Here is a 65,739-nt window from a genome sequence, read left to right as displayed (position 1 = left end):
CCCTATTCTGCTGTAATATCTGCTTCCATTTCTGGCCCTGGTCCCTGGCCATGAGGATGGTGAGAGCAGAGATTTATCGTGTTTGATTAATTTGCGGATTCACTGGGCTCTACTTTGACCACTGTCTTTATTTATTTTTTATTTTTTGAGAGGCAGTTTCACTCTTGTCATCCAGGCTGGAGTGCAATGGCACGATCTCAGCTCACTGCAACATCTGCCTCCCAGGTTCAAGTGACTCTCCTGCTCAGCCTCCCGAGTAGCTGGGATTACAGGTGCCCACCACCATGCCTGGCTAATTCTTGTATTTTTAGTAGAGACGGAGTTTCGCCATGTTGACCAGGCTGGTCTTAAACTCTTGACCTCAGGTGATCCACCCACCTCGGCCTCCCAAAGTGCTGGGATTACAGGCGTGAGCCCCATGCCCGGCCTCACCACTGTCTTTAGAAGATTGTCTATTCTTGTCGGTTCTTTTCTTTTGTCCTTATCCAGATGCTTGTTGCATTAAACAATAATATCAATTTTTTTCTTATAACAACAAATGATCCTTATAGAATTTAAATTTTTTTCTTACATATGGAGAAGCAAAAGAAGAAAATTAAACTACTCTTATTTCACCACCACCATACTTCCATCAAGGTGACTTTTGTTAACATTTTGCTACATTTCTTAAGCCTTTTTTCCATTACTAATTATTCATATATATTTTAATGGTATCATATGGTATATACGATTTTGCAGCTTTTAAATTGTTTTACTTAACAACGTATCATTAATATTCCTCTCATACTGAAATCAGTCCAGGTTGATACAATCCCAGATCTTGCTGTCAGGCTGGACCTGAAGCTGGGAGAATATGACCCTGGGCACATCAGGGCCACCGTGTGAAGAGGGGGTCAGACACTGGTGCTTATCATTCCAAACCCATCCAGTCCAGCCCCTTTCAGAGCCACATAGCCAGTTGTGCTGGGTTTCTGCTACTCCTGCTTGAAAGGCGGAACCTATAGAGGTTTCCCATTTACAGAGCTTGTCACAAACCCAGAGCAAAGTTCTTTTTTTTGAGACAGAGTCTGGCTGTGTTGCCAAGTCTAGAGTGCAGTGGCGAGATCTCAGCTCACTGCAACCTCTGCCTCCTGGATTCAAGCGATTCTCCTGCCTCAGCCTCCCAAGTAGCTGGAATTATAGGCCCTGGAGACAGGGCTTCACCATGTTGGCCAGGCTGGTCTCGAACCCCTGACCTCAAGTGATCCTCCTGCCTTGGCCTCCCAAAGTGCAGACATGAGCCACCACGCCCACCCCCAGAGCAAACTTCTTGAACCAGCCGGGGCATAAATATCTCAAGCACTGGGGAGGCACATTTTTTTTGGATGGCCAAAGGTGCAGATTTAGCTGCATGCTCATTTCTGTCTATATTTGAGGGTTTAAAAAATATGGCATTTTCCTCCCCTGCTTGTTTTATTCTAATGTGCTCGGCACAGGGTCAGACGTGGCGGTTAAACCGAGTGGGTCAGCTCAGTAGGACCGCAGTAAAGAAGCATTGAGTCCATGCACCATCCTCCCAGCATCGCAGGGACAGGGAGATCCTTTCCCAGCCTCAGCTCCAGTCCGCCCCCAAACGCAGACTTGACCCCAGACTCAGACCCAATGTCACCCTGACTTGCCTCTTCAAGGATCCCCAGATCCACAAGGCCATTCGCCGGAGTCTGGCTTCCCGGTCGTTGTGACTTCTGCAGGATATGCTGCGGGGTCCAGCACCCGGACCTTGACCAGTGCGCAGCAATGTCTTTCTGCCCAGGTCTTTGCCACTTCTCACCACGGCCACTAGAGAGCGACAATGCTCCATGTTCTAGAAAGAAACCGCCCAATCCCTGCGCAATCCACGGAGGAGCCTGGAGAGCCGCCTCCCTGAAATTAGGACTTCCAGGTTCACTGCCTTATGGTGAGGGTGTGGAAGGGTCGCCAGAGGGGACGGGCCCTCACCCAGGGTCATTCCCGGCCTAGGCTGTTCCATTGCCCTTTGCCTGTCTGTCCATCCTTTCCTGGGGGGCCTGTGGGAGGAAGCCTGCTCAGGAGCACCAGCCAGCAGGGTCGTGGGAACCTCTTGGAGAAAGCCTGGTTTGTTGCAGAAGGCAAATGTCTCTTGGGACCTTTGCCCCCACCCTGGAGGGCTCCTCCAGCACGGGGCCCATCAGCTATGGGTTTGGGCAGCTCCTTTCTGCAGGGACTCCTCAGGTGGAGCTTCTGCCGGCAGGAGCCGTCCAGCCTCCAAGGCTCAGCTCTGGGGCTACCTTGTGGGAGGCTCCCCGAGCCCGTATTCATAACAACTCCACCTGAAATAACTCCAGCGTGGAAAGATAGCAAGTTCAGCCAGGAAGGATGGCCCTTGAGTGGGTTCTATCTAGACAGCCCTGGGACCATCTGTCAGAGGGGACAGAGGCGGAAGGGAGTCTGCCATTGCTTAGAGTCATGTAGGGGCCTCCTTTTGTCAGATGGAGGGGGTGGCACCAGAAAAAGGAGACGGAGTCAGCATGGGAAACTGCGGGCAGATGGGGAAGCTACAGAGGGCTCCCTGCGGACATCCTGGCGTTTCTCTCCTGGGGTGGTGGTAGCAATCTCTCAGAGCCCCATCTCCATCCCTCTGAGGAGGGGTGGTTGTCCCTGGGGAGCACAAAGTGGGCTTGGGCCAGTGCTGAGGCTGTGGGGGCCTGCGTAGCTGCAGGCACCTCCCCGCTCAGCTCAGTTGGGGAAGGCCTGGCGCTTCCCACGCCCCTCCTGGAATGCGGAGCTGCTCCTGGGAGTTGAGCAAAAGTGTGGCTTTCCCCCTGGAGCCTGAGGTCGGTCAGCCTCCCAGGCCTGGGGCCAGCACGCTTGACTGAGAGCCAAGACAAGCAAGGGGCAGGGTCCTGGGCCAGCCCTGAGGCCTGGCACGACCCCACCAGCAGATCACTGCTCCGGTTCATTCTTTGTGGGAGGGAGGTGTGCTAATGCCAGGAATTCCACACTGGGTGCGGGTGAGGGGGGTAAACACTAGGGCTCTACTGTTTGCTGGCTCCTGTGCTGGGATACGCATAGCATCACCTGCAGATGCTACTGCCAGTGTCACGGGGCAGGCTCACTGGGGTGGCACGGGAAGCTCCGAGGTGGTAGGAGGATGGAAGCAGACCCTGGCCCAGATGGGACAGGGGAGGATGGGGGTGGGGGCGAGCTGCTGTAGCAGGGTCTAGAATATTCCTAAAAAACGTTTGGCACCTGCTAAATGCTAGCCACTTCCTGACACAATTTGACTGACACCCCTCTTACCGGCCCCCATCACACTGGAACCCCAGCTCCGTGCTGAGATGCCAGGATACAGCCTCCTAAGGGCTGAGGGAGGATGTGGTCTTACAGGCCCCACGTAGGGGCCAGGATGGGGAGGATCAGAAGGGGGCATCCCCATCGCTCCAGGGGGCACATTCTGGTAAAGTTTGGTATGCGAGGCACCCTCAGGAGGCTGGGTGGGGAGGGCAGGTTCCCCGCCGGCTGGGGCGGAGCATGGGTATGAACTCAGTCAGACCCGCCCAGCCGCCTAAGCAGGCCCTTGTACTCCTGAAAGGATGGCCAAGGCCTTCCCTGGACAGCCAGAGAGGCAGGAGGGTCAGGCTCTCTGCCTGGGGAGAAGGGTTTAGATCTGGACAGGCCTGAGCTGAGAGGGGAGGAGGCTGAGAAAAGGGGACCAGGCTGCCTGAGGCACTTCTTTTTCGTGGCGTTCGCCCTCAACACACCGTGGTCCTGGGTTTCTGGAAGCTTCTCCCTGGGTGTATTTAACAGTCAAGATCGGGGTTCTGTTCCCATAGCTGGATGCCTGGCATATTCGTTTTTTCCACATCCCTGTGTGGGAGCTTCCAAGAGCCAGGAGGTCTGAGCCTGAAGGCAAAAGCAAAGGTTTCCTGTCCCTGGAATTGAGCAGACAGGCATTGTGTGAGTCAGGAAACAGCTGATGTCCTTCTAGAAAAAGTCATTCTAGGTGCTGAATCTGGCTGCTTTTTCCTTCTCTTTTTCTTCTTGTTCTCCTTCTTCCTCGCCCTCCCTCTCCTCCTGACAATGCACCCACAGACACGCTGTGACGGGGTGGGAAGAGCCGGGCCTGGTTCAACTCCTGGCCCCACAGCTCATAAGCAGTGTGATTTGGGGCAGCCCCTTCCCTTCCCTGTAAAATGGGATGTAATACGATGGTGGCTGGTGGGAGTCAGTGAAGCCACAGGTGCAAATGTTCTAGGCCCATTTGCCCTTGAGACCCAGGGGGTCTAGATCCGAGGACAAAATTACAAACAGAAAGAGAAGAAACCTTTTGTCTTTGAGAGGCCAAAGTAGGAGAAAGTTACCGATTGCTTCTGAGTCTTGGCTTCTCACCTGTAAAATAAAAGTAATGATGGGGCCTACTTCAGAGAACTGTTGTGAGGATTTACTGATGTCAGGGATGTCCTTTGCACACAGTAAGTGCTCATTAAATGATCCGGTATTATTATCATCTTTCTGGAGGATTGTTTGTCCCACAGGAACCCAGGGAATGAGGGAAAGCGATTTGTATGCACAATGGTGAATACCCCCCCGCCACCCACACTCGAGGCTAGCTGTGCTGCAGGCAGCAGGAGCTGGAGGGGGTCAGGGCACCGGCTGTGTGAGGTGCAGCATTGGAGGAGGAATCCACTGTGCCGAGAAGCATGGCCCACGTGTTGGTAAGAATGCACAGGGCCAGGAGAAAGAAGGATGCCTAAATTACATCACTAAATGATTTCGAGTCTTCATGGCCTAAATTGTATCGGTCCCACAACCTCAGAAGTGCACTGATCTGAACACGTCTGTTTAGGGGTCTGCCTTCCCCTCCAGATTGGTTGGTTCTTAAGGGTAAGGGCCAGGCGTGGGCATGTGACAGGTTCAGGGATTGAACTTTTGATCCAAGGAGTCAAAGGAGAGACAGTACTGGGACTTTTCCTGAAACTTCTTTAAAGGGTCACTAAACTGACATGAGTCACTGGAGGTTGTTCTGCTTGCCACAAAGGGCGAGCCCGCCTGAGAGTGCCCTCAGCTCAGAGGAAGGCAGAACTGAGACAGAGGCAGATGCGGGAGGACATCATGTGAATACCCAGATCTAGCTATTCCTGAAGCTAGACTGATGTATTCTGGGTGTGGTCAGTACATTCTGCCTCCTCTCCTGTTTTTTGTTTTTTGTTTTTTAAGTTGGGTTTCAGTCTCTTACAATGCATTGGGCCTGGATTAATATGACCTGTTTTTTCTTTTGCTTTCTTTCTTTTTCTTCTTTTTTTTTTAAGATGGAGTTTGACTCTTGTTGCCCAGGCTGGAGTGCAGTGGCATGATCTCGGCTTACTGCAACCTCTGCCTCCCAGGTTCAATCAATTCTCCTGCCTCACCCTCCCTAGTAACTGGGATTACAGGCGCACACTACCATGCCTGGCTAATTTTTTGTATTTTTAGTAGAGATGGGGTTTCTCCATGTTGGTCAGGCTGATCTCGAACTCCTGACCTCAGGTGATCTAACTGACTCGGCCTCCCAAAGTGCTGGGATTACAGGCCTGAGCCACTGCCCCCAGCCCTACTTTTTTTCCTTTATTCAAAAAAAAAAAATCTTGAATATCAGATAGCATCTTTGAAAATGTTACCCGGTCCAGGGGAAGGACATGGCATTGTGGGAAGGAAATCTGAAAGGGGAGAAAGGGCCCTGGTTCTGGGCTGACTCGGCCTCTCGCTAAGACTTTGGTAAGGGGTGTGAAATGTGTCTCTAGGTGGCCCACCTGGGGGACAATCCTACTTTCACGTTGGCCTCCTTGCCTGTAAAATGAGACCACTGTTGTGAAGATTCATTGTGAGAATGTGTGAGAACAGTGGTTTCTCCTGTTTGATAAGTGCTGGTTTCTCTTATTCCACTGCTTCCTAAAACTCAGTGTCACCAAGCTGGGCTGTTCTAAGCAGCCAGCAGCAGCAGGCCCGAGCAGCTCGTCCACCTTGTCCACTCCACTCCCCTACTCCCCTCTCCTGCTACCACTGCAATGGCCCACCCCAGAAATTTTGGGCCCAAAGCCTGGCCTGGAGGAAGCCCAGCCAAACTGGTCAGCCTGGCCTGGCCTCCGCGAGAAACTTACAGGCCCTTATCTCCACCATGACTAAATTTGGACCTTAAACTCACAGACAATCAGCCTGGGAATTCCTGACAAATTCCAGCAAGGGCCAGCTGTTCTCTTTGGCTTTTGCAGAGTAGGGACATCATTTTTTCCAAGTAACAAGTTTAAATGAAAAGTCATACTTGCTCATTATAGAAAATTTGGGAAATTTGGGAAATTTTCTATAATGAGCAAGTATGAGAAAAAGGCATCAATAGGGCCAGCACTCAGACACAGCCCTCACGGGCATTGCACTTTTTTTTTTTTTTTTTTTTTTTGCTGATCTTTCTAACGCATGGGTAGGTTTTTGGGCTGCTGGTTTTCTGTTGTTTTTACATCTATGAGATCAGGATGTATATGCAATTCTATATCTTGTGTTTTTTTTTTAAAACCACATTTTAACATAATTATGTTCCTGTGTTATAAACTAACAATTGTTGCTTGGTGCTGGGTGCCAGATGCTGTGCCTAACACATCATTGGTATGATCTCAATAACACTTACACTCATCCTAAAATCAGGAACTATTATTGTTCTTGCTTTGAGGATGAGGAAACTGAAGCAGAAGGAGGTTAAGTGTCTTCCGCAATGTGTTGGTGAGGCCCTGGCAGTCTGGCTTCATGCCCATGCCAGTAGCCCCATATGGATCGGTATCATGGTTTGCTCAACCTTTCCCTACACAGAGGTCTGCTGCTTTGGCCCACCCTGCTTGCATTCTTTAGGGCTCATTTCCTCTTTGGATTACGATTCCCTACTTTCAGCCCACAGAGTTCACGCAGGACAGCTATTGGGTGCAGATGAGTGCACATCCTGGGTCTGACCAATCAGAGCCCTGTATCTCCATCCTGTGACTAGTTCAGGAGCAGACATGTGATCCGAGCTGGTCCACGCAGGGACTGCTCAAAGGCAGGATGCTGGCGGCCCTGCAGGAGGCATCTTGAGAACCTGCCTGGGAATGGGGCCAGATCACAGGGCTGAGCGAGGGGAGAGGTTAGTCCTGATGCAGCATTTCAGACACTGGTTCCAGTTGCACGTAGAGTGGGTTCTGCTACTGGACTTTTCAGTTCCCTAGTTCTTTATTCCCCCAAAACCTATCTGAGTTGGGTTTCTGTCACTTGTGACCAACAGTCTTGGTGAATACACCTTGGTTGTTGGACAATTAGGGTTACTCACAGCTTTTCACCACTATAGAAAATGCTGCAATGAATATATTTACACATAGATTTCATCCTTGATTAGAACGATTTCCTTGTGATTTTCACAGAAGCGGGTTATTGGCAAAGCCCTCAAACATTGTCAGGGCTTTACAGACATTTCGCAATTTATTTCCCCAAGGCTGGCAATGATTTGGATCCTCACCTTCACTCCCCATCAGTGTATGTAAGTGGGATTTAAAAAACTGAGTTCTGAAGACTTTTTTAACAAGCCAAAGTTGTATTTTAAACAGGAAAATTATGTCAATATAAAACAGATAGAAACAGACAAAAATCAAAACACACGACACAGAAAAGCACAACACACAAGACCAGTGCAAACCCTTCCCAACCCACTCCCCCAGGTTTTAAAACCTTGATTACAGATCCCCAAGGATGAGACTGCATTGGAGAGGTCACAGTATTGAATCAGAAAAAGAAGACGTATTTGAAAAGGTCTGTACACAGGCAGTGGTGTTTGGGGTGGGGGATGTACACTTTATCACTCCAACATCAAAAACATGATGCAGAAAGGATTTCAGTGATTGTCATAGATTTCTAGAACCCTATCACGTATGCTAGCCCCCCTCCCCATCCACTTTTAAAAGTTACTTTTAAAAAGGATAAAAAGTGCACAGACACTTTCGTAAGGCACAGACAGATTGTTGCACAAGTCATTTCATTAGGGACTCGGATAAGACAGCGAGACAGTTAAATACCAAGAAATGCCAGGGGGCTGCGTGTTCCCGAGCTGCTGCCCCTGCCAGGACGGGGGCAGGGGCAAGGCCGAGCAGTGGGAGGTTATTGCCTCTTCGCCTCAACTGGATGGACTCACGGGGGCTCTCCTGGGCCTTGGTGACTGATTTCCAGGGCCTCAAAGCAGCAGTAGCCAACTTCCCCGCTGTGTCTCCCTGGCAGGACCTGACGGGGATCACCAACCCGCGGGGCCTCCGGGGGTTCTGCCTAAGGCTGTTTTGGCCGCAGCTCACTGACTGCAACGTGCCTAGCATTTCTAATGCAGAGGAGGGTCTGTGAAGTGCACAGGGGGTTCTGGTCAAGAAGGCAGCCTTTGGGCGCCAACCTCAGTGGACCCACGGCAGCAGATGGCCAAGAGAGCCCAGTGGATCCTGCCCCAAATCTCTCATTCCTCTCTCAGTGTCACCCCTGCTGGTGCACAGTCCTCACAGCACCTCACCACTATCAGGTACTCCGCAAATGTTCGCTGAGTGTCTTTGTGTGAGTATGTGGTGCTGTTTTACCAAACTCCTGAACACTCATAATCTGATTTCTGGTTCACTCGGCAAACCTTAACTGAGTACCTACTACGTGTTAGCACAGGACCAGCACCAGGGGATCAGAGAAAAGTTCACCCTGTGTCCAGAACACGGTCCATGCTGATTAGTGGGCATCAAGGGACTGGAAACCGTGCTGCTGTGAGGGGAGCAGCTCAATCCCAGGGGACTCCCCATTCTGAGAACCTGCTAGGACAAGGAGTTGGATTTGCCTTGGAAACAGCCCAGTTTTTCAGGAGGCTCCGAATGAACAGGCACAAGACCACAACTGTGGGGCGTTTTTTGGTCTCCCCTGTCTTAGCCCTGGAGCCCTGGCTGCTGTGGCCCAGAAGAGCACACGACGGGCAGTGAGCCTGGGACATCTGAGGGCTGGGTCACATGAGGGGGAGCTCAGGGGGCTGGGGCCCTGCTTGAGGGGGTGGTGATCGTGGGGCCCAGGAAGGGACCCCGAGGGACAAGGCCCTGGGTCCTTCCCCAAAGTTGCCGCCTGTGGACACCCCTGCATAACAAGAGAGGGCCCTTGGGTTGGAGCCCAGATCTCACAGAGCTCAGCTCTGCTGGGAGAAGGTGGGCAGTGAGCAGATGAGCCTGGAAGGGAGGCTGCTTCTCCTCCCAGGGTGTGGGCAGCAGAGGGTCCCTGGCTGGGGCTGGACCCCTCCACACAGGCACCAATGCCCGGACTCTTTCCAAATGAGTTTCAAGAGAGAAAACTCACTGTCTCGAGCTTCCTGGGACTCAGGGCCGGGCATTGGGAGTGTGGGATGTGGCACCAGACACTCCTGGATTTGAATCCCAGCCCTGTCACCTCCCGTTGTGTGATCATGAGGTCACTTCACTCACAGGACCTCAGTTTCCTTACCTGCCAAGTGGGATAATCCCAGCTTCCATAGATAATAAGTAGCAGTTTTTTTTTTTTTTCACACTTGAACATCTGTGATTGGAGGAACTGTATAGTTGTAGCATCTTACAGTTAAGATTGGCAGCGTTTTTTTCTTATGGTTCATAAAACAGCGTGTTTTATGAGGACAGTGTCTTAGATGTGACTTGTTATGGCAATAAGACCTGCCTCACAGGATTCACACGTGAAGGCGCCTGTCTAGCCCAGTGCCAAGGCACACTGTAGGTGCAAAATAAAAAATAGTGGCTCTTTTTCCTCTTTCTCCTGTCCCCTTCTCAAGACAGAACATAGTGGGAATGTGTGCATCTCCTCTGTAGCACTGAATAATGCTTAGAGCATCAGGAAACCAGGAAACGTCTGGTTTTTAGAAGATAAACACCCCCTTACCTCCTCTTGGAAACAGGGAGGCTATTTATAGCGGCTGCAGAGCAGGTTCAACGGGCCACTGACTCCCTTCCTCCCAGGTCACAGGTCACCAGGAGATGCCTGGTCCACCCCTGGGTCCAGGCCTCAGTCACTGGTTTCCCAGTGGAGGCTGGACATGACCCGGCTGGAACCCAAGCGGTCAGCCAGGAAGGGCAGGAGAGTGGAGCTGCTTTCTCCCAGGCCACTGAGACACCACAGCTTGTGGCTGGGTCTCAGGGGACGGTTGCCTGGAGCATCACAGGACTGGGGTGAGGAGTCCTCCCATGCAGGGCCTGTGCATGGCCCTGCCCACACCCAGCACCTGCGGGAAACCAAATTCAGCCGGGCACCTAAGGCTGCCTGGATTGTCAAACTCTTATCTTGGCAAAGACTGTGGTTCCAAAAGCTGCTCAAAAGATTCTGCTGCAAAATTAAAATGTGGGCATTTCCCTCAAGTTTTCTAGGGAAAAGTAAATAATCAAGCGTTCTTGATGGGGCAAGAGAGTGGGGGCCTTAAGTTGGAATCAGGTCAGACAACCGTGACTGCTCCCAGCTAGAGGAGGAACAGGAGGCCCCAAACTGCCAGCATCACATGGGCACCAGCTGGTCTAGGGGACTTGATCTAATGAGGGCCTGGCCAAGCTTTGCTCTGGGCACCCAGATATCCAGCAAGTGTTTGTTATATGAATACATAAACTCCCCTGTCTCCTATCCCTCCCTCCCTCCTTCAGCAGGATATGAACAGATTAGGAATTGTAATACAAATGATACTTGCTTTTTGCAAGGCGTCTCAGGCTTTTTAGAATGTTGTGCTGGTCCTCCCAAGAACTCTTGGAGTTGTCAGGTTCTAGACTTCTAATTGGGAAATGAAAAATAGACAGGCCAAGGGACTTCCCTAATGGTACAGCACAGAAGAAGGCAGAAGTGGAGCCCAGAACTGGGAGCAGGAAGGGAGGGACAGGCCTGGGACAGCCCATCAGCCCAGGTGTGATCTGGGAGTCTGCAGACATGGGAAGGGGTGAGGGAGTGGGGCAGGGGTGAGGGGGTGGAGCAGGGCCAGGGTCCTAGAAATACCAGCAGGTAGGTCTGGGAAGCGGAAGAATCCCAGTGCCAGCATTTTTTAGTTACTGTCTCAATCATTAGTTAACACACTTATCAGTGAACACTTTAGTAAACAGCGGAGGAAGATAAACTGAGAATCAGAACAAAGACCAGTTATAAAGCCCTGGTTCCTCCTACTGCCAGCAGGTCCCCTGGGAATGCCACCGCAGGAAGGTGGAGAGCTGTCTGCATTCCAGCTCCAGGTGGGTCACCTACCTCTAGGATTCTTTCTCTCCCACAGAAGAACAGAACCTGCTGCTGGTCTTCCCCTTGGAGATGGGGAGGGGCATTACAGAGACGGAGACAAGGTGTGATGGTGTATTGTTAGACCATCTGGGGGTGAAGGGGTGAAAAGATGACCCAGCCCAGAGGGCTTGGCCTCAGTGCCCATCACACCCAGCTCTAAGACCCAGTAAGAAATGAAGAAGTGAATGTTCTGCTCTCTACCCACCTTCCCCTCAAGGAGTTGCCGCTTTGGAGCTGTAAACAATGAGTTATTTCTGCTTCCCCTTAGAGAATCTGAGCATCTCTCTTCCACACCACCCCAGGGAGTTCTGTTAGGGTCAGGCTTCATACATTCAAAACCAGCTTATGTCCCATCCCCAGAAAGTGAACAACTTCTAGTCAGGCTAACCTCAGGGCTCCAGATTGCACATTTCATGGTATTCAGTAACCTCCAGGAGCCACGATCCCTGGTAAAATCGCTATGCATTCATTCTTTCTCTCTCTCTCACACACACATTCTCTCTGTTCTCCCTCCCTCCCCTCCCCCTCTCTCACACTCAACCCAACCCCAGCAAGAAGCATTGCACAGACAGAGGACGCTGTTTCCCAGTTGAAAGGTCACCAAGGGACAGGGTGATCTGCCAGGCAGTTCCTGAGCTTGCTCTTGGGACGGCCTTTTGGAGGCAAAGCACTTTGGAGCCAGAAGCAACCCCTGCCTGGGCTCAGGCCCCGGGGGCAGCGTTCCACGACTGTCACACCTTGCCCACTACTGGAGAGACGGCCGCTGCCCTTGGACTCCCTGGCAGCCATGTGGTTGCCCAGCCCAGGGGGGCTTCAGAAAGGTGACCTTGCTCTGGCCAAGGCCTGTGGGCAGGTTAGGCTATGGCCGGTAGATCTTAATGACGTCCTTGATGGGCCGCCGGCAGATGGGGCAGCAGGCCCGGGCCTGCCGCTTGAGCCTCAGGCCGCAGCTGTGGCACAGGCACATGTGTCCACACGTGTAGATGACCGTGTCCACCTCACCATCGAAGCACACTGTGCACTCGCCATTCTTGATGCCTGCCGGCTCCGGTGGGGAGAATGCGGGGGACACCGGGGGGCTCAGTGGGGAGCTGGGGGCCGTCACTGCCGAAAGGGAGAATAAGACATACGTTAATGATGTCTCTCTGTGGTGGGCTCTGTTGGGGCAACCCCGAGAATGCAGGGCTTCTTGGTGGGACTGGTGGGAGAACACTTTTGGGAGATGCTAATTTTAGTTTACCTTCTGGGTTTTGCATCTTTTTTTACTCTTCTACTTCCAAGCACCAAGATAAAACACCACTGTGGTCACCCTTTGGAATGCCCTATCCAGACACTTCTCCTCCCTCTAGCTGAGCATACAGCTGAGGGAAGGAGAGGATACAGGGGAAATGTGGCCACCCTGCTCAGCCCCTGGAAGGCCATTGGCACAGCCACAGGAGCCAGGCCAGCTGCCAGCCCCTGCCCCTGCCAGGGTTTGCATTTCCTTACCCAGGGATGACTCAGACGCTGAGGAGGACTGGTTGACACTGAAGGTCATATCTGAATCACTATCGTCCTGGGAGCCGCTGAGGGACCCTGATGGAGTCGTGGTCGCAGGACTGGACTGCAGGGTACCTGAGACCCAAAGAGATTCCATCAGGGGCAGTGGGAGGTCGGACCTGCCCTGCTAGGCCGTGGTTCTTCACTGTTTGCACCTTAGCTTCCCTGTCTGTCTAATGAGAGGTACCGGTTCTGCTGAGGGCTGAAGAGCTCATCTAAGTGTGGTGCCTCTGTTCTTTGTCTACCCAGCCTGTATTCTCATTTATTTCAGAAACAGCCCTGGGATGGTCTTTTGGGATACTCATGTGCCCTCCCTCATTGGATAAGGGCGAGGTCAATAGGAACTTCCACTCCCTGGTCTCAATGGTGGTAGTTTAGGAAAGGGCATATAACCCACGCAAGGCCCCTGAGACCCAATTCTGCAACTTTTACTGGAACTACTAGGAAAGAAGGAACTCATTCTATTCATTGGGAGGGAAACCTGGAGCTGGAAGAGCCAACCTGTGGCAAAGGCCTGCCTGAGAGGCAAGCAGAGCTTTGAGATGGAAAGAGAGGTGGGATCCTGATGACATCCTTCCAGTACTTAGATCCAGCTGTTCCTGAACTCACCCAATATACTCCCAGACATTTCCTTTTTGGCTTAGGGCACTTTGAGTGGGGTTTTGCCACTTGCAAGAAAATCCCTGACTACTAGTGCTCAATATGGATGAGTGTTCTTCCTCAAGCTTCCTGTTGGTTCAGATAATAACAGCTCATTTCTTAGGATGAAGAGATGCCTCTTCCCTTGCCCTACCTGAGGATGAATGAACAGGTAATGGGCACTTCATCTCGGGCTGAAATGATGACTATGTCTGATGGTTCCTCAAAAACACCAAACAACTTCCCCCTCCCCAAAAAACACGCTGACCAAATAACTGTCACTGCCACCCAGCTCCCCCTCTGCCCTCATTAAGACAACAGCAGGTGCTGTTGTTAACTATGACCACTGATTAAACCCAGGGCTGGGTCAGGCCCTGCTCAAGATACCATGATTTCATCCTCATGACAACCTCATGAAGCAGGTACCACTCTTTCTACACAAAGGCTCAGAGGAATCTGTGACTTGTCCAACATTCTCAAAGCTGACCAACGATGTGACCCTGAGACAGTCATTTAATCTCTCTGTGCTTCATTTTCTTATCTGTAGGTGGTGGATAATGACACTGATTTCATAGGTTCATCGGGAGGATAAAATTCAATAAGGTAACATATGAGACGTTGACTGGTTCTTATCGCTTAGACTCTACTTTTTGAGCCATGAAATTGAAGCCAGGCTTTCTGGGAAGCCTTCTCTGAACATCTTCACTCCACCAAGGTGGGAGAGGAGCCCCCGGCTGTAGCAAATGTTACACTGTGCAGCGCTCCATTAGGGTGTCTGTGAACTCCTAACCGGGATGGTGTATGTCCTGTCCTCTGCTTGCCCTATCCTGGTGCCCAGGGCCCGGCTCACAGCTGGTGGCTGCTCTCTGCCTACTTGGCATGAATGAAGGCAAAAATTATCTCAAAATAGGATGGTTCAAGCCTCCATTCGTGGACGATACCATTCTTATTTCCTCTTTCATGTGTAGTCGATTTTATTTTTTCCCTACACTTACTGTGCATTACATGTTAAAAAACACCCTAATATAACAATCGTAACAACGGAGCTAAAAATCGCACCGACCATTTACCGAGGGTATACAGCCTGCCAAACCCCGAGACCAGCCAGTTACCTATCTAGGTCGGTGGTTTAAAAAATATGGTCTAGAGAGCCGCAACGTCAACATCCCCCGGCACTTGTCGGAAATGCACGTTCTCGAGGCGCACCCTGGACCCACTGAATCGGGAACTTTGGGTGGAGCCCGGCAATTTTGGACGGGGTGGATCGTGCAGAGCGCTCAAAGTCGAGAACCGCCGGGCTGGCCTTGAGGGGTGCGGCGTCTAGCGAGCGGGGCGGGGCGGGGCGGGGCGGGGCGGGGCTGGGGAGGGACGGGACGGGGGGGCGGGGCCTCGCAAACGCGGGGCCCTTGACTTACCGAGGAGACGCAGCTGGCCCGCGACGCCGCCGCGCACGGCGAAGAAGGCCCAGAGCGCCTGCGTGGTGTCGACACACAGCAGCCGGCCGCGCGGACGCCCATTGACGCCCAGGAGCACGTCGCCGCCGGGCCGCAGCGTGAAGCTGAGCGCGTCGCCGCCGCTCGGCACAGGCCCGGCGCGCGCCACCACCCAGTACTCCTTGCGGTCGAGCAGCGCGTCTGGATCGGCGGGAAGCTCGTTGGGCCGCAGCCCGCCCGGGTCGCACGACGTGATGCCGAAGGCCAGCGCTCCGGGCGCCGCCAGCCCCGGGCGGCCCACCTCCACGAAGAGGCTCTCGCCGGGCCGCAGCGGGCGCTCGGAGAAGACTAGCGTGCGGCCGCCATCGGGCCGCGGCGCGCAGGCGATTTTGCGATCGGCCGAGAGGCTCACGTCGGGCCCGCGTGTCGCGTGGAAGCGCAGGTCGGCCTCCAGCAGCGCCGGCGACGACGCAGGCCGCGGGCGCTCACGGGGCCCGCACGGGATGGCGGCAGCCGCGGCGTCGGCGGGTGGTGGGCCGGAGGCGCGGCCCAGGGCCAGGTGGCCCAGCTTGGCCACCACCTGGTTGTTCTCGAGCTCATTGTTGTCGAAGTTGGCCGCGTCGTGGCTGCTGGGTGGCAAGCAGGCGCTGAAGCGGGCCTGGCTGAGGCGCGCGGGCGTCAGCGTGTCGGCGAAGGCGCTCTCTGCGAGGACACAGGGAGGAACGCGGCGGGGCGGGGCGGTGTGTGAGGCTGGGCGCGAGCCCCTCCCCACCCGCTGCCCCCTGCAGGCCTCGGCGACCGACCCGCCCTAGAGCAGCCCCATCCCACCCTGGCTCCAAACTCTCCTGTTGCCCATCTGTGTTATTTAGTGAGCCACAGGTGCACAGAATTGCCTTAAGCACAATCTTTGGTTTTCTTGACAGGCTCTTAGCTTTGGGACGGGCAGATAAGGTCCTTTTCCTCCTGCCTCCTTCCTTCTCTTCTTCCATCCCTCCTTTCCTCCCCACCCTTTCCCCTCTTCTTCCCTTTGTTCTTCTCCCTCTTTCCAAGGTTTCCATATTTTGATCATTAAAAGGGCATCCAAAAATTGTTTATTGTCCGTCTCCCCAACTAGAACATAAGCTCCAATGAAAAGAGCAAACCTGTGCTCGTGGCCTTATCATGCAACAGTCACTTCTAAGCTTTCACACGCTATCTCGTTTAACTTACACAAGTACCCTGTGTGGCATGTGCCGGTACTACCTGCCATTGAGCTTACATGGAAACTGAGGCACAGAGGGGTTGGGGAACATGACCAAGGGCACACGGCTACTAAGTGACCAAGCCACGAGTTGAACCCATGACTTGAACCCAGGCTGTTTGGCTCTAGAGTCTGGCCTCTTCAACACATGCTGCCTCTGAAAGAAGGGAGGACCTGGACCTGTCCTCACTGCTGTGTTCACAGCACAAGAGCACAGTGCCTGGCCCTGGACAGGTGTTGAAGCATTGAAGGAAAAAAGGCTACAGGAGATTGATTCAGTTGATAAAACAAAATGAAGAGAAATTTTTTTTTGAGACGGAGTTTCGCTCTTGTCACCCAGGCTGGAGTGCAATGGTGCAATGTCAGCTCACTGCAACCTCCACCTCCTGGTTCAAGCGATTCTCCTGCCTCAGCCTCCCAAGTAGTGGGATTACAGGCACCCACCACCACGCCCGGCTAATTTTTGTATTTTTAGTAGAGACAGAGTATCTCGAACTCCTAATCAAGTGATCTGCCCACCTCGGCCTCCGAAAGTGCTGGGGTTACAGGTGTGAGCCACCTCGCCTGGCTGAAGGGAAAGTTCTTTAAAAGTTACAGTTATGAAAATATTTTAAGTAATATTTAGTAATTTGAAAAAATGTTCTTCATATGCTATAGCTAGATAAAAAAGCAAAAATAGTCTTTATCATTTGGGTAATACAGTTCTTCATATTTTAATAGATTACCTGTTTATTTTCTGCCTCCCTACCTGGAATATGAGTCTGGAGGGCAGGGTCTGTGTCTGTCTGGTTACCACCAGGTTCTCAGGGCTTGGCAAATGGCCTTCACTATTATTAGTTTATTGGATGAATGAATGAACGACTAAGGTCTCTAGAAGAGACTGCTATGCTAAATAACAACAGGAAAGAGTCATTAAAATATTTTGAAGGTTTTTTTTTTTTAGTGATACAAACATTCTTGTTTACCATAATAAAATAAGTGTTTCTTAGACTTTTTAAACAGACCACCTTGAGCCAAGATTTTATTAAATGTCACCATTCTATGGTATCTTAAAAAATATTTCCTCTTTAGTTTTCCAAATATGAAACGATGTCATAAGAATGCACATGTTTTTGCAAACTGTATGCCCCAGGCCCCAGTGGGTCCAAATGTACTTCCTCAGATACCTTTCACTTAAACTGGATTTATAGCACTTGGGAAACCAGTAGATCGGCTGTAGGACCTGAATTCTGGCCTGGCCACAATGGGCTAAAGCTTGCTCTTGTATTGAAGTGGTTTGGTCTCTCTTGATGCCTCTGAGGTGGCCCTCCTCAAGGTCTTAACAAAAGGTGTCAGCTACTTGTTTGGTCTCTGTGTGCTTCTGAGTGTGTGTGCTCTGCCTTAGCGAGGATGCTTCCCATAGCCTGTGGGAAGAAGTGGGGTTTCAATTTGTTTTTTTAAAAAAGTATGTATGTGTGCATTTGTCTATGTCTGTCTGTATCAATTTATGTGCATAGGAAATCAAGTGCTGATGAGAAGTAAGAAAATGTTAATAGTAATTATCTCGGGGTGAGATTATGAAGGACTTTAGATTTTTCTGATTATCTAGTTTTCCTACAGTAAACTTGTACGCTACTGATATGGTTTGGATTTGTGTCTCCACCCAAATCTCATGTCAAATTGTAAGCCCCAGTGTTGGAGGAGGGGCCTGGTGGGAGGTGATTGGATCATAGGGGTGGACCTCCCCCTTGCTGTTCTCTTGATAGTAAGTTCTCACGAGATCTGGTGAAAAGTGTGTAGCACCTCCCCCTTTGCAATCTTCCTTCCTCTCTGGCCAGGTAAGCTGTGCCTGCTTCCCCTTCACCTTCTGCCATGATTGTAAGTTTCCTAAGGCTTCCCCAGCCATTGCTTCTTATACAGCCTGAGGAGCCATAAGGCAATGAAACCTCTTTACAGATTACCCAGTCTAAAGTAGTTCTTTATAGCAATGCGAGAATAGACTAATAGAGCTATAAATTTTTATCAGAAAAAAATGTTTAAAAATTGAGTTTTCAATTAATATTTAATAATGGGAAAATACCTGTAACATTAAATGAACAAAAGGATTCAAAACTGAACACATGGTTTGATTCTACTTTTGTGGAAAATGTGCGTGTAGGATGCATAGGAAGAATATAGAAATAAAATGTGAGAGTGGTTATCTCTGGGTAGAAATTTGCTTCTTATAGTTTTCTAGTTTTCTCTTTTTCTCTAATGAACATAAGTTGATATTTATAATCAGAAAAAAGGCATATAAATAAAGGTAGACTAAAACAAGCACTTTTTGAAAAGGCATTTTAGACAAGTACTGTTTCTGGAAGTCTCAGTGCAATGCACTTTTCCTAGGCTCCCTGCCCCACCCACAGTTGCCTGTCCCTAAAGGCGCTAGCCTCACTCCCCCTGCTCCTGCCAACACACTCTGCCTCTGCTACCACCCCTAATGCTCCTCCTCCTGCCCCCAAGTGGCTCCACACAGGAGACCATGACCTCTGGAGACAGGCATACTTATGTTCAAGTCCTGGCTTTGGCTCTTCCTGGCTATGTGACCTTAGGTATGCCATTTTACCTCCCAGAGCCTCAGCTCCCTCAGCATAACATAGAGTGATAGTGGTAAACTCCCCCATATTATGGAAATTACTTTTATGAAGAGTAATACAGAGCATGGCACTAAGTGCTGAAAACATTAATTACGGTCACAAAAATGTATAGAGCACTTGTGGGTCCAGCACTGTTGTGTGCTGGGTGAACAGAGGTGAACACACAGGCATGGTTCCTGTGCTTATGGAGCTCCTGTTCCAGTGGGAGAGAGAGGCTCTCTGAAGCCATCTTACAGAAAACTGTGCCGAGTGCCACCAAGAGCCGCTGTCCTATGTGGGGGTGTGTCAGTGGGGGAATTCTGAGGCTCTAAGAGGTCACACAGCCGGGGAGTGACAAAGCTGGGATTCTATGAGAGTGTAGAAAGGGGGACTAAGCGGGCCAGAAAAGACCTCCCTGACTGATCAACCGGCTGCAACCTGCAGACAAGGGAGTGGTGGCTGGGCAGGTTCTCCAGGCACAGAGAACGGGACACGTGAGGGCTCCGAGGTGCTGGAGGCTTGGTGTGTCTGCAGGCTGGGCTACAGTGAATGTGACATTGTGCTGGGTGCCTGGCACATGGCAGCCCCTCAGAAGAGGTTGCATGGCCTCACTTATTCTCTGTTCAAGGAGTTTTGTCCCTCTTGGGCATGGGCCCTGACTGAGACAGGCCCAAGACAGCACAGTGCTGGCCTAGGCCAGACACTTCACAATCCATTGCTTAAAGGGGCATTTCTTCTAAGGAGAACCAGTTGGCTACAGGCAGAAATCCAGCAACATTTAGAGGCACCGAGGGAGCGTGCTGAGACTGCCCAGCTTTTACCCGTGGCTGAAACAAGTATGTACATAACCATGTTCTCGAGAACCTACTAGATGCCGCTCCATACACTGATGGTCCCCTTCAGTCCTCACCACTACACTGTGTGGCTCTGTAAAAATGGCACATTGCACAGTGGGAGAACACTGAGGCTCTGAGAGGTGGAGTGAGTTACTGAGGGACACATAACCTGGGGGTGACAGATGGGATTCCAGCCCAGACTGTGACTCCAGAGCCAGGCCCCTGGCTAGCAATACTGCCTCCCAGTGCTGCTGTTCATTTGACTCAGAGCTGTCCAGCAGTGGGACTCACACTTGGGCCGAAGTTGGAGTTTCAGTCTCCATGGGCCTAATGTCCCTGCCTCCCCGCCATGAATACCCACTGAGCACCAACATACAGCAGCAGTCCCCAGGCAGGTACGAGGAGACTGGGATAGGCCCCTGGCCTCCCACTCTCCCTGAGTCGCTTCTAGGGCCTAGCTCTTCCCTTTCTCCACGGCCACCCTCCCCCTGACCCCCGTTTTCTCTCTTAGGTCCAGTATATCTGGGCTGGACTGGAAGTAAAGCAGAACGTATGTCTCAAGAGAAACCATCTTTGTGTAGACATGAAAATGAAGACGGGGACAACAGGAGACAAAGGAACCCATCCATCAGTCACCACCACTCTGTCTCTGCAGGACTGACTTGGGTCGTGTACTAGAGGCAGAAATGACAGGACTTGCTGACAGAATGGATCCAAGGCAAGGAAAAGAGGAATCAAAGATGACACCCGGGTTACTGGCCAACCAAGTGGGTGGAGCCACGTACTGCCAGTGGGGCTGGCTGGGGAGCAGGGGTGAGGGATTCGAGAGTTGAGTCTGAGCATTTTCAGTGTGGGATGCCCCTCAGATGCAGGAGAGGCTGGATAGGTGGTGGGAGGCCTGGGGTTCAGGGGAGGCGTCAGGGCTGGGGAGATGGGTTTGGGAGCAAACAGCCTAGATGTCAAGCCCAATGATGGGCTCAGATCACGTGGAGAAAGAGGACAGATAGACAGAAACAGCCTTGCTTTATGACTGTTGAATGCTACAGTTGTTTTTAGATGCCTTCCTATATCCATGTTGCATTACACAATTTAAGAAAGTAAAAATGAAAGAGTGAGTCCAGGATAGAACCCTGGGGCTCTCAACATATGGAGGACAGGCAGGGCGCGGGGCAGCCAGGAAAGCAGGAGCAATAGCGGGAGCTCGGGAAGGCCCGGGAGCCACAAGCAGCAACATTCAAGCAGTGGGCCGGAAGCGAGAGGCCCAGTAGTGGGCCCAGTAGTAGGCTCAGGGTCTGACGGGCTGAAGGTCAGTGATGGGTGGGGACCCATGCCTCAGGGCACAGCTGAAGAGGAAAAGGAGAGGGTGGTATAGCCAGCACTTGAGAAAAACTTAACTCTGTGGGAAAGAGAGCAGGGAGATGGGACTGTGGCTGGTGAAGGGCTGATCGAGGATGTTTTAAAAAGATGGACACCACTGGGGCTCTTCTGTGTGCTCAGGGGGATGATTCAGTGGAGGCGGAGGAAGTGGACAAATGACAGGAATCATGTCCGTGAGCAGGCAGGAGGGGACAGGAGCAGAGCTCCTTATCCATGGCCACAGGGGGCAGGCCAAGGAGGTTGGCACCAAGGGAGAGGGATTGGGGTTCTAGGAGAGAAGATGGCAAACATTGGTCTGGGTGTGCGGGGGCAGGACCCGGGTCTGTGGGCCACTGACCTCGTGCTTTTCCAGATGCCATTCTGCCAACTGGAGAAGGCTGAACTGCAGAGACAGGCCTTGGTTGGACCCTGGCCAGACCTGGCTGTGACCTGTTTCCCCACTTTGCAAGTGGAGACCCACACCCCATCTCAGCGGCCTGTGGGAAGATTAAAGAGGGCAGAAGAGTGGGATCACGATGTGCCCAGCTCTGTGCCTGTGCAGAACAGGCCTTCAGGAGCCCTTGGTAGGACAGGCTGGTGGCCACACAGTGGTGGTCTCATTCCAGACTGGGAAAGAAAAAGCCTTCAGGACACCCTGCCATGCAAATGATTTGTGTTGGGGTGAGGTGATGGGTGCTGGCCTGGTCTGTTTGGAAAAAGAACATTAACTGCAAAGCTAATGACTCCGCATGGCTCCCACTGGGGCTCTCCCTGAAGCCAGGAGCGGCGGCATTCCTCCCCACCTCATGTGTGCTCATAGGCCCCTCACTGAGGCAGCCCCTGGGTCCACACCTCCCTCCCCCACCAGGGCCACTGACTAGCTGGGAGACCTTGGGCAAGTCCCTGCCCTTCTCTGAGCCTCAGTTTCCTCTCCTGCAGCCTGGAATGGTGTGCTAAGACCTCTGAACCCTGCATTTAGCTCCATAAATTCAAGTCTTTATCAAACACTTTGTTTAGAACAATAATCAACAAACTCTGACTTTAGGACCACCAACAGTATGTAACCTTGGCCAAGTTCTCCATCCACCTGGAGTCTGCAAATGAGTTTCCTGCCTCACAGGATTCTTTTAAGGAACAGAAGACATGAGCCACGTCAAGCTCTCAGCATTGTGCCTGGCACAGAGTAGGTGCCTAGTAACTATCGTTAACAAGGGGTCTCAGCGCTTCCAAGTTGGGTAAAGGACTCCTTTCCAAGGTCATGCAGGGCTGTTGTTTCTGGCTGCCTGGCATCCACTCCCCTTCTCCCGTAACTTTTCTCTGGAGAGAATTGCCCCACCCCCACCTCCCATTGCCTCAGGAGTGGGGAGGGGGGCCTTAATCTGGCCAATCACTTCATCCCATCCCCCTGGCCATGGAGATGGGTTCAGAGACAGGCGTGTGACCCAGGCCAGATCCATTAGGCTACATCTAGAGAGGCTGGGTGACCTTCTGGGAAAGCAGCTCTTCTGTTGGATTTGTGAAGGGGACACAAGACTGGACATGCTGGTGGCCTTTCCTCCACCCCAAAGGGACAGTCCAGCAGAGGATGAGGCCACCAAAGAAGATGGCAAAATAAGAAATGAAAACAGACAGGTATTCCAGGTGCCGTTCTTTGGGACCTTCCATCGAGCCAGGCTTAAAGCAACCACTCCTAGGAATTTTTGGCCACATGAGACATTAATGCCTCCTTTTTTTTTTTTTCCTTAAGTGAGATTGAACTGAGTTTCTGTCCGTTGCAACCAAAGATTTCTGATAATATGGTCTGCTATGCCATGGCCCTTGACTGGCATTGCTTGTTCAATCTGACCAGCTTTCCATCACTGGGCAGAGGAAGGACGGCAGGGCTGACACCACCCTGGAGCTGCCTGGGAAGAGGGGCAGGACTTCCTCAAAACAGCACGGGCCCTGAGCTCAAGGACCTCCAGAAAGAGCTTCCACAGAAAAGAGACATAATAAGTTGAGTATCCCCGATCTGAAAATCTGAAATGTGAAATGCTACAAGCTCTGAAGCTTTTTGAGCACAAAACATGAAAAAACACTAACTCTAGAATCACCAACAGTGATTTTTGGATATCATATTAGGGATGCCAAAATGGCAAGTGTAATACAAATATTCCAAAATCCAAAAACGTCTAAAATCTGAAGTGCTTCTGGTCATAAGAATTTCTCTTTTTTTTTTTTTTTTTTTTTTTTTTTTAGCATTTCTAATAGCGGATACTCCACCTGTAATAAATGCTTCCTGGAGCCAGGGAGAGGAGAGGGAAAAAGTGCATGGCCTGGCAGAAGCTTCCTCTCCTGGCTCCAGGAACTGTCAAATTCAGTGGAAAGTAATTTTCCTGGGCTCAGTCCCTTCTCTTCGGCCCTGAGGAGCATCTCAAGAAATCTAAGCCTCTCAGAATAGACCCACTCCAGGATCCAGCAAGCCCATCCTGATCTGTACCCCAGAGACCATTCAACAAGCAGTCATAGAGCAGCTCTCTGAGACAATGCACCCTACAATATTGTCTGCGTGTGTGGCTTGGGGAACTGGTAGTAACCCAGGTGTCCATCAGTGGGCAAGGGCCATGAGGGAGCAAAGAACCAGACAGGCATACAGCAGTGCAGATAGATCCAAGAAAAGGGTGAGCGGAAAAAGAAAAACAGGATAAGATCCTTAGCACAATACCATCCACATATACATATAAAACAAATTACTCATTTTTAAAAGATGCATTCGTGGGATTACTAATCAGAGTAGTGTCTATCTGAGCAGAGGAAGGCATAAAAAGGAGTGGGCATTGGGGATGAAGCGAAAAAGAGCAAGAGACGGTGTGCATGGTCCAACGATTCCATCCCCTCGACAGTAGAATCTGAAGAACTCAACTTGACACCCAAGGTTCCCAAGTGGGGAGGGAGGAAGGGAGGGCGAGTATAGTATACACCTATGCAAAGGGGATCATGAGCACAACCCTGGCAGTACCTGGGGGCCCTTAAGAAAGCCTAACCTGGGTGCCACCCCCCAAGGTTCTGATTTAATTGGTCTGGTGCAGCCTGGGAAGTGGGATTGTCATAGCTCCCCGGGTGAGCACGATGTGAACTAAATACTGTCGCAGTGGTCTTGCAGTCCTGGCTCTGCCACTGACAGTCTTGGTGGTTCTAGGCTAGTCACTCTCCTCGGAACCCTGAATTTTGTGTCTAGAAAGGCACCCCAGGGTCTGGCCCCGTAGATGCAGCACTCTCTGTGGCAGTTGGACTCTGTGCAGGAGGATACTGGGCTGGGCTCACAGTTCCACCAGGCAAAAATATGTGAGAACTATGAACCTTTTTTATTTCTGAGACTTTGGCTCAAGATCTAGGGCAAATAAAACACACCTAAGCCCCACAAGAGAGGGTGGATGCTACTTAGACAAGGATTGCCAGATGAAATGCAAACTGCTCAGTTACCTGTTTTTATTTTATTTTGTTTTATTTATTTATTTTGAGATGAAGTTTTGCTCTGTTGCCCAGACTGAAGTATAATGGTGTGATCTCGGCTCACTGCAACCTCAGCCTCCCAGGTTCAATTGATTCTCCTGCCTCAGCCTCCTGAATAACAGAGCTTACAGGTGCCCACCACCACACCTGGCTAATTTTTGTATTTTTATTAGATGCAGGGTTTCACCATGTTGGCCAGGCTAGTCTTGAACTCCTGACCTCAGGTGATCTGCTTGCCTCAGCCTCCCAAAGTGCTGGAATTACAGGTGTGAGCCACTGTGCTGGCCACATTTGAATTTCTGATAAACACATTTTTCTTTTTTGCATAAGTATGTCCCAGATACTGCATGGGACACGCTCGTACTAAAAATTTTTCCTAATTAGCCAGGCATGAGCTTGTGGTCCTGGCTACTCAGGAGGCTGAGGCAGGAGGATTTCTTAGGCCCAGGAGATTGAGGCTTCAGTGAGCTGTGTTCACGCCACTGCACTCCAGCCTGAGCAACAAGAGTGAAACCCTGTGTCAGAAAAAATTTTTTTCCTTGTTTATCTGAAATTCAAAAGTAACTGGGTGTCCTATATTTTTATTTGCTTGATTGGACAGCCCTATCCCAGGTGCCTCTTTTGTTCACTGGTTTTCAGGCTTTATCCAGTGGGACCTGACTATGGTGAGGGAGGAATGAAGGAGTCTCAGGGGGTTTCAATTCTAGAATTTACAACTGAGAAGCTCTAAAGGAACCATGTCAGCCCCTTGTTCCTCGTGATGGAAAGTTGTTCAGAGTGTTCAGGATAGCACAGAAACTGGCTGTCTCTTTATGTATCCATTGGGTACCTTGGACACCACCTCCAGGAAGCCAAATTCTCCCAGGTATTGGGAGATTTCGGGTGGGATTTTTGATGTTCTTGTGGTGTCATATCCTGTCCTGAAAACAGCAGGGTATTTGTTGCCTGTACTTAAACCATACAAAATCATGACTGCTTAGCTTCTTATTTTTAGTTTAACATTTTTCTGATTATAAATCGTTGTTATCTTGGAAAGGAAAAAAAGTCACTCATAATCCCTTTACCCAGATGTAACCAATGACAACTTGCTTTTCCTCTGGGAAGAAAAATAAACATTCATTGAGCCTCAATCACGTGTCAGAAACTTCCCCTCCATTATCTCATAGAACCTTCAGAGGACAATATCCGTATTGCTCTTTCTGACTGTAAAAGCAATACAAGCTCTTTACACATATGCGTTTTTAAAAGGTGACTCAGAGATACAAGGAAATAAAATTCACCCAAGATCTCATCGCGCAAGGATGAAATTCCTTCTAATGCCATTTCCCCTTTTATATATGTTTGTGTTCCCTGCAGATCATATGAGGCAGAGAAAAAAAAAGGACCGAATAATTTTGTGATCACTGTCCTGTGGCACCTGTGCCGGGCACTTTCCATCAGTGAGCACACCTCAGGGGCGACCTGCAGATAAGGGAAGCTGAGGCTTATGTCTGCCATGCCACACCGACGTTCCAGCAGGCTCTACCTCTCCCTAGAATGTTGTCAGAGTTCAATAAGGGTTTGCTGAATAAGTAAATGGAGTTGGGGGAGAGTTCATGTGTCCTCACAGATTTATGCAGTCTCATTAAGTCATCAAAGGCTGCCTCCAATTTGTATTTTTTAAAAATCTGAATCCACTTGAGCTGATTATGGAGTGGCTGTGATTTCTGGGCTGTTACTCAGAGACATGGAGTGCAAATGAGCAGGTAAATGAGGTGAGATTGCTTCCCTGGATAGGAACAAAGAGCTCCAAAAAAGATGATGGGAAATCTAGGAGGTTTTAGAAACCTGCATCTCCTGGAGGTGAAATACCAAAGCCTTTCATGGAAAAGAGCATGAGGCGACACAATTAAAATGCCCAAGTAAGGTTTCCAGCTTGGAGGGTGGGTAGCTCTTCACAGTCTGGTCTAAGCCTGGAATTTGGACATGTGCTCCGGCTCACTTACAAATGGGCAGAGCTTCTTATTTCTTAGCTGTGATTTCTTGAGTGCCTTCTCTGTGTCAGGAACTGTGCTGCATCCCTTTCACACATCATCTCATGTAACCTTGCCAACAATCCCATGAGGTGGGTGCTATCATGAGCCCATTTTGCAGATGAAAAAAGAAATGAGGCACAGAAAGTTTCAGTCACCTGGCCAAGGCCACACAGCTGGCATGTGGAGAGTCAGTTCTAGAACAGAGGTCTCTGTGATCCAGCACCCTGCTCTTGACCACTCAGAAGTTCCACTGCCTCCCTACTTCTGTGGGTTGGGGCATAGCTTGGATGCATGAATCTTTCCTCCTTGCCCAATGGTGGGGTGATGAAGGGGATGGGGCAGAGGAGCAAGAAGCCCAGGTTACGGTTTTTCCCACAAGATGCAGGGCTGAAAAACCAGCAACAGCCCAAACCTTCAGATATACAAACTCTGGTAATCCAGCTCATGGGATACTACTTAGCAATAAAAAGGAACAAACTACTGATACAGCAACAATGTGGATGAATCTGAAAAATATGATGCTGAGATAAGCCAGATGCCAATGCATAAATACTGTGCGATTCCACTCACTTGAAGCTCAAAAACAGGCAAAACTAGCCTATGGTGAAAAATCAGAACAGTGGCTACCTCTGGAGAAGAGAAGGCTTGACTCAGAAGGGTCAACTCTGGGGTTATGGACAGGTGTATCAATCTGTCAACACCTGCGAACCTTTAGGTCCATGCATTTCAGTGCGTGTAAGCTACACCAAGAGCTGTGTCCAGACTCCCTAACAAACCTGTTGTCCTTTTACTCCCCTAGAGATCGAGGCTGGGCTGGTTGCAGTGCAATCTGTACGTTCAAGAGCTAAGGTCTCAGAAAGCAGATGAGTGGTTGCCCAGGCTGGAGCGAGGGGAGAATAGGAAGTGGCTGCTTAATGGGTAGGGTTTCCCTCTGGGGTGATGGCATGTTTTAGAGCTGGAGAGAGGTGATGGTTGCCAACCATATGCCACTCAGTTGTACACTTTAAAATGGTTGCTATTCTATTATGTGAATTTTACCCCATTTTTTTTTTTTAAAAGGTCTTGAGATACAGGCAGCAAACTTCTACTCCCATGAATTGGTATCAGGATTTCAGCATTAGTGGCTGCCTCCTACGTGAGAATCAGGCTCACACCTGTCAGCCTCCCCAGCACCCCGAGCCCCTAAATGTGAGCCAGGGTTTGCCACACCTAATTCCTCTCTGCATGTCCCATGGAGGTACTCCAGGGGTGCTATGATCAGAGACTAAGTCTGACTGCTGAGTGAGTGAATGAACGACTAAATGAGCAAATGGAAGTGTGTGAATGAATGAGTGAAGTAGTGAGCAAATATTCGAATACATGTGAGAATGAGTAAATGAATGAGTGAATGAATGAATGAGCAAATAAACCAGCAAGTGAAGAAATGAGTGAGTGAATGAACCTGGGCCAGAGGATGGGTTCAAGCCATGTGAGTTCCAATCCTGTCTTTGTAGCACACGTGATTTAACCTCTCCATGCCTCAGTTTTCGCATCTGTAAAATGGGAGGGTAGGCTGTCGTGAGAAATAAATGAGTTAAAATGCATAAAGCGCTCAGCGCCACACCTGGCAAAAGGAGCCCTCCATAAGTGACTGTGGCTACTAAAGAAACACACATCCACCGCTGCCGGGTCCCCAGAGGGCGCCACGCCCGAGACCTACCCAGGAGCTGCACCTCGTCGGTGATGCCGTAGACGTCAATGAGCGCCCAGAGCGGGCCGCCCACCGCCACGCCGCAGTGGAAGAGCACCGGCTCGCCGTCGTTCACGCTGTAGAACACGCGGCCGTGGCGGTCCGCCCAGTAGGCCAGCACCGTGTCGCGCAGCGCCAGGTTTTCGGGCAGCGCCTTAGCCCAGTAGCCGGGCCGCGTGACCAGGTCGGGGCAGGCGTACTTGGGGATGTCCTGGGCGCTCATGAGCGACGGATCGTGCGCAGTGAAGCCGAAGCGCAGCGCGCCGCTCCAGCCGGGGCGCACGGCCACCAGGCGCAGCCGCACCTGCTCGTACAGCCGGATGGGCCGCTGCGTGAACGTGACGCCGTTGCAGAAGCTGTTGCGCCGCGTGGCCCGGCGCGAGTGGCCGTCCAGCCGCACGTTCTTGCCTTTGGCCTGCGCGTGGAAGCGCGGCGCCTCACCCAGGACCGGGCGCCGCTCGGGGCCGGGGCCGCAGCACGGCCGGGTGGCCAGGAGGCGCGCCGGTGGGCTCGGGTCTGCGGAAAGAGAAAGGCAGCACGGTTAGGCCCCCTCCGAACTCCCGCGGGCCCCCATCGGTCTTTATTTAACAATCATTTTCATTTGGAATACCATCTTAATTGGACTGGTTATTGATAAACTTAAGAAGGTTCCAGGCGAGACCAAAGGGAGACCGGCCCTAATCTCTTTGCCACAGCAGTCACCATACCCATTCCACAGATAAGAAAACCAAGGTTTAGTGTGTGTGTGGTGAAGCACTAGAGCTGTTTCACTGTCAGAGGGGCCAACACCAAGAGCTTGTCACGACAGCCAGCCAGGGGTCAAAAGACTTCTCCATCCTCATCAAATCCCTCTAAATCTACAAGGACCTCCGAGGGCCACCTCTGGGCTACAGAGTCCCTCCGAAGGCAACAGAGCCCTGTATTCTTGGAGTTAGTAGTGGAGGTATTGGGCTGCTTTTCTCTGTGCAAAGCATCCAAATACCTCCCCTACTTTTATTCAAAAGCTAAGACAGGTCAGGCAATAGAAACGGCCAAGGCAGCCTGAATCCCAGCTCTGGCATTTTCTGTAGCTTCTCTAGCTTGTCTTTTTGCCTGGAAAACGGGGACATGACTCCACTCACATAGCTGCTGAAACAGTGTGGATGAAGTCCCTAGAGTACTACCTGGCACAATGTGTGTGTGTAACGTCATTAATAATATGATATTATTACTGATGATATATATTACTGAGGTTCCAAAGCACATCCAAGCCAGGATTCAGGGACTTCCCCCAACCTCAGCACAGAAAATGAAAGCATTCCTTATGATGCAACGTTGGCTTTCCTGGAACGCACACCTTTGGGCTTCGTTTCTAAAGATGTTCCGCTCTGAAGGACATGGGGAATCCTTGGGTGGTCTTTGAATGGATCTGGTCACAAAGCCATGTGGCTCGATATCAGGTGGGAGTCTTCCTCTCCCCTTACCTTTCCTCCTCCCATCCTAGGGGTGGTTCCTGGGAGGCTCTGGGAGACTGGGAGGTGGCAGGGCGGGAGATTACTACATGAGTCTCTGCTGCTCTTCACAACGCAGCTGAGCACAATTTTCAAGGCAAATTCTCACAAATCACAGGCCGCCCAAGGCACACAATGAGAAGAATAGCGACCCCAGGAATGAAAGACCACTCCTCCCACAGCCAGCCACGGGGTACACTGTGCTCTGGGCACACCACAGGGTGGAGGTGGGGGGCGTTTCAGTGAATGCTGAGCTTGATGGGAGCTAGGGCTGGAGAAAATGAAGATGGAGAGGCAATGGTGGGGCAAACAAGCCGTGGCTCCCCTTTCCAGGCCCTGGGAGAAGGAAGGCCCAGTCACCGGGAGGAGAAAATCATGGCCGGAAGCTGGGAGGCCCCTCTCCACACAGAAGCCACTGGCCCACAGAAGCCAAAATATATGGAATAAAAAAGCCAAGGTTCCTCATTAGAAAGGAACTTCAAGGGCCTTAGCCATTCATTCACTTAACAAATATGAAGTGAGTGTCCAGTATGTGCCAGGTACCATGCCAGGGCCTGGGTATACAGCAATCACCAAGACAGATGAGGTTGCTGCTGTGATGGGGCTGACATTCTGGTGGGCAAAGTCAGACAATAAGAAACATTCTCTTCCTGGTGGGATGCATTACAGAGTAACTTTCAGCCAACGAGGCGGGGCAGAGAGAGGTGTTTTCTCAGGACTTTTAGGAAGGGCCTCCCTGATGAGTGACTTTGGAGCAGAGGCCTGAAGGAGGTAAGGGAATGAGCTGGGAGGGTGGTTGGGGGGAAGATCATTCCAGGTAGGAGGTACAGCAAGTGCAAAGGCCCTGAGGTGTGGCTGAGAAATGACAAGGAAGCCAGTGTAGCTAGAATGGTGTGAGCAAGGAGGGAAGTGGGTAGAAGTGAGATCACAGCTGGGGTGGGGAGTGGGGAGAGCCTATTGTTCGATTTTTCTTTAACCATTTTACTCTGAATGCAATGAGACCTTATTGAAGGTTTAGAGCAGAGACATGGTAGGAGTGCTCGGGACACTGTGTGCAAAGTGGACTGCTGGGGCGGGGGGTGGGCAAGGATGCTGGGGCCAGCAAAGCTGCTGGATTATTCCAGGGCAGAGATCATGATGGCTTCTGCTGGAGGTGGGTACCAGTAAAGGTGGTGGGAAGGGGTCAGATTCTGGAACTGTCTTGAAGGTAGTAGAAATTTGAAGGTTTTCATTCATTTTTATAGAGGAAAATAGAAACATTCAGTCTACTTGCTTTGGCCATTTCAACTATATTCAATATATAAAACAAATTGAAAAGGCCTTTTGGTTCTTCTTTTTTTTTTTTGAAACGGAGTCTTGCTCTGTTGCCCAGGCTGGAGTGCAATGTCATGATCTCAGCTCACTGCAACCTCCACCTCCTGGGCACTTCTTCTGCCTCAGCCTCCCGAGTAGCTGGGATTACAGGTGTGCACCACTGCACCCAGCTAATTTGTTGTATTTTTAGTAGAGACAAGATTTCGCTATGTTGGCCAGACTGGTCTTGATCCTGACCTCAAGTGATCTGCCCACCTCAGCTTCCCAAAGTGCTGGGATTACAGGCGTGAGCCACTGCGCCTGGCTGTGCTTTTGGTTCTATAACAGATACTTGAATGGGAAGCAGAGTGTTGGTGAGGATGGGGTAGGGAGATGCCGGTAGTAGATCCTGGAGGGCAGGGGCTTGTCTGTGCCATCTTTGGTTTCCCTGGACTCAGCAAAGTCAAAGCACACACCAGGCACTTGATAAACACCAGTTGCTGCCTGTGTCATAGTTAGAGCTTGAGCAGAACTCAGGGATTGTCTCCTCCAACAAGCCCATTTTACAGATGGGAAAACAGGCAACAGAGGGAGAGGGGTCTGCCCAAGCTCAAGGTCAGTCAGAGTCAGGGCAGAAACCCCTTTCTTGGGCTCTTCTGGCCAGGCCACCCCTGATGCATGGAGGCAGAATATGCAGGTCACTTTCTTTTTTCTTGTTATTTTTTTAAATTTTAATTTTATGTTTTATTATACTTCTGGGGTACATGTGCAGAACGTGCAGGTTTGTTACACAGGTATACATGCTCCATGTTGGTTTGCTGCATCCATCAACCCGTCATCTACATTAGGTATTTCTCCTAATGCTATTCCTCCCCTCACCCCCCACCCCACTGGAGATCACTTTCATGCAGGAAGAGGAAGGCCGGGGTGGGGGTGGCTGAGCACCACCTCCCTCGGCGTTGGGCCATGGTGAAGGCCTCCACCTTTCTACACCTCCCACCACAGTCATGGGGGCCCCTGCTGCTCTGCCTACCCAGTATCCATCCTTCTTTTTCTGGCTACTATGCTCCAATTTTCCTTGGGAGATCCCACTTTCCGCCAGCTAGTGGGTCGACCTCACTCCAACTCTAGAGACTGGGGTGGCCAATCAGATGACTGCAGACTTTTTGACTGGGGCACCCTCTTTTGCTTCTAAGCCAGGTTGAGCTGGGTTTCTGATACTAGCAACCAAAAATGTCCTGACTGATAGAATCACCACACATTCACACACTTACTCTGGGCTGGTCATGTGCCATGCATTTCATCACTTAATCCTCATGGTGTCTCTATGAGGTAAGGATTACTGTTTTTTTGGTTTTTTTTTTGAGATGGAGTATTATTCTCTCACCCAGGCTAGAATGCAATGGCATGATCTCGGCTCACCACAACCTCCGCCTCTTGGATTCAAGTGATTCTCCTGCCTCAGCCTTTCGAGAAGCTGGGATTACAGGCACTCGCCACTATGTCCAGCTAATTTTTTGTATTTTTAGTAGAGAAAGGGTTTCACCATGTTGGCCAGGCTGGTCTTGAACTCCTAACCTCATGATCCACCTGCCTTGGACTCCCAAAGTGCTAGGATTATGCCCGACCAGGATTACTGTTATCCATCCTCAGCATGGATGAAGAAATGGAGTCTCAGAGAGGTTTAGTCACTTGCCGAAAGTCACACAGTTGGTTTAGTTAAGGGTAGGGATGAAACCAGGGATTGAAGCCAGGTATGTGTGATCCCAGCTCTGCTTTTTTTTTTTTTTAACCATTTTACCATAGTTTCTCTGCCTTTTAGAAACCAACACAAGATGAATAGAAGGGCTGGGCCATAGACCCCTAAGGTCGGAGAGGGAGGCAAGAGGTTGCCTGTTGGCTTCCTTCACCCCTGGGCGGACTTGCCAGGCACCGGACTGGCACAGACAGCAGACAAAAATGTTCATTCCACTGCTCATTCATTTCTTCATCCAGTCATCCTTTCTGCAGATCACACACTTCCTGCCCTCGTGGAGATCTGAGTCTCTCCAGGTCAAGCAGACACACAGCTGAATGACCAATGACAGCAGGCATGATAAAGACCATCTCAGGTGATGGAACTGGGGGATGAGGGGCCCAGAGGAGGCTGGAATAGTGGAAAGCCCACGGAGCCAGGTCTGGAGGGAGGAGAGGGAGCAGAGGGGAATGGTAGGGGCAGAAGCAGGGGGAGGCTGGAATTTGGGGGGAGGGTAAAGTGATATGGTAGGTGTGGCAGAGGGTGTGCCAGGTTGGTGTGGCAGAGGTTGTGCCACCTCTGCAGTCACTGCCTTGCAGAGGTCAGGGTGAGGGTGCCACAGACATCACAGGAACCAGATGGGAAGGCCCTGAATGCCAACCCAAGAGGCTCAGACCACACTGCACAGGCAAGAGGGAGCTACTACAAGGCTTTCGGCAAAGCAGGACCACGGCCATGCCCACACTGCCTGTCAGGGAGGGGCCTCCAGGGCAGCAAGGAGGGTGGACACAGTCAGGCTGTGGGCCATCTCTGGAACCACGAGGATAAGAGGAAGAGACAAATCCCAAATGAGCGAAGAAACAGCATGCGGTGTAGACCATCGTCAGAGGCAGCTCAGGGACAGCAGAGGCCTGTGCTGTCCACGCTCTCTATGGCCTTGCGCAAGGCACTCAGCTCCCGGTGCGGCTTCCCCCAGCGCCCAGCAGGCCAAGGCCCCCTCTAGATGGCAGATCCTCCAGGAAACATTAAATATGACCACAGATCAAAAGCCGTTCTGAGCAGCAGCGTCCATGGGCCACTCTTACTTGATTATTTTTATCTCTCCTCCCTATCACCGTTGTTTTCCAACCTCATCTTTCAGTCGGAGAGTTTCTTTACAAAAGGGCTTGGGAATCCCAAGCAGACGTTCTTTAAGAGCAGCCCGGTGATTTAAATGAACACTGGGGTGGAGAGAAGAACGGCCTTGTTACCATAGGGGAAGTTGCCTGCAAAACCAACTATATGTTAGGATGAAATGCGACCAAGTAACCAGCGAAGTTTACAGATTTGTTTAATCTTGATTATATGATCTGACTTCCTTCAGGGAATGAGAGATAAACACTCTTATTTTTTTCCCCCGAGACCAGAGCGTTGACGTGAGATAAAGAAAATTAGAGTTAAAAAGTTCCTAAGAGGATGTGTTATTTACACAAATTGAAGATGCTTAAGACAAAAGAAAAACAATAAGCAATCTCAAATCGTACACCAGCATCTGCTTTTAGCTGGGTTCAGGAAAAACGGTTTCTATAAAAAACAGGAAAATGTGGAGGTTGGACTCCAGGGGCCCTACAGATCATCCTAGTTTGGAGACGTCTATGGCAAACCCGAAAACACAACAGCCACATTATAGAAAGTTTGGAAAAGAGGAGAAAAATCTACGCCCCGCTGCATCTTCCCACTTTTGCACCCTGTCTCCGCATTTTTCATTGTCCCAGTTCTGATCTCATGTGAGAACCGTGGGCTGTGCCCTGTGCTGGATTTTTTTGACACACGATTGCAGCTAATTCTTAAATCTTCAGCTACAGGATTGGTGTCTCCATTTTTCCAGGAGAAAACAAGGCTCCAGGCAGCAAAGATGCTTCCCTGCAGCTGCCAGGGGGCAGTGCTGAACTGTGACCCCAGCCTATCTGACCCCAGGCTAGCGCTTTCCCCGCCCCCCACCTTGTCCTAACTTTCTTCATAAGTACCACTGAAGTACTCAGTAATATAAGAGTTTTCTAACTTTCTTACCATCAGAGTGTACAGCCGATTTTGTATCCTGCTTTTTCTAACTCAATATTACATCAAAAGCACTTCCCCGCATCGCTCCCAAGCCTTCTCTGTGCTTGTTTAAAAGCTGCAGAATATTCCATCAAGGGCCAAATGTCCCCCACCGTTTACCTCCTGGCAATCACTACAGCCATTCCCCGAAAATGGCCAACTCTGCGGGCGCAGAGATCCTTAGCTTCTGGCACCAGGACCAGACTCAAACAGACACCCTGTCAGTGGTAAAACTAATAATATTAATAAACAAATAAAACCTCTTCTGTCAGGAGGAGGTCCCCAAACCACACCAGGGACTAAACTCCACAGCCCATCCTTCCATGAAAGACCAAGGCCCTGTGAGCCACACCCCCCACTTCTCAAAGACTCTAAGAAGTGGGGGAGGTGTGGTGGTTTCTGTGAGGTGCGAACTCAGTGGAGACCTCTGCAATTGTCCTTCTGGTTCACAGAAGGGAGAAGGGACAGCTCTGGCCAAATCCCGTGGCCTTTTTTTTTTTTTTTTTTTTGAGTCGGAGTCTTGCTGTCACCCAGGCTGGAGTGCAGTGGCACAATCTTGGCCCACTTCAACCTTCGACTCCTGGGTTCAAGCGATTCTCCTGCCTCAGCCTCTGGAGTAGCTGGGACTACAGGCGCACACCACCACACCCAGCTAATTTTTGTTTTAGTAGAGACGGGGTTTCACCATGTTGGCCAGGCTGGTCTCGAACTCCTGACCTTGTGATCCACCTGCCTCAGCCTCCCAAAGTGCTGGGATTGCAGGCGTGAACACTGCGCCCGGCTGATCCCATGGCTTCCTTTATTTTTTCTTGAGACAGGGTTTCACTCTGTCTCCCAGGCTGAGTACAGTTCCATGATCACAGCTCACTGCACCCTCAAACTCTCGAACTCAAGTGATTCTCCCACCTCAGCCTCCCAAGTAGCTAGGACTACAGGTGTGTGCCTCCACACCTGGCTAATTCTTTTATTTTTTTGTAGAGACAGGGTTGCTGGGGCTGGTCTCGAACTCCTGGGCTCAAGCAATCCACGCACTTCAGCTTCCCAAAGTGCTGGGATTACAGGCATGAGCCACCACGCCTGGCCTAACCTCCACGATTAATCACAGCCTGCTCCAGCCCCACCAAGACCAGAGGGGAGAGTCTTTCCAGCAGTTAGCCAAGGAAACAGTGCCCGGACTCCAAATGCATGGGCAGAGATTTGGAGGGTGGGTGATGAGTGGCTGCGGGTGGTTAGGGAGGAGGGAACTCTGCTTTGGCTGTCAGAGTCACCACTGCCCAGTCTTGGGCAAGTCTTTCTGGAAGGCAGGTAAACGTAAGAACTGGTCCCTGGGTGGCTCTGAGGTTTACATCATGGGCTCTGGACGAAAGTCTGTGCTTTGCTACTGATTTGTCTCAGAGCCTTTGAGCAAGTCACTGTACCTCTCAGAGCTGCAGTTTTGTCATCTGTAAATGGCATGTGACCTTAGACCCCTGTCTGAGGCTGCTGCCAGGGCCAATGAGAACATAGAAAAATCCCAGCAGAAGTCCCGGCATATAGTAGATGTTCAATAAATAGCTATTCCCTTCTCTTTCCCATGGGAAATAACAAGTCCAACCACTGGGTAATCCCCTCACCTCCATCTCTTTCATGTTTCCTATGTCTACATCACAGTTTGAGAGGTGGTTAAAAAGAGCACAGGCTTGGAGTCAGACCTGGCTTTAAATTCTGGTTTTGCTTATTTATTAGCTGTGTGATCTTGAGGTCGATACTTAACTTCTCTGTCCCCTCTCCACAACCCCCAACAACCTAGAAAAGTAGGAAAAGTCATCTCTACCCTGCAAGGTTGTTGTGAGGATGACACAGAGCAAACTCATCAGGCACACAGTGTGTGGCATGTAGTAGGTGCTCATTAAACAGTTGATCTCCTCCTTTAACCACCTTATTTAGTTCCTTTGACTGGGAAAGGTTTATTCCTGGGTCAGAGATGCCTACCTGTGGCAGCTGGGAAAATACATTCTGAAACATTTCTCCCGTGGAGGGCTCATAACCTTGGCCAGCAGAGGCCTCTTGAAAACCCTGGGGTTGCTTCCCCTTGGTGTCCAAGGACAGAGGCCTATTTTTAAGCCATCCCAGCAGGCGTCCCAAATGCGCCTTGTGCCACCCCTTGAATGATCCTCACTCATCTCCCCAGCCCGGCCCTTCCTTTGATCTAAAAAGAGCCCAAGGAAATGGCAGTCACTGTCAGGAGGATGGCAGGAAGCAACAGCTCCCGATACTCTGGCCCCGAGACGCCGGCTTCCAGCCTGCTGGCGTTCTGCAGATGGCATGCTGGCTGAGGTTTTCAGCAGATTCCTCTCCACCAGGAAAGGGGATTGCCAAATGGGAGAATGGTCTATTCTGCCTCTTCCTTTGAACATGAGGATTACACTGGTGTTTCATTGAGCCTCTGCTATATACTGGGTACATGTCTTGGTTGATTGGGTTTAATCTTCAGGAAAACCCTGCAGAGTGGGTTTTACCACCTTGATGTCCCAGATGAGGAAACTGACGGTCTGAGAGGACCAGGCTCATGCCCTTTCTTCCGCCCCACCCCTTCTTCAGGGCAGCTGCCATAACCTTTGGGTTGGTGGGGCGTGGGCAATGGTTCATGGACCTTGGTAGAAGCAATAAAAGCTATAGAGGCTTTCTCCCCAGAAACGTACCCAGACTCCATGCACAATCTCATGTTCAACTTCAGGGGCTTCCTGGACCTGGACCTTTATAACACGCATCCTTGGATTGTAGACCTGAGTGAGAAATGTCTGGTTCAAACGACATTTACCCAAGTCCAAAATGCAGACCAGCGCTGTTGGCAGTAAGAAGCTACATGGTGCTCATGTGTGGGGTGAGGGGAGCAGGCTGTGCTTTAGAGAGGGGAAAAGGCAAGGCTGGTATTTAGCAAGGCTTCCCGCCATATCCAGAGGGGCCAAGATATCGGTCACCTTTGCCAACAGAGTTCCATTTTCCATTGGTTATTTATTTATTAGCTGTGTGATGTTGAGGTTGATGCTTACCTTCTCTTCCCCATGGGAAATAACAAGTCCAATCACTGGGTAAGCCCCTCACCTCCATCTCTTTCTTGAGACAGAGTCTCAAGAAAAAAAGTGGGCTAAAAAAAAAAAAAAAACATAACCAGGCCGGGCACAGTGGCTCATGCCTGTAATCCCAGCACTTTGGGAGGCGGAGGCTGACACATCACCTGAGGTCAGGAGTTCGAGACCAGCCTGGCCAATATGGTGAAACTGTGTCTCTGCTAAAAATATAAACATTAGCCGGGCATAGTGGGAGGCACTTGTAATCTCAGCTACTTGCAAGGCTGAGGTAGGAAAATCACTTGAACCCAGGAGGCGGAGGTTCCAGTGAGCTGAGATGGTGCCATTGCACTCCAGCCTGGGCGACAGAGTGAGACTCCATCTCAAAAAGGCGGAAAAAGAAAAGAAAAAAACATAACCAATCTTTCCTCAGCTCTGCCAAATGGGGCAGTGACAGGCACTCACGAGACAGACAGTAGCTTTACTGGGACTTTGTTCCCTGTTTCAGAGGCCTTGGTCAGCCAGCACCCCCAAGGGAAAGGCGCCAGCCCGCGCTGGAAACTGCCACCCTGCCCTCTTTGCTTTGCAAACACAATCCCGACGACAGCTGCAAGTACATCCCAGAGAGAGGCCAGAGGTCATGATGCTGCGTGTGGGGAGAAAAGCCCACTCCATCCAGGCCTAAGTGGTGGACCTGTCAGCTTGAGTGGGCTCTGATGCGAGCGTTCCCAGAGGGTGAGGTCATCCCGACGCCCCCTCAAAGCATGCTCAGCTGGGGCTGGGATTCCCAAGCTGACTCCGACCCTCTGCCGGGCCCCTTGACTGAGGTCTCTTCTTGATAAAGGGATCCAGGAAACTCCAACTTCAGAGGTGCCGGCCAGTGAGAGGGCTAGGGCCCTGCTGCAGTGAGAGGTTGGGGGGATGTGCCCTCATTCCTTCTCGAATACATCACTTCCTCCTTCATCTGACATTTACAGAGCATCTGCTCCCGGCCAGGGCCCGCACTGGCTGCCGGGTACATGCACTGACGAGTCACACGCTGTCCCTGCCCCCTCGAGCTGAGAGACCAGCCTCAAGGATGGACATATAAGCAGACCCCATGACTGCACAGGGTGGTGGCCAGGGAGGGCCAGGGCATTGGTGACCGCTTCTCAGGGGAGCTGCTCTGCAGACTGAGGAAGTAGGGCTGGGAGGATGGTAAGGATGGGGAAGTGTGTTTCAGGCAGAGGGAACAGCACCAGCAAAGGCCTGGAGATGAGAATGAGCTGAGAGCACTGGGGAACTGCAAGGACAGGGCAGAAGGGATAGGGGAGGGTGGAGTGGGAGTCAGGGACAGTATCCCAAAGGGTCTTAAAGGCAATGCAGGGGAGGTTAAAGTCCTCCAGAAGGTTCTGGGGGCCACCCAAGGGTTTGGAGCAGGGAAGAAACCCCTGTGGATCCACCTCTCTGAAGAATGAGATTTAAACCCTGGGCCTTCCTTTCTTCCCTGCCAGTCAAAGTGGCCCAGCGTGGCAGGAGTGAGGAAAACAGTCCAGGTTTTGAAAGTCTCTTCCAACGGCTGACACAGTCCTGCCCCTCGGCGCCTGCTTCTCCTCCTGGCAGCCTCTGGCAGCTGCCCAGTGATAAGCTGGCTGAGGTTGCCAGGCCTGCCGTTTCTCCTTCTCTTTGCTTTGAGGACAGCCACACCCCCAGCCTGGGTGGTGCCCAGAAGCCTGGCTGCGCCCAACCTCAGCCCCAGGAGAGCACCTGCAGGGCCTGAAAGTCAGGATTTTTGGAGCAATAGACTTACGGGCCCTAGCTCTCCTGGAGCAATGGTGTTCTTGCTCCTGGACCGAGGACATGTTCTTCACAACCTCAACAGTTGGGCAAAATGTTTGCTGGCCCCAGGGTCTCTCACATCCTAACCCACAAGAAAAATTCTGGACTATGTAAAAGTAGCTTAATCCACTTTCTGGCGCAGAGGGTGAGCAATACCCTGGCTTGGTCTGAGGAAGGAAGCTTTCGCTGGGGGTGGGGCAGGGGTGGTGGTGGATGTCCTCAATCAGCTTGTTTTGAGCTACTCAAAGGCCACAGTTTGGCGGAACTTGGGATGAACAATAAGCAAAAGATCTAAAAAAGGAAGCAAGTGACTGATTACAGCAGGGGGATGGAGCCCCAGGGCTGAGTGTCCCTGAGGCCTGCAAAAGAATTGGGGGTAGGGCCTGATGGAAGAGGCAGACCTCCCAGAGGACAATCCTGATGGTGCTGGAGGAGGTGACCGCTACCAGACCCCCTGCCAGGGAGCAGGGTGGCTCAGAGAGGTTGGGAGAGCTGCCCACAACCAGGAATTGTGGCGTGGGTGTTTGGACCCATACCTGCCTGGCTCCCAAGGCTAGGACGAAGATGCTATGACTCCTGCTGGCAAAGTGCAGAAGTCATCCCTGCAGGGAAGGGGGAGAGCACAGTGGCTGACACAAGGTAGGTCAGCTAATGCCATCTCCTTCCCAGCCACGCTCGGCTCTGAGGCCCCCCAGGAAGTGATTCTGATGCGTGTCTCATTCTTCTCCAAAGATATAGCCTTCTCTTCTCTCTCCCCATCACCCACCATGCAGGGCTTCCCCTAAATGCCTGAAGGGCCCATGAGAGCAGATGAGTGTGGACTGAGGATGCCTACAGGAAGCCCACACAGACTTCTGCTCCCTTCCCCAAGAGGTAAAGGGCTATGTTGTTGGAAAGGTACACTCTGGAGCCCTGATTAGAATCTCCATCTCATGTGTCCTAAGTTCTGATGATAGACAGTCCTTGGTTCACTGGGCCTCTCTATAGCCCTATAAGCCCATTTCACAAATGGGGACATTAGGCCCAGAGAGGGTAAGGGGCTGGCACAAGTTCATGAGGCAGATAAGCAGCAGGGTGAGGACTGGACGCAGGTCTGAATGCAAAGCCCACACATGCTTTGGTCATCATGCAGAACTGCTTCACTAGACAACCAGTCACCTATCACGGGGATGCGAGGGGTGGACTCCAATAGTCTAGAGCAGGACTATTTGGTCCTACCGCACAGATCAATTTTGGGCGCACAGATTCCTTGCCTCCAAGGAAAAAAGGTAATGGCCACTTATAGAGTTCCCACCTTGTGCTGGGTTTGGACTTCTAGCCTCTCCTGTTTATTCCTCATGGCAGCCCCACGAGGGAGGGAGGGGCTGTCATTATCCCCATCCTAAAGATGAGGACAGGGCAGCTCAGGGAGGAACAGAATTGCCCAGGATCATACAGCTTAGAGACAATGGAACTGAGATTCAAACTTGGGACTGCCTCCAAACCAAACCTCTTTCCACCACCTCTCTTGAGATTGCAGCAAAAGACCTCATTTGTTATCACCTTGTGAACTTGTGCCGGGCTGCGGTCCTCAGTAACCCCATCTGCCAAATGGGAGCTGGGACGGGGGATTCTGAGCACCCGCTGGTCCTGGGAACAGACCCCTGAGTGACCTAACTGCAGCGCTGAAGCTCCTGCAGAGACGTGGAAATTCCACTCTGCCACATCCTGCCCTTGAATGGCCCCAAACCTTAAGGGAAGGGAAGCTTTTCTGAGGTGTGGAGATCTGCTTGTTTGGACTGGAAAGTTACCCAGCAGACCTGGCCATGGAGACACTGAGTACACTGCTGACCCGTCTCATAAATCCATCATCCTTGTGGCAAAAGGAAAGAAAACACGTGCCCGAGGGACGCAATTGTGATATAAACAATGTGTAATGTTGAGGATGTAAACGAAATACACTGTTTAATAGCTGTGGGCATTCTGCCAAGTGCCAATACTGCCCAGGACACCTCCACCCCACGCATTTCCCCGAATAGCTTACTCATTAAAGAACTTACCCCCTGCCCAGAGGTGAGGCTAGAGGCCAGCTCTGGGCTGCCCTGAGTTCTCGTAATAAAATGAAGGGAGAAGAAGGGATGAGTGGGCTGGGCCTGCTGTCCAGGGATGGCTGTCCCAAACTCTGGTCAGAAACACCTGCCGCTGTCTGAAAGTTCTGAGGCTGGGCAGACACAGGGAGGTAAGAGACCTGGGCTGAGGCAGGTGGTGTCATTGTTCTGTGCCTTATATGTCCTGATCGATAGAGTGGGGCTAAACCCTCCACCATGCAGAACTGGAAGTGGGACGGTCTAAGTGAAAGATGTGAAGGGCGCCGGGCACGGTGGCTCACGCCTGGAATCCCAGCATTTTGGGAGGCCGAGGCAGATGGATCACCTGAGGTCAGGAGTTCGAGGCCAGGCTGGCCAACATGGTGAAACCCCGTCTCTACTAAAAATACAAAAAGTTAGCCAGGCTTGGTAGCAGGCACCTGTAGTCCCAGCTACTCGGGAGGCTGAAGCAGAAGAATCACTTGAACCTGGGAGGTGAAGGTTGCAGTAAGCCGAGATCGCGCCACTGCACTCCAGCCTGGGTAACAGAGCAAGACTCTGTCTCAAAAACATGAAAAAACAGAAAAAAAGATGTGAAGGGCTCTGCAGGCGTTCGGCAGATGGGCACTAGAAAGCATTCCCTGGAAGACCCCAGGGTCAAAAGGTGTCTTCGTGGATAATTCATCTGGGATGCATTGGAAGCTCCAGGGCCTCTGCAAGAACCATGTCAAGTCCCAGCTGGTCTAAACACCTGTGCACTCCAGTGACAGGCACGTTCTCCCCGCTTTCCAGTTCCAGACAGTTCCCACAGTTAGAAAGTTCCTCCTTCGGCTGAACTGGAATCTGCTCTCCTATGATGTCTATACACTGGTAATGACTGCATTGGGTCCACCGTGCCCCCCTTCCCCTTCAGGTCCGCAGGCAGCTCTCAGGCCAGTGTGGTCCCCCAGGCTATGTTGCTGGAGACTCTGCTTCCCTGGGGATGGCATGGCCTTGGTTTTGCTGCCCAGAAAGACCTCAGGGCATCAGCTTTCCCCTGACCTGCCTTGGCAGGGGGTTGAGATCCGCACGCCAGACCTTGGGGACTCTGCTGGGAATCCTCATGGTGAATCCGCAGCTGCCTGGAGAGTGCCCCCACCCTGCCATGCCTAGAGATGCAATGAGATAAACAAAACTAAAACAACTAGGTGAGCAATTAGAAATGAATCTGCCAAGATTTCTACATGCTTACAGATTTCTGCTAAAGACGATGAAGGCTTCCAGTGCAAAAGGGAAATGTCCTCCAAGTGGAGGGTCCCCATGACCCTCCATTCCCTTCCACACTGACGTTCCTTCCCTCTAGCTGGAATCAAGTTGGACTGCTTGCGCTGTGTTCCTTGGGGAAGTTACCTTCCCTCTCTGTGCCTATGTTCTCCCAAGAGTTGGGGCACTAATAATAGGAGCCCTCTCACAGGGCCTGTCCTGATAGGCAGGCACGCACCTGCTGAGAACGCTGTCTGGCACAGACGGGCTACATGATACAAGTTAGTGGTTATTATTATGCTTTTGTGTCTGTCTCCCTTGAGAGCACCCAATCCTAAGCTCAGCGTGGAGCAGGGGCCCATCTCCCAGTGAATACATAATCCTAGCAGGTGCTACGTATGAGCACTTACTATCTGCTGGACACGTGGCATTCCCAAGAGGTAACATCACTCTCCCCTTTCCACAGAAGAGGAAATCAAGGCTTAGAGAGGTTACGTCACTTGTCCGGCTAACAAGGGATGAGGCCCAGACTCAGGCCTGAGAAGGAAGGACCCCAGCCTGTGAAGTTACTCTGCTGCCGGGGGCACAGCACGGGGACAGGACGCTCCTCACCTGCAGGAAAGATGCGGGCCTGGATGACAAAGGGCTCTCACCTTCGCCTGGGCCCTTACTCACTGACTGGTGGGGACTGCCTGAAGGTCCAGGATGGGGCCTGCGAGCACCCTGGGCCCAGGGAAGATGTTGGGGGCGCTGCGATGCTTGCCAAGGGGTCTTGGGGTGGCAGCATGGGCCAGTTTTTACCAGGCAGACCAGTCGGGGCCTGAGTCTTAGCTGGGCAGGAAGAAGGAGCACAGCACTCAAGCTCACCCCTTCTCCTCTCGGGCAAGATTCCCAGAGGCCCCATCCAGCTTTTGAGTTCCAGAGTCTACAGGCCTAGGGTGAGGTGGGCAGGGGTGGGGGCTTCTCCAGGTGCAGCTTTATTGTGGATGCTGTGGACAGAAGTAATGCATCTTCAGAGGCAAAGGGGGTGCACCTGCAAGAAGGGTGGGGCTCAGGTGCTAGGGATGAGGACAAGGGGCAGCAGCAAGACGGCAAGAGGAGCCCCAGGAGTCCCCAGGGTGCAGTGCCCGTGGGATGGAGGGGAAGGGGTGTGGAGCTTGGCGTGCCTGGGATCCAATTCGCTCTGCTACTTCCTGGCCATGTGAGCCAGGCAGGACTCGCTACCACTCTGAGCCTCAGTTTCCCCTTCTGTGACATGAGAAGACTGCCTTGCAAGGCTCTCATGATGGTTTTAATGGGATGGAACAGATAAAGGGCCAGGCGCAGGGCAGGTGTGCAGAAGCTCAGACCCACCCCACAACGCTGCCCAGGTGAGCACATGCTACCTGCTAGGCTGCGACCTGGCCCCCTCCCTCTTCCCTCTCTGCTTTAAGCTCTAACCACACACCTGGCTTCTGGGCTTCTATTTTAAGCCCTCAGAGAGCACCACAAATACAGAAAGCCCTTTGGTCCAAAAAAGGGGCAGAGCTGACTCTTCTCCGTGGGGGAGATTAAACAGCCTGTTCTGAGTGGCCCTTGAGGTCCAGCCCAGGGAAAATGCAACGCCCCTGCTGGCAAACACAGCACATTATCCCGGTTGGGAGTGTGGCAGCTGAGAAATTGAAGCCTCCTGACTGTAGCCCGCTCTGCAAGAAGCCTTCTCCTACCCCAGGACCCCCCCTCCAGCCTTTCCCACTGCTGTGACCTCACATCCCATCCCCATTTGCACTGGGATCCTCAGAACTCCACAGCTCCCCACACCTGTCTGTTCTCCCTCCCTCAGGCCTTTGCACATGGCGCCCTGACAGCCTTTCTCACTCCCTTCTCCTAGCTGATGTCTCTTCTTTCTGGTCTCAGCTAGACAGAGAGCACCTCCTCCAGGAAGCCTCCCCTGCATCTTCTTCTGGGCTCTCGCAACTCCCTGAGCTCCCCCACCACCTTGTACTGTTCACTGCTGCATCCTTGTGGGTCTCTCCTGCTAGAACTTGAGTCCCTAAACCCAGGCTGTGTTCCCCTGCCCAGCATGGACCCCGGCTGGAGGTTTGGTGAACACAGGAGAACTGTAAATGCAACCCACTAGGCAGATCCTTCTCAGCAGAAATCAGTGTTCAGGAAAGAGCCCAAGGAACCCTTGGGAATTGCTGTCAGCGCACAGGAAAGGGGCATCTCCTCATCTTCAGCCCCTTGGTTGGAGGATTGCAGTCACCTGGGGCAGGGCTTTCAAGGCAAGCAGTGAAGGGCATCTGTCAGCCAGCCCCGTGCAGGGACCCCAGGAGCAGGCCTGAGGCCTCTCTTCCCAGAATCACGATGGCTACCGTCCTGGGCATGCGTTGAACACTCACTTTCTCTATTCCACGTAATTCTCATCCCCACCAACCGTGAAGGAGCTACCCCTGGTCTCCCTGTTTCATGGTGAGGAAACAGGCACAGAGAGGTCATGCCATTGGGAATTGGCTGAGCTGAAATTTGAACCCAGGCAGCTTGACTGTAAGATCTGAGTCTAACACCACAACACCAGCCTTGCACTGCTGTAGGCCAGGACCTTCCAACTCTCAATGACTCCTGCTGCCACCCAGGGAGAGAAATGGATTTTACATGGCGACACACACAACACACATGCATCTCACACACACCCGCATGCACAACTGAAGCAAAAGTTTATGAAGCAAAAATACGCTTACTATATAAATGCACCAGACTTTAAAATTCTCTGTGATTAAAGATTTTTTTACAGCTGGCCGCCACCCACGGTGGTGAAACCACATGGTCTGGTGGCCAGGCCTTGCCTGGAGTGTTGGGTGCTGACCTTCCATCTGAGTCACAGGGTAGCAGTACTTTACGCTCTCTAGTGATGTAACCAACGGAGTGTCCCGTTCTGTTAGAGCATGTTGGCCCCTTGCACTAGGGCCAGCTTATGAGGGTAGCAAGCGATTCGGATTCTACGGAATCACTGATACAGGTGGTTCTTAATGACCTGGTGGGATGGGGGGAAGATGGAGCAAGACAAGCAAGGAAAGCCCAACTGAACGTGAAGCTGTGACTGAGAAAGGAGCAGGAGAGGGAGAAAGAGAAAGAGAGAAGGGAATATCACTCCATGGGCCATCCATGCAGTACTGCCATGGCTGGAAGGAGTGTGACAAGGGTCACTGTCCTCCCAAGAGCTGAGAAAGTCCAGATCCAGGGAAAACAGTGGCTGCCAGGCCCTGGGAGCTTCACTACCCGTGGCTCAGATAGGAAGCCAGGGAGCAGCAGATGTGTCCTGGGTAGGCCCAGCATCCACATGGCCCCTTATCTGGGCCAAACAGAAAGGGGCTCTGCAAGGCAGGGTGTCAGAGTGTCTGGGGTAGGTGAGCGCTTCTTTGTCTGGGTGCAGCACTTGCTGACTGTCCACATAGGTGAGGGGAGACGGCTTCTCTCCTTACTCTGTGTGCTTGACCTCCCTGAGCCTCCACTTGCTGCCCTGTAAAATGGGGATAAATATAGTCCCTCCAAAGGGTTGTTATGAGGATTTCAAATAGATACTGTGGGTAAAGCCCTTGACGAAGGGCCTGGTATAAAGCAGGATGAACACACTTTCCTTGCTCCAAAGCTCCAGGATGCCTGGTTATTGAGCTAAGATGAAAAAGCTGTTGGTTTGGTCAAGCATGGGCCAACTTAATGATTAAACCCAACCTGTAGTTTGAATTTAGTCTATTCTCCAACCAGAGCTGCGGGTGAGCCCCAGTGGAGAGAGGGAAGGGATTGGAATGTGCCGTTAGGAGAAGGGGCTGAGTCCCTCCCTCCACCTCCCCTTACCCTCATCCTGGAATGCTGCCCTCCCCTATCCCCACCTGCTTACACTTTTTTTCCTTCTTCAAAAACCCAGAGTAAGGCTAAGGGAGCCGAGAGAGAAGGAATACATGGCATTAGGAGTCAGGCAGGTCTCAGTCTTCTAAGCCCAGCTTTGCCACTGCCTAACTGTAGGCAAAGGGTCTTAATCTCTTTAAAATGGAGGAAAGTGGCACCTTACTTTGCAAGGGTGAGTTGCAGCTGGAAAGAGAACATAGAGCACACAGTAGGAGCTTAGTAGATGTGAGGGCCTGTGCGGCACAGCTCTGTTTAAAGGGCATTCCTCTGAATATGCTGATGCACTTTGCAAGAGCTGCTGCAAGCCTTCCACAATCCATCATAAAGAACCTTCCCTTTCTTTGGCATTTCCTTATTGTACAGTGTAGCCTGCCACGTGCATGGTGGGGAATCCAATAAATGTTATCTAAATCAGGGGCTGGGAGGCCCCAGCACGTCACAATAAGAATGCAGGACTTTGGAGCGAAATTAACCTAGATGGCAATCCCAGTTCTGCCAGCTGGGTGAACTGTGTGGGCTGGGACAAGCCACTCTACCTCTCTGAGTCTTGGTTTCTCAACTGTAATATGGGGATGAGAATGCCTACATTGCAGGGATGGTCTTCCATTCATTCAACATGTACTTACTGAACACTGTGTACTAGCCACTGCTCCAGGTGCTGAACGTATAGCAGTGAATAAAACAGACAAAATCTCCCTGGGGGAGACAGACAAGAAACTGCTGACTACACATACAGCGTGTCACATGGTGATACATGCTAAACAGAAACTTAAAGCAGGGTGGAAGGAGTGAGCCGGGGCTGGGGGCAACAGCAGGCCCCTCATTCAAGCAGAGACCCCAAGGAAGCCTGGTGGGAGCCACCAGGGGGTGGGGAGAAGAATGTGCCGGGGAGAGGGATCAGGAAGTGCAGAAGCCTTGAGGAGAAGCATGCTTGGCGTGTAAATGAAGCCACATATGCAGGAAGCCTGGCATGGAATCCAGGTGCTCAGCAAATGCCAGCTCTCTATTTCAAGTCCCGCAGAAAGAACCCCACGCATGTGTCCTTTTCCTGAGAACGAAAGCACAAGGATTCTACAGGGCAAGACTGTGCCAAGTGTTCCTTCAGCCTAAGATTCAGGCAACATTTGAGCTCCACCACCAGTGTTTGAACCCTTGCCAGGCACCAGTGTCTGGGATGGGCAACCAGGGATACAAGATGATCAAGACAAGGGCTCTGTCCTCAGGGAACCCCAAAGAGTCACAGAGACAGGCAATGACAGTGCAGTCATTTCAACGATGAACAGGCAGGGACTTAAGGTATCCAGGTAGCAGAGCAAAGGATGAGATTGTGGGTGGTCAGGGAAGGCTTCCTGGAGGAAGTGACGACAACTGAATTTTGAAAGACAGACTAGACAAGAAAGGACAGTCCAGGCGTGGGGACCATCACATGCCAAGCACAGAGGTATAAAAAATAGCACAGGGTATGCAAGAAAGTCTACTGGTAGGTTGGAAAACAATAAACGGTCCTTCATATTCTTGGCACCTGCCACCCGATGTGACTCAGGAATTTCAGTTCTGACCCCTTCCTCAAACTCAATGCAAGCTTCAAGCGCCAGAGGAGAGTCTGAATTCCCCACACTTAGACACCGCAGTGGGTAACCAATCTTAACTGCAGGCTCCCAGCCTAGGGTGGGCCAGCCCACAGAGAGAGGGTTGAGAGGGATGGAGAATACATAAATCTCCAGCTATATTTAGCCTGCCTGGCATGTGTCTGACCCTTTATGCACCCCAAGGCTGACCCACAGGTGGCAGGATGGCTTTTTACTAGAATAGTATTATAAACATTTTTTTAATTAAGAAACTGAGCAAAGGGGCCTGAGCTGAGGTGCCTCATCCCAGAGTCTTTGTGGCAAGAATATCTGCTGCCCTATTTGCCAACATCCCCAAATATCTCCTGACCCACGGGTGGGTTCTCCCCAAACCTAGCAATAGCCCTGTCCACAGGAGGTGGAGGCCACCCTCTAGTAAGCAGACCTGGGTTCTAATCCCACTTCTGCCACTGACTAGCTGGTGACTCTACTGGCGACTTCACCTGTCTGAGAATTTGAACGCTTGAGTGCAGCTGCTCAGAGGCTTGTAAAGCAGGAGTTGGCTCCTCTTCCATAAGCTGACCCTGGGAATCCTGGGCTCAGCACTGTCCATTTCAACCCACTCCAGGGGAAGTTATTCTTTAACTGCATGCCATGCCTAGAAGGGAGAGCTATATGGGAGTGTTATAGCAGAGATGGGGTGAGATGTCTCTCTGCTAGAACCTCACACTAAATTAACCTCACAGCTGACTTGCTTCCCCACTGAGCCGAGCCTTTATGCTTTAAACACACACACACACCCCTCTCACCTTTTGCTCAAGGGATGCTACAAAGGCCCAGCCTTAAGACAAAACACTTCCAAAGACCTGGGCGAGTGAGGGGAGGGAAGGCAGATTGACGCAGATCCCACTCCAGATTCTCTCACTACTGGCTGTGTGACCTTGGGTGAGTCATTTTACCTCTTCTGACACTCAATTTCTTTATTTGTAAAACTGGGATACACATCTTTATCGCGAAGCTTCTTTGCATACCGAGCTGGGGTATGCAAAGTGCTGGGCACTGAGCCTCCACGGGCGCGCGCGGGCGCGGGACCGCTAATCTGTTCCCACAATTACCAGGTATTTTCCATAAGGCCTCCTCCTATCCCGTTACCCTGCTCCGGATCGCCTTACCCAGGTCGCAGAAATTCTGGGGTGATTTTAACGCAATCTACAGCAGCGACTCCGAGGGGGCGAAAGAGTCCCCAGTGGGGCGGACACCAGAGGGGGGCGCAACCGGGGTGCGCGTGGGAACGTGGCCAAAGCATGCGCCGCGGGGGCGCTGGGAGGCTGGAAACTGGGGTGCCCCTGCGAGCACCCCTCACTCTCGGCAGCTGCAGTCTCGGCACCACGGGCGGCTTCTGGCCGTCGGAAGCCCGGGCGAGCCCGGATCCAGTCACCCCCACCCAGGTCGCCTTTAGCTCGCTCATCAGCGCCCTCGGGCTGGAACAAAGGCGAGGGGGCGCCCGGCATCGCCCCATCGGCCCTTTTTGCGCATCTGGCCAAAGCCGGGAGAATGAGGACTGGGGTCCCCAAGGTAACCAGGACGCGGTACCCGCCCTCCCGGAGCGCAAAGCCCAGCCGCTGGGCGCGCCCCGAGCTGCGGTCCGGGAGGTAGCGGAGACTCCAGCCCGCTGCACGCCGAGGGCTCCAAGGGGCGTGGGGTGGCTCTCCAGGAGTCACCCAGCGGGTTCCCGGAGGAGAGAAACCCGGAGCCCGCCTCCCGGGCAGGGCTCCCCGGCTTACCTGGCAGGGTCCGGTGCACCGTGTTGCCCATCGCTGCGTCTGGCGCGGCGTTGGCGGCGGCGCGCTCTGGGCGCGCGGAGGCTAATTACGCGGCGGGTCAGAGACCGGGACCGGGGTCGACGCTCCGGGGCATCGCCGCTGCACGGACGAGCCGGCGGGCGACAGCTAGGGCGGGAGCCGGGAGGGAGGCGGCGGCGGCGCCTGCGGGAGGAGGAGGAGGAGCCACCGGCCCTGGCCCGCCGGCTCCGCCCCCGCCTCCCACCGCCTCCAACAGTGCAGGGGCGGGGCCGCGGCCGCCGCATCTTTTGAAAGTTTGCACCAGGCGGCGGGAGAAGCACAGCCAAGACTCCCGCCCTCGCCGCTCCCGCGCCCGGGCCGGGAAGGCGCGCAGGGCAGCTGGGTGCCCTCGGGTGCCAGGATCGGCAGTCTGCTGGCCTGTCACCCATTTGTTCCAACACTCTGAGAAGGCCTACTGTGTGCCAGGCCCTCTTCCAGGCGTGGGGCCCCTGCTGGCCAAGTCCTAGCCCCGGCAGATCTCTTTGAAGAGTGCTTCGGCCTCGGGGGGACATACACGCAGGCGGAAGGGGGCCTGTGACCGAGTAAAGGGCTCGGAGACAGTACACCCAGGGTTTCCGGGTTTGGGTGGAGTCTTTTCTACCCCCTAGGCCACGTGCTGAGGAATAGAAGACACCTAGTGTCCAAAGATTGGGAAGAGGAAACCATATTCATTAATTTATTCGCTTGTTCATTAAAATATTTACTGAGCACATCCAGGCACTGTGCTGGGCCAGGCAGATACAGACAAGGTCCCCGCTGCCCTGGAGATGGCATGCTGAAGCTAGAAATAATAAGCAATTAAGATCACATTATATAGTAATCAAAGCCAGCAAGAAAATAAAACAGATCCCAGCAGAGTGATGGGATGACATTGTTTGGGGGCTTAGGGAGAATCTGGGGTGGGGGCATGTAAGCTCCATCTGATGGACTAGAAGGCATCGGACATGGAAGAGATGAGAAGAGTGGTAACAGGCATTCCTCATTCAGGCACCTGGACCACACTCAGTGAGACGTGCAGTCGTGGTGCCCTTCTCGGCCTCCATTTCACAGACTGGAACACTGAGGCCCAGGAAGTGCAATTACTTGCCCAAGAAGACCCAATTCCAAATGAGTTGTTTTTTCAGTTTTATTTTCCATGCTCTTGTATCCTTTGAATACCTTATGAAATATGTATTATTACTTCCATTTCACAGAGAGGGAAATTGAGGCTCTGAGAGTGGAAGAGAGGTGCCCAAGATCTTCCAATGGTGCAGGGCAAAGCTAGCCTGAAGCTATGTGAATAAAAGTGGGGTATTCAGGAGACAGCCTCCTGGATCTCCGCTGCCTTTTCTTATAGTACATGACCCATCCCAGAAGGTTCTCAGGCCTTTAAGGCTCCCACTTTCCGGAAACCTTGATTCCCCACCCCACCCTGACGTCATATGTCTGAACATAAGGTTGCCTTGTATTTGAGTTACTAATTTCTCAGATTACAGGTGCTCTCTCAGTGACTTAATTTTAACCCCAAAGTTCTTTTTGAGAAAGGTCTGTTAGTGTGATCCTCTTTTTTTTTTTTTTTGTCGGAGATAGAGTCTCACTCTGTCACCCAGGCTGGAGTGCAATGGTGCAATCTTGGCTGACTGCAACCACTGCCTCCTGAGTTCAAGCAATTCTCCTGCCTCAGCCTGACAAGTAGCTGGGATTACAGGTGCCTGCCACCATGTCCAGCTAATTTTTGTACTTTTAGTAGAGATGGGGTTTCACCATGTTGGCCAGGCTGGTCTCAAACTCCTAACCTCAAGTGATCCACCTACCTCAGCCTCCCAAAGTGCTGGGATTACAGGTGTGAGCCACCATGCCCGGCTGATCCTCCTTCTATGTGAGATTGGGTTGCGTATGGGGCTCAGCAATATCGTAAAGGGAATGGAGGGAATTTTCCTCAGATAAGGCCATGCAAACAAACATGACTTTATGATGGCAAGGGTGAGAGGTTGTTGTGAATAGGCCTTTTAAAGGCCACTTTCAGAGTACCTCAGTAAGCGGCCATGTTGTGCTGATCACAAATGCTTGCCTGCAGCAGGTGAATCCCCACTGTCAAAATGTGCTGCCGATCGGACCTGCAGTGGAGACGCAGTGCCCCGCGGTTGCCTGCCACGTGGATTCGAGAGGGCCGTGTGTTAGCATCTGAAGCTCTGAGAGTAGCATGTGCTTTAATAAAAAGCTGCCCCCCAACACGATGGTGACACTAGTGTCAAGGCCACATGGAAAAGAATTAGAATCAAATCATTTCCTGAAATTCGAAACTGACAAAAGCAACCTTCCCAAATTAGTATTTTATATGAAAAAAATGTAAATATGTGTGTCTAGCTAAAGTAATAAATGAAATATTACAAGGAGATATCTATTTCATCTTCACCCCATTAATTTACATTATTCAACAATAAAGTGCCCTTAACCTTTATTTGGATCGCCTCATATTTGGGCACATACAGTAGTTGCTCACCCCTTTGAGGTCCCTCTGCACTTTGTTCTGTCCCTCAATTACACCCTCAACACAGGTGTTATAGCTGCTACCTTTCTGGCCTCTCCACTGCCAGACAGGAGGCTCCTGCAGGCAGGAAGCAGGCTGTAGTCATCTATGAAACCCCAGTGCCCAGAACAGGGCTGGCAGGTACAGGCGCTCAATACACATTTGCATAAATTGACTGCAGAGATGCATTGCCCTGAGCTGAGAGAAAAACAGGAAAGAAGGAGAGAGGGAGGAAAGAAGGAATGAAGAAAGAGAATAAGAGAGGGAGAGAAGAAGGAAGAGGAGAGAAAGAGTCGTGAGGGAATGAGTTTTAGCCATTAGTAGCCCTAGACCCTCATGTGATGAATAGTGATATGTGTGCAGGGAAAAATAAGCAAATGAGCAAAATAGGGATGCATTAATAGAAATATAGTCTTTAGGACAAAGGAGGGGCTTGCTGCTCCAGTGCATGTTGGTTAGACTATTCCAGAAGTCACTTTGGCTCTGGGCACCACACTTGAGAAGGAAGACAAAGTTAGTCCACAAAGGTGGAAGAGGTGGCTTTGGGAGAGAGGGAGATTCCTGTCCCAGGAGGTGTGCAAATAGAAAGCATGTATTCCCTGTCAGGCAGTTGAGGAGGGGCTTCCTGAGTCGTGTCTTCTAAAGTATACCTTCCGGTGCAATCGTCCACTGAGTCCTACAGCCCACATGAGGCCGTGGGAGTGATTTATGGTTTGAGGTTTAAGAGTCTGGTTGGTCCTGCCTCTACGGAGCCTGCAGAGGCGCTCCCCTGTCTTCGCAGCGTGTGTACCAAGCTGATCTCCTGGGATGTGGGCCTCCCATTTTTGTTGCCTCTTCCAATCTCACGCCTTCCCACTAGCTTCCAAGCGGGGCCGACCGGGACAGTGTGAAACTGCTGTCTGCATGTGTTAGGGGCCTGGGACCCAGGCACCATGTCTAACAGCAACAAGGGAAGGGAAGGGGCTGATGGACTCTGAGCACCTGCTGCATGGGAGCCTTTATTACCACAGGGCGGAATCTGAATCTCTCCCTTCTCCAAATATTGCAGTCATACCACATCAAAGAAGATAGGTTCTAGCATCCCCATGTTCCAAACCAGGACACCAAGCCTCAGGGAGGTAAAGTCACATGCCTAAGGCTCTGCAGCTGTAAGAGGAATTGAAATGTGAGCCCAGATGTGTCCATATCCAAGCCTCATCGTCTAAGCAATGTCCCCTAATGTTAGAGGCAGGGCAGCAGGACACCGGGGTTGGAGAAAAATGGGTGGGATCTCAGAACCAGAACCCGCAGACACTAACGGCTTCCATAGAGCCTGTGGGACAGAGCGTGGGTGGGGACATCCTTGGGCCCGGGCAGCAGCCTCCAGTCACAGCGGCTCCTGGATTTGACTTTCACACATACACATCTCCACCAATCACAGCCAGAACTGCACAGACTGTGCCACCCTCCTTTGGCATCAGTACCCACACATAGGTTGTAGGGGCCTCTGGCTGGAGCTGTCTCTCTTGATTATGCAGCATCAGCAGAGCCTCCCAGGGCAGTGGGTATTGGGAGTGCCTTGGCCGGGCTCCCTGACATTGCTCCCTGGGGCATGTCTTGGCAGGCCCTGCCCCATGCAATAGCAGGCAATCAGGTGCACGCTGTAAAAAGGGTGCACGCTGAGCTGCAGGGCCGGGCTGGGGCGTATGCCCACTGTGGACACCTGTGCCAAATGACCCCTTCCTTCAGGGTGTTTACCCAACCTCCTCCTCACAACTCAAGAGCCGAGTGTCTGGAGTCACACTGCAAAGCTCCCTTTTAAAATGGCTGCAGGAAGGCTCTGCCTTTCTGCAAACTCTGACGATGAAAACTTTGATTTCCAAACTCAGGTCTTTACCTGAAAAAGTATCATTTTTCAGTTGCTGGTTACACAGTGCCAACCGTATAGCAGGCCCCATGCTGCACCCTCTGAGTGATCCATGTCACAGCCTGGTGGCAAGGTCATGAACACAAGTCAATTCCCATTTCCCAGGAGAGGAAGCTGAAGCTCAGAGATGGAAAGGAGCTGCCCAGGTCACACAGACAGAAGGCGGCAGTACTCAGATGTTCTCAGTCCTCTCTACAGAGGAAACAGGTTCAGGTGATGAGGCCTCTTGCTTGACGTGGCACAGCAGTGAGCAGAGGAGCCAGGAGCCCACGCCCCTCAGTCTTCAAAACCAGCACTCCAACAGCAAAGTCATTGAACCAAACTAAGTGTCCATCAGCAGTCGATTTGACAGAAAAAGTACGATACATATACACTATGGAATACCATGTAGCCATAAAAAAGAATGAAATCATGCCTTTTGCAGCAACACGGATGGGGCTGGAGGCCATTGTCCTAAGTGAAATAACTCAGAAACAGAAAATCAAATACTGGCCAGGCACAGTGGCTCATGCCTGTAATCCCAGCACTTTGGGAGGCTGAGGCGGGAGGATCGTTTGAGGTCAGGAATTCAAAACCAGCCTGGCCAACATGGCGAAACCCTGTCTCTACTAAAAATACAAAAATTAAATGGACATGGTAGCACGTGCCTGTGATCCCAGCACTTTGGGAGGCCGAGGCAGGTGGATCATTTGAGGTCAGAAGTTCGAGATCAACCTGGCTAACACGGTGAATCCCTGTCTCTAATAAAAACACAAAAATTGCCAGGCATGGTGGTGGGCGCCTATAATCTCAGCTACTCAGAAGGCTGAGGCAGGAGAATTTCTTGAACCCAGGGGGCGGAGGTTGCAGTGAGCAGAGACTGCACCACTGCACTCTAGCCTGGGAGACCGAACAAGACTCCATCTCAAGAAAAAAAAAAACACACAAACAAAAACAAACAAACAGAAAATCAAATACCGCATGTTCTCACTTTATAAGTGGGTGCTAAACAATGGATACACATGGACATAAAGATGAAAGCAACAGACCGTGGGGACTCCCAAAGCGGGGAGGGTGAGATGGGAGTGAGGGCTGAAAATCGCCTATTGGGCACAATGTTCATAACTTGGGTGATAGGTACCCTAGAACCCCAAACCTCACCATTATGCAATATAACTATGTAACAAACCTGCACACGTACCCCCCGAATCTTAAATTTAAAAAAGTGAAAAAGCAAACCAAAAACTCTGGTAGTCCCACGGCACTATCCCCAATGAGCAAGTTACTTTTATGTGGTAGAGTCTGGCAGCACGTACCTGGCGGCCAAGGCAAAAAAGGAAAGAAGTTCATCCCCTAGTTTTCAGACACAGGCTTGGTCCCGGGGCCAGCTCCAAAGGGAGCTCGTCTGTGGTACACAGGAAGGAAGTGAGTAGACAGAACTTCCTGAGTTTGGCCAAAGACACATCAACAACATTTAGATGGATGGTCCCATGCCAGACATCTGAAAAGGCCAAGGGCTGGCATTTTCCTGAAATCCAAGGGAGGCAGCCCTGCCGGGTGCTGGGGTCATGGGTGCTCCACACTCAACTTTCTCACAACACAGGGACAGAGCTTAGATGCTCTGAAATGCACGTCACGGGCGTGAGACAGAAGCCTGAAGCAGGGGCTGAATTGAACTGAAATCAATCTATCATCCCAATAACTAGCATTCACTGTGCTATTACAATGATAATTACTACACGTAATAGCTAACATTTATTGAGTACCAGGCATGTTCTAAGCCTCACAATAGATGTATTAACCTCTTAATTACCCTAGGAGGTAGTATTGTCAACATGCCCGTTTTACAGATGGGGAAACTGAAGCCCAGAGAGTGTGAGTAGCTTGGCCACAGTCACACCGGCAGAGAACAGTTTGGCCGAACATCTTAGGCTCTGATTTCTTTCATCCTCATAACAACCCTATTAGCAGGAAAGGAAGTTAAGGGTTAAGGAGCTGCTCCTCATTTAATCCTCACCTCCTCCTTCAAGGTAGGGGCTGTTATCATCTCCATTCTACAGTGCATGCTGGGAGGCTCAGAGAGGTGAAGTAACTTGTCCAAGGCCACACAGCCAAGAATGGCAGGATCAGGATTAGAACCCAGCCCACTCTGACCTTAGAGTCTGTGCTTTCCTCCTCTTGGCCCCCTCAGATGGCTGAGAGTCTGCAGAGGGCCTGGCTTACCCTACCTGCAGTAACTTGAGGGCATGGCTGTGCTGATTCATCTCAGTCCAGTGCCTAGCCGCGGCCAGGCCCTGGGATAAACCACTGTCCCCTGCTGACTTCCTGGAGCAGCAGAGAACCCATCCAGGGGGAGGTGGACTTTCGAAGCAAAACTGGAATAATGGATTGTGTGGGGCTTAAGAACCCAGGCTCAAATCCTGCTTAGGCTACTTACTAACTGAGTGACCTTAAGGGTTATATGTGCCTCAGCTTCTATACTTGTAAAATGGAGCTGCTGAGAGTCTATCTCTATATCCGTAGGGCATTTGGAAAAACAGATGCACTGATCCATAGTGAGCAGTCAGTAGATATGAGCTTGGCAAGGCCTTATCCTTCTCAGGATCTCCCCGCCCTGGACCCACCCCTGCATGCCCATAAGCTGATTGCAGCCCTTCTCTGCTAAAAATCCCTTCCCCTGCAGAGAGGGTTTAGGTGGGGCCCAGCAGCCTGGGTTTGAGTCCTGGTTCTGCCACTCTCTGGCTGGGTGACTCTGGGAAAATCATTTCAGCCCTCTGCAGCCACTTCACCTCCTCTGCCAAATAGAGATATCACCTGTGAGGAGGACAGAGCCCAGGCCTCCTGGCTGGGCACACCAGGTCTACTATATTTTGGCTCATGCCACCTTCTGAAGGCTGAGCACTTGCATCCTCCTGCTCTGCTGAACAATTTGCTGACTGTGTGTCTTTGTGCATGTACTTAACCTCTCTGAACGTCAGTTGTCTCATCTGTAAAGTGGGAATGATAATAATATCTGCCTCATAGGTGATAAAAACTTGCAATAAGGTAATGAATGGAAAGTGCTTGGCACAGAGTAGGTGATCAATAAATGTTTTCTGAATGGATGAGTGGATGGATGAACCCAGTGGCAGGGACTGGGTTCACTCACAGGTTGTGGGGTATTCATTAAGGAGTCAGATTCTTGAACCAGACCATATGGGCTCATAATCTGCCTTCCTGCCTATTTAGCTGTGTGGCCTTGAGCTTGTTATTCAACTTCTCTGTGCTTACTTCCCTCATGTGTAAAATGAGCTAATAATAGTACTAGTCCTATAGGATTGTTTTTAGGATTAAATGAGATCATATGTATCAAATACTTAGAATAGTGCTTGGCACATGGCAAGTGCTTAATAAAGGGAAGTCGCCACTATTATTAATTATTATTATTCCTGGGGTCAGTTGCTGGAGTTGAGGCACATTTCTCCTAGAGGAAAAGAACAGAGTGGGGACACAGCGTGGGCCCAGTAGGTGAAGTTGCCTCTCTTGGCCCTGATGACCGTGGTGTCTTCCTGTCTCGGTGCTGGACTGGGTCAGGGGCAGCGAGGTGGTTGGGAACCCACACAGGGAACTGAAGGGCTTGTGCCAGATGAACTGTGCAAGTGGATCATGGCTGCTGGGCCTTGAAGCCTTGGATGCCTCTGTTGCTTTGTGGTCTTTCAGGCCTTCTCAGCTGCCTTGAGCTGGGGCCACATGGGCTCAGAGCATCAGGGGAGGGCACAGAAGCACCAGGGTGACTTAGGCTGCAGCAGGAACCTGAGAAGGGGGAATCCCAAGTTGGGAAGGATTTAGGGCAGAACCGGGGTCCTGGACAGCAGGCACGTGTGTGTCCTCCTGAACCAAACCTAATGTACTGGGCCCTGATTGGCTAGGAGGCCAGCTCTCGTGTGCTACCGTGGGCTCAGGTGGGCTCCCTGGGGAGTAGACACAGGCTCTGGCAGGAGATGCCACAGAGGCCAGAGGCCAGCTCTGGGCCCTGGCTTGGGTATGCAACCAGCCCCTCCTACCCAGCTGGGAGGATCTTGACCATGTCATGTTCCTGCTCTGAGCCTCAGGCTCCTCATCTGTAGAATGGGGACAGAAACACCTAGAGTGGGAATGAAATGAGAAGAAGCCTGGGAAGGAGCTGGTGCAGAGCGAAGTCTCAACCAAGACTGAGGTTAGAATTCTCTCATGTTTACAATAGGATCCAGTGTAGCATACACTTTTTCTCTAAAGCACATCTGTAGTGTAAAGCGAGATTTGGCTGCATTTCCTGAGGTATCGTTAGCAGGCTGGTGGGGTTGGAAAAGGCAGGAGATCAAAGGTAGACCTTGGCAGGACAAGTGGAGGACCAGGAAGATGCCACCCAGCAGGCCTCAGAAAGTGCACCAGGGGTGCACGGAGATTCATGACTGTAATCCCAGCACTTTGGGAGACTGAGGCGGGTGGATCACCTGAGGTCAGGCGTTCAAGGCCAGTCTGGCCAACGTGGCGAAATCTTGTCTCTACTAAAAATACAAAAAAATTAGCAGGGCGTGGTGGCAGGTGCCTGTAACCCCAGCTACTTGGGAGGCTGAGGCAGGAGAATCGCTTGAACCTGGGAGGAGGCAGAGGTTGCAGTGAGCTGAGATCGCACCATTGCACTCCAGCCTGGGTGACAGAGTGAGACTCCATCTCAAAAAAGAAAAGAAAGTGCAGCAGGGCACAGCTTGGACTCTGAGGCCAGGCTGGCTTGGACTCAAACCCACCACTCTGTCTTTCCTGGCCATGTGGCCTCTGCGAGCAGCCTCCTTCACTGAGTCTCAGTTTCTTCCCCTGAAGAATGAGGAGGGTGGCAGGTTTTGTCTCGCAGGTTACTGGGAGAATAAATTAAGCCAGGTGTGTGTCCCTTCTGTTGCCCCTTGGCCTGGTGTAGAGACTGGGCTCTTCATTCTCTGGGAACCACCATCACTATCCCAGGAGAGACAGTGGGACCCTGTCTGCTCCCCATGACAAGGGACGATGCTCCTTCTTTGTTTAGGGACCCACGGAATCACCCTAGCCCGTACTGAGCCTTCCCACCACAATCTGGCAATCTGGCTCATCCTTACAGGTCTTTGTTCTTCCTCATTTTCTTTTCTTTTCTTTCTTTCTTTTTCTTTTTCTTTTTTGAGATGGAGTCTCACTCTGTCACCCAGGCTGGTGTGCAGTGGTGCAGTTTCAGCTCATTGCAACCTCTGCCCTCTGGGTTCAAGCTAATTATCCTGCCTCAGTCTCCTGAGTAGCTGGGATTACGGATGCCCACCACCATGCTTGACTAATTTTTGTATTTTTAGTAGAGACAAGGTTTCACCATGTTGCCCAGGCTGGTCTCAAACTCCTGACCTGAGGTAATCTGCCTACCTTGGCCTCCCAAAGTGCTGGGATTACAGGAATAAGTCACTGTGCCCGGCTTGTTCTTCATCACTTCATCTGCTCTTCTCGAGGGGACATTTCTGTCCTGGGAGACTGGAGGAGCTTGGGAATTGGCTGGGACTTAGAAAGCCCAGGACCAGCTGAGGCTGTAGCATTTACCCACCTTGGGGGACCTCAGGCAGGCCTCAGTGTCCTCATCTGTAAGACAGCCATGAAAAGGTTAGGACTGTGAGGTTGTTGTGCAGATCAGATGGGATTCTAATGAGACTGCGACCTTGAGGTTATGGGTATCACTGTCCCTAGGTGGGATACACAGGGCCGGATTGGGAGTCCAGCATTTGGTCACACAGACCAACACTCCTTACCTGCCGTGTGACTCGGGCAAGCGACCTTACCTTGCTCAGAGCGATGGGGTCTCAGTGACAGGCCAAACTCTTGGGACACAAGAATACTGTATAAAGGAGAGTCATTAATGCCATCAGAGGTGTAAAAAGGTAATTTCTGGTCCCCTGCCACACCCGTTTGCTCTGCTACCACTGGCCCCTTAACTGGGTGACATCCCAGGAGGGCTCTCTGAAACTCCATCCCATGATTACTGCTGGAGTGTCTGTTCTGTGCAACACCTTGGGGAATATGGGATGAACAGCCACTCCCGCTGAGCCACCAGCAAGGACTGCCCATCACAGCCCAGCTGGCGTCAGGGTGCCGGTCTGAGAGAATCAGTCAGTCAAGGTGAAGTGGAAAGCGCCACAGGCCTGCACCAGCTGGGAGCAGGCGACAGAGGTGGAGACTTCTTCCTCCCCCAAGCAAGTTCATGCAGACAGCCCATCTGTGGGACCCCAGCACCTGGGAGCATTTTCAAGTTCACAGAGCCATTTCCCTTTCGTGGCCTCTTTTCATCTTTGTGGGACCCTCTTTGTCTGTTTCACTGATGAAGAAACTGTAGCTCAGAGAGGTGAAGAATTTGCCCTTGGCTACGCAGCTGGGATGCAGTGGACTCAGGACTGCCCTCCACCTCACTGACTTCTCGCCTGCAGAAGGAAGAGACTCCTTAGGCCGAGAGGAAGAAGCCCACGAGAGGAGATGTGAGTGTCTTAAGGAGCCAACGGGACCCTCCATCCGCCTGGGGTGTCAGGGCAGGGTCCTGGAGCCCGAGGGTCCAGGGTTGAATCCCAGCTTGGGCACTTACTAGGTGTGACCTTGGGCTGGTCACGGGACCTGTCTGTGCCTCAGGCTGTATATCTATAGAATGAGTCAAATAACATAAACTAGCTGAGGGGGCCATGAGCATTAGATGAGTTAATAAGGCTGCAACATTTCCACGAGTGCCTGGCAATAGTAAATCCTCAAGAAACACACGACCCATGAGAGTCACGATTGCAGGTTCAAACTCCATCTATGAAACTCCTCATAGACTTCTGCTCACATTCTTCGAATCTGGAATCCACTTCTAGGAAGCTGTCCTGAGGTTGTAATTCCAGATAAATAGGGACAAAGCTAATGGATGGCCAGGGTCGCTCACTGCACACCACATACACCTACATAAAGTCACAAACACCTCCCACCGCAGGGCAGTGGCTTAGTGCCACTCAATCCAATCAGAGCTCCTGGCCATGATGTTTCCAAAGGGTTTAGAGTCGCAGGGAGAAGGCTTGTGTTTTAAAGTTAAGTGAGAAAGGCTGAACACAGAACTCTAAACTCAGGAAGGTTTCAGGCTTGTAAAAAGAAAATAAGCAAACACAAGATGTGTATAGAAACAAGATGTGTATAGAAACGAGATGTGTATGGAAACGAGATGTGTATAGAAACAAGATGAAAGGCAATACAGCAAAGCATGGCCAGTGATGATCTCTGAGGAACAGGAATATGGGTGCTTCTTCCACCTTTTGGCCAATTTCTAAATATTCTGTAACGAGTATGTATAAAACTTTTTTTTCTTTTTTTGAGATAGGCAGAGTCTCACTCTGTCACCCAGGCTGGAGTGCAGTGGTGCAATCACGGCTGACTGCAGCCTTCAGCTCCTGGCTCAAGCAATCCTCCTACCTCAGCCTCTAAAGAGTAGCTGGGACCACAGGCATACGTCACCATGCCTGGCTAATTTTTTTTTTTTTTCGTAGAGACGAGGTCTCACTATGTCACCCAGGCTGGTCTTGAACTCCTGCACTCTAGTGATCCTCCCACAGTCCTGGGATTACAGGTGTGAGCCACTATACCTGACCAGAACTTTTCTAATGGGAGAGAACTCAGTAACTACTTTTGAAAAAATATCGTTTTATACAGTTAGCTGAAACAGACCTGTCCTTAGCATGTTGGGCTGGATTGGCTTGTCAGTTTTCCAGTAATGAATTGAACACTGGGGGCTGAACCTGTAACAGGCAGTGTTCGCTTCAGTACATATTTATAAGGGCCCAAGCTCTGGGCTAGCCTCTGAGTGGGCAGAGGAAAAGGGTCCGGGGCAGGGCCCAGACATAGGTACAGCTTGAAGTCACTTTGATACTAGGCCAGCTGGATGTACAGAGAAAACATTCTGGAAACATTGCTGGATGGAGCCTGTCTTCATGACTTTGCTATATCCAAATGTTGTCAGTACTATCACTCGATAGCTTTTAAAAAGTTGGTTCACCTAAAAAAATTCTCAGAAAACTATAGAATATTATTAAGAGGAAGCAAAAAATGCTAAAATAAATGAATAGATGTATCATATTCATGGTGGGACCACTCAATATTTTAAAGAAGTCAATTTTCTGCAAACTGATGTATAGATTCAACACATAAACCTCTAATAAAAATCCTAACGTGTGTGTGTGTGTGTGTGTGTGTGTATAACTTGAAAAACAAATTCCAGTTTTCAAAAAAAGGTATGTAGAAACACAAAGGGTAAAGGATAGCCAATTTTGGAAAATGAAGAACAAAATGAAAATATTTGCTCTTCTGGCTATTATAAAGCAATGGTATTATACCTATAAAGCAATGGTATTATAATTATACCTATTATAAAGCAATGGTATTATAATTATACCTATTATAAAGCAATGGTAAATAAGTACAATGTTGGTTCAAGGATAGACAAATGCATCTATCTATGAGTCAGAAGAAAAAAAGCCAGACATAAATGGATGCATGTTTTATGGCAAATGTGACACTGCCAAGCAGTGGGAGAGAGGCCAAGCTTTTCAACTGGTGCTGGGTCAATTGATCACCCATATGGGAAAAAAAATGAAACTTGATCCCAACCTCACACCATTCATGACATCAATTTCAGGGGAGTTGTAGACATACATGTTAAAGACAAAATGTAAAACTTCTAGAAAGTAGAGAATGGCTTCATGCCTTCAAAGCAGTAGACAGATTCTTTAACATAGCACAAGAAAGGTGGCCATACCAAAAGGATTGATAAAATCAACTCCATTGAAATTTAAATTCTTTTTGTCAAGTGGCATTCATAGGAGAGTGAAAAGTCAGGTTACAGAGCGGGAAGAGATACTTTGCCCACATACAACTAAAAGAGAGCCTACTTTTTTCCCCCCAGAATAAACACAACTAAAAATATGATTAAAAACTAACAACTCAATATAAAATGGGCAAAACCAGATACTTCACAATAAGAAAGTTCCAATAGCCAATAAATATGTAAAAGATGTGAAATCTTGTCAATAATCAGAAAAATGAAAATTAATGTCACAGTGAGATAACCACAGCACCCCAAATACATTGGCTGAAATTTAAAATTTTGACGATACCAAGAGTTAACAGAAATGTGGAGAAATTTTGACAGTACCAAGAATTGACAGGATTTCTTCTATCCGGCTGATGGGAGTGAATAATGGTACAACCACTTTAGAAAAGTATTTGGCAGTATCTATCATAGTTAAACACACTTCTACCCCCATGATCCATCAAGTCCTCTCCTAGGCATACAACCAACAGAAATGCTTACTTACGTGAACCTAAAGATCAAATAGATTGAATGCTATTCAAAATGGCCCCAAACTGAGAACAACCGAAATGTTCAACCACTGTATAATGGATCAGTAAGTTAGGAGATACTTACAATGTGGAATACTATGCAGTAACGAGAAAAAAACAAAGTGTAGCTACATACAGCAACCTGAGTGATTCACACATAATGCTCTGTGAAAGAAGCCAGGCACGAAAGAATGCATACTAGGTGACTCCATTTATATGATTTTCAAAGCTCAACATGTGTAGGTGATAAAACTCAAAGAAAAGCAAGAAATGACTATCATAAAATGCCAGGATGGTGACTGCCTTTAAACAGGAGGGAGGAGTAGTGATTTGCAGTGGCCCAAGGAGGGGTTCTGGGGAGCTAGAAGTGTTCTATTCTTCATCTGATGTTTCCTTTTTATTAAATTATTGAGCTGCACATTTTAGTTTTCAGGTGAGATTTATCCACACACAATGGGCCCTCTCTGTGTGTGTGGAATTTCAAAATAAGAAGTGTAAAAGAAAACCTTTCAGGGGACCAAAGAGAAGGCAATTTGCTTCCAGGTGCTAAAGAAGCATCCCCAGGCAGGAGAGCAGACAGCATCATGAGAAAGCCAGAAGGATGAAGCCTCGTGACACCCAGGTGCCAAATGCCCTTCCATCTTAGACTTAGAAATAAAATTCAGAAGAGAGGGTTGATGCAGACATGCACATTAGCATATCTGCAGATTAGAAGATGAACTCATGTAGTTTTCTGCCTGAAAGTCAGCCTGAACTGGCTGCGTGGTGTCGTGGAGAGGGGTGACTTTGTCGTTCAGTGTGCATGGCGGAGTTTTCAGACAGATAGGTGAGCAGAATCCACAGCTCCAAGGTTTTAATGAGATTTTATTTAAAGCACATGTTCAGCATACAGCATGCTGGAAATTACCTTTGCAACTATTTACACTTAGGATAAAACATTCAGATGCCAACTAAAAGCGTTTGTGTATGGCACATGGTTTTCAAAATTATCCTAGGGGCTATGTGAACCCCAAATACAAAGAGCACTTTCTTTTTTTGTTTTTGAGACAGTCTTACCCTATCACCCAGCTGGAGTGCAGTGGCATGCTCTCAGCTCACTGCAGCCTCTGCCTCCCAGTTCAAGTGATTCTCCTGCCTCAATCTCCTGAGTAGCTGGGACTATAGGTACCCACCACCACGCCTGGCTAATTTTGGTATTATTAATAGAGACGGCAGGGATTTTGCCATGTCACCCAGGCTGGTCTCGAACTCCTGACCTCAGGTAATCCACCCTCCTCAGCCTCCCAGAGGGAGGGATTACAGGTGTGAGTCACTGTGCTGGGCCAGAAGAGCTCTTTCTTAACAGGGGTGTGAGTAGACTCTGACAAGTGAAGACAGGCAGGAAGGGCACTCATGGGGGAGGAACAGCACCGGCAAAGGCCTGGGAGCCAAGCTGTGCTGAGAAGGATTTGGGGAGGAAGAAGGGCAGGTGTCTGGTCTGTAGGGAGCCCTGAGGGCCTCAGCGGGGGAGCAGGAAGAGGCTGGGGAGAGGGAGGAGGAGGCTAGTGGAGTCAGCAAGAGAAGGAGCGAGGCGGGGGCTTTGGAGGAACAGGTGGCTGCGCAGGTGTGGACGAAGAAAGCAAAGAAAGGGACTTCTCTGGTCCCCTGTTGCGTGTGGCCACAGCTCTTGAAAAGACCCCACAAAGCAGGCCCCTATCCTAGCAGCTGCCTTGAAAGGGCCTTGTGCCCACCCATCTGCCAC

The 65,739-nt window shown here is 50.9% G+C and overlaps 1 protein-coding gene across 1 annotated transcript; it reads right to left on the bottom strand.

The window, feature by feature from the left end:
• Nucleotides 1-7,162: 7,162 nt before the first annotated feature.
• NEURL1B (neuralized E3 ubiquitin protein ligase 1B) lies at nt 7,163-31,951 on the bottom strand. The gene is made up of 5 exons (XM_064376520.1): nt 31,822-31,951; nt 28,130-28,675; nt 14,880-15,599; nt 12,775-12,900; nt 7,163-12,390 (listed from the first exon to the last, which is right to left on the bottom strand). The coding sequence occupies exons 1-5, from the start codon at nt 31,949-31,951 to the stop codon at nt 12,146-12,148; spliced, it is 1,767 nt and encodes a 588-aa protein (XP_064232590.1). The 3' UTR covers nt 7,163-12,145.
• Between the last annotated feature and the right edge of the window lie 33,788 nt (nt 31,952-65,739).

The sequence above is a fragment of the Aotus nancymaae genome, unplaced genomic scaffold (assembly GCF_030222135.1).
Source record: "Aotus nancymaae isolate 86718 unplaced genomic scaffold, 86718_ANA_hifiasm-v0.15.2.pri h1tg000015l_1, whole genome shotgun sequence".
NCBI lineage: Eukaryota > Metazoa > Chordata > Mammalia > Primates > Aotidae > Aotus > Aotus nancymaae.
Note: the sequence above shows the minus strand (reverse complement) of the source record. Positions and strands in the feature narration are given on the sequence as shown.

Coding starts and splice junctions, on each gene's coding strand:
- NEURL1B (XM_064376520.1), bottom strand. CDS start 31,951: ATGACTGTGGTGGGAGGTGTAGAAAGGTGGAGGCCTTCACCATGGCCC. Junction 15,600..28,129: donor CGACGAGGTGCAGCTCCTGG/GTAGGTCTCGGG, acceptor GTGTCCTCGCAG/AGAGCGCCTTCGCCGACACG. Junction 12,391..12,774: donor AGCGTCTGAGTCATCCCTGG/GTAAGGAAATGC, acceptor CCCTTTCGGCAG/TGACGGCCCCCAGCTCCCCA.